This window comes from Heptranchias perlo, chromosome 28, assembly GCF_035084215.1.
Source record: "Heptranchias perlo isolate sHepPer1 chromosome 28, sHepPer1.hap1, whole genome shotgun sequence".
NCBI lineage: Eukaryota > Metazoa > Chordata > Chondrichthyes > Hexanchiformes > Hexanchidae > Heptranchias > Heptranchias perlo.
This window is the reverse complement of record NC_090352.1, coordinates 9,859,010-9,929,486: the sequence shown is the minus strand read 5'-3', so window position 1 is coordinate 9,929,486 and position 70,477 is coordinate 9,859,010. Positions and strand designations below refer to the sequence as shown.

Genomic DNA, 70,477 nt, shown 5'->3' with positions numbered 1-70,477 from the left:
TAATGCCAGGAAACCCACTTGTACACTCTATTCAGCAATTGTTTCTCTACACTTCAGTGTGACTGGGACCCGACTAAATGTAGTAGCATAGAAATTAATGTTACTTAACATGTTCCTATAACATTCCTCTGTCCACTAATTTAGCATGATAATTTTAAATGAGATAATGCCTCTGTTAAAATAGTGGACAGAGGAATGAATGTGGCAAATGTTTGTCCACTAATATTGGCAGCAGTCAATATTAAAAATATCATAGCAGTACTTTTTAACAGAGACTGTTTGAGTATCCTTTGCCATCTAGTGGTAATTGTTAGCTTAGCAATTGCCATATATTGCTGTGATAGAGCTAGCTTGTCTTGGTAAAGTTGTGCTGGTAAGCAGTGTTACGTTTATGGTAAAGTATCTTACCTGGTTGATACATGAGAGGCCACAACTGTAACTGACAATGGGATTACTTTATCAGAGTTTTATGCACAGCCTCTACTGCAAATCTGTTTAATCTTATTTTATTTTATTGCCAGTTTTCTGCACTGTCCCATGTAACTTTCGCATAGAGTTCCAGTAGGCACCACTGGCTAGAGAGCAAGACTGAAAGCCTCGCCAGTTTTCCCTTCCTTAACCCTGAGGCACTGAGGCCAATTATACTACCCTTAAATGCTGCCCCAGCCAAAATCAGTTAACTTAGCACAGCCTAGGTGTGATATGTACGGTTCAGCTATAGTCCATGCATGCAGATGCTTCAGTGTTGCCCCTCTCCCAGGCTCCCAAGCTCTGAGTCTGCTCTGCAGTATAACTGGAACACGAGTCTCCACTGAAGAGACATGCTGTTTATTTCAATTTTTTTATTTCAGAAGAGACATGCACTTAACCTCAAATTGATAAAGAGGCCACTCAGATGAAAGCTTGGATCCTTCTCCTTGGGTTGCTAATTTAATAAGCCATTTTAATGATAATGTAGTGAATAACATCACTGTGACTGGTGGGCACCATTAAGCTATAAACTGGATAATGTCTATTTTATAGTTATTAATAGTCATGAGTATAAGACAAAGTTGGTAAATTTGAAGATATCAAAGGAACTAATTTCATTTTAGGCAGGAACTTCATCAATACTGATTCCTCGTGATTTCAGATAACAAAACCTGAGAAATACAGAGAAAATCTAATAGAATTCTTTAAAATGTCATTGATATTTTATTTTTCATGGATATAGACATAAATTTTGAGCCCAATATTCAGGAATTTATGTGAGGCTTTTTGTATTGTTTATTAAATATATCCATCGCATTATAAGTTGGAGGATACATTGTTTTAATCTGACAGGAGGGTCCTCCTGACTCCCCAAAGTGTTTCCACCATCTACAAAGCACAAGTCAGGAATGCGACGGAATACACTCCACTTGCCTGGATGAGTGCAGCTCCAACAACACTCAAGAAGCATGACACCATCCAGCACAAAGCAGCCCGCTTGATTGGTACCCCATCCACCACCCTAAACATTCACTCCCTTCACCACCGGCGCACAGTGGCTGCAGTGTGTACCATCCACAGGATGCACTGCAGCAACTCGCCAAGGCTTCTTCGACAGCACCTCCCAAACCCGTGACCTCTACCACCTAGAAGGACAAGGGCAGCAGGCACATGCGAACAACACCACCTGCACGTTCCCCTCCAGGTCACACACCATCCTGACTTGGAAATATATCGCCGTTCCTTCATCGTCGCTGTGTCAAAATCCTGGAACTCCCTTTCTAACAGCACTGTGGGAGAATCTTCGTCCCACGGACTGCAGCGGTTCAAGAAGGCGGCTCACCAGCACCTTCTCAAGGGCAATTAGGGATGGGCAATAAATGCTGGCCTTGCCAACGACACCCATATCCCATGAACGAATTTTTAAAAACAGTGTAACCTGCAGTGCACTACTCTGCTGAGGTGGGGCTGTGTTTAGGGTGGTCTGTCCCTGTAAGGTCACAAAGTCTAAGTGCACAAAGATAGAAACCTCAGAGGTGGCAAGGGTGCAGCAACCAGGCCTGGGGGGAGGGGGGGTGTTGCTGAAGAACATCCTGGCAAGTTTCTTTCATTTAAAAAAAACACACCCCAGGACCATTTCTAAAACTCGATCTTCTGACTGCTGCCCTCCAGAGGATGGGGCCTGGATGCATGAAGATCTCTAAAATTTCCGAGTGTTTTACTTTCCTGTAGGGGATGGATGAGTGGTGGGGTGGGGGTGCACACCAAAGGCGAGCCAACTTTGGCCAGAATTCCAGGCCTTCTGGAGCTCTGGGGCAGGCAGGTGCCTTGAGATGCACCGCTTGTGACGCGGCTGCTTTCCGCTGCCATTGAAAATAAAGTGACCTCCCTCAGACTCCATGAACTTTGGTACAGACAGTGGCAGAGGTCCCAGGTGGATGCAGCCTGGCAATTAATCAGGAATGCACCCCGTCCTCCTTTGGATTTTGGTCCCAGTGCATTCATTCAGTGAGAAGCTATGTTAATTGTATCCATGTGAGTTATATCAATTAGTGTTAATTGTATTCAGGTGGTGTGTATCAATTGGGGCTCTCTTGTATCCATATATAAGAGAGCTTGTCTAGGTGTGGTGTGTGTAATGTGGTGCTTTGTGAATAAAGGCTTGGAAGCAACTGAAGACCAGGCTCCAGTATTCTATCCTTCACCACCTAGCTATCCAATTTATAAAAGCGGAGCCATATGGGAAGATCCCAGGTCACTGCTGAGTTAACTCATTTCATTCAAGGCAGGGGCATTACAAATGGCTTCATAGCCCCGGGTTAGGGAGGAGAGCAGGGTTCGTGCTTCTGACAGCTACCCTGCAGCTCCTGATGAGAGTGAATTTACATTAACATTGAGTAAGGACTAGAACAGGCTCACCTGAAATAGCCTGGTAACACTATTGTCAAAGTCATTGTTAATGCCAGGGGATGACCATATCCCATCAAGGAGCTAACAACTTCAGAAAAGGAATGGAAAAATATAATTTATAAAGTGAAAAAATCAATTACACCCATGGTATAACACAAAATGTTGCATCGAATATTTATCCAGAAGATTGAACCAATATGTATCATGCCCCCAACTGAATCACTTATGCATAATGTGGTCAGGTCTGCCCACTAAGTAAAAATATTGTGATAGAATTGCATCCAGGATTTTGTTCGTTTTCAGGCAGTCCAGGTGTGCCCAATGGATGAAAATGGGACAGGGAAGCCTACGGTTGAATCCCCCAGTCCAAAAATTACTGACACAATTTTCCTCGGCCCCTAAACGGGAAAAGAACACCTGATTGAATGAAGCACTGAGGCCTGCTTGTGGAGGGCCATGATGGACCTGGAGCCAGCTCCAAAGGATATGTGCTGCTGGACCCTTTGCCCAGAGCTTCATGAGCTGCAGCTAGTTTAAGTTTAATATTGCAGATTTCTGGACCTCAGGAAACAATGGGTTTTCCTTCAGACTTCCTATAATTCTTCTACTGAGAAGAGGGTATCAGAAGGACTATCGTGGAGATACCAAGCAAATCAGGCTCCATTGGAATCCAACAGCTCCTTTCTACTGTTTCCCAGTGTTATTCAGTGTCTACCAACCCAGGTGGGGCTAATTCAACCTCATGATTCAGCCAGCCTGAAGAAGGCTGCACTTCTTTCACAAGGCAAGAACTGAGTGTGCCAGCTATCAATGATAGCCTAAATCACTGCCAAATAAGTCCTGCCATCAAACTTAACTCATTCTCTTGCTTACAAGTAACTCTCCTCCACAAATACCAATTGGAAAACTTCTGCAACTCCTTTTTATGTAATGCACAAAGTAGATATCATGGTCCCATGCTATATGGAAACCATTTACTTCTTTCAGTGCCTATTGGGAGTTTCTTGTTACCATAGGGGAATTTTAGGTGGAGCAGAGCTGGTTAATTTCCACCCCACACTGATTTCAATGCTGCTATTTTTCGCATGGCCTCATACATTTATGAAAATCAGGATCCTTTAATGTACATAGGACCCCACTGACATTTTAACGACCAACTGCATGGGGTGTCTGCTGCAGCTGCTCCGCTCAGTGAAACCTGGTCTGCAGAAAGAAGAGGCCCTGTTGGGTAAATGTTAAACTTTCCTTTGTGGGGCCAGGAGGAGTAGGAGTGCCCTTCCAGGCCCTACAAGGAAAGTCTGGGTCTCTGCTGCTGAGTTCCCCCCGCTTCCTACCCGCAAGACCTTGCCGAATCCCCTTCCTCCACTTACCTGATCTTCCGTTGGCCAGCTGCACCTCTCTCCACCTGTTTTGGGTGGACAGCTGCCCGGCGGGATGTACATGAGGTCCAGCTGTTAAAATCAGCCAGGCCTCCCACTGCCACTCCCGGGCAGGCCGCCTGCTCACCCAGCCAGCTTCCCTCCAGAGAGTGGTGGTACAGAGACAACTTAAGGAAAAAAACAGATGGATAGATTATGGGGCAATTTAGTAGAAAATCTTTCCCTGTAACTTTCAACACGTCTAAAAATAAAACTGGAAATAATAAAACTGATACATCTGACTACAAACATGGTATACCCCATGATTTGCATTCCCATTGAAATCATTTACTGACAAGCAATGGAACAATTTCCACTTGGCTTTATTATCATGAATGTTCTCCTCAGAAAATACAAACTAACCTTGCAGTTGTCCCCAAAGTAATCAAAGTACTGTAAAATCAATTGCAGTCAATTACTCAGTGGTCGGTGACAGGCAGCGGTACATTCTATATCCATTCTGGCTTCTTCACAGAATGTACCAATGGTTTTGCCCTGTCTCCTACTCCATTTAACAAATACATTCATGATGTATGGAATCACTACCAAGAGATAATGCACCAGCCACAACCTCAATTAAATATTTACAGGATATTTAGTGTCTCTATGATGACAAAGAATCCTTAGTCAGCAGCTGAAAATGAGCATGATAAAGTGACCTGTGGCATTTAATGTATTTGGGAAGCTAATCAGATTTGGAAATATGCATCTGAACCCTAAATTTATTCAACCTTGATCAGCTTGCTGCTGTACCTCAACGACAAACGCAATGGGATAAGAAAGGTCTGCAAATTGCTGTTAATTGTAATTGGTTCAGTAATGGCGTCAAGCTATTTGCAAGATGTTTCAAAGGCTTTTAATGGCATAGGCCATGTTGGAGTATGAGCAATATTTGAGCAACATCTCCAAGCACATGAGCACAGACTTGCCCAACAAGGTCATCTTCTGCATAACAAGATGTATTGCCTTCTTCAGAAATGTATAGTCTGAGATGAGAGAAAATGTTGTCATGTTTATAATTTTTCTCATGTACAGTGCATTGTGTTTGGAAAGAGCACTTTCAATTGACCCAGCATCCAAAGCCTTTTTGGGAGAGAGTTACAGATTTCCACTATCCTTTGTGTGAAAAAATGCTTCCTGAATATACTCCTAAATGGCCCAGCTCTAATTTAAGATTATGCCTCTATGTTCTGGATTCCCTCACCAGAGGAAATAATTTCTCTGTAGCTACCTTATCGAATCCCTTTATCATTTTAAACACCTCAATTAGATCACCCCCTCGATGCTCTAAACTCAAGAGACTAAAAACCAAGTTTATGCAACCTGTCCTCATAATTTAACCCTTTAAGTCCTGGTATCGTTCTGGTGAATCTGCACTCTATCCCGTTCCCCTCCCCACCCCCCGCCCAAGCCAATACATGTTGTAAGGTGGAGTGCCCATAACTGAACACAGTACTCCAGATGGGGTCTGACCAAGGCTCTGTATAACCGAAGCATCACTTCCTCACTTTTGTATTCCAGTCCCCTTGAGATAAGGGCCAACATTCCATAGCCGTTTTGATTCCTTTTTTTACGTGTGCACTAACTTTTAGTGATTTGTGTACATGGACACCGAAATCTCTTTGTTCCTCCACAGCTTCTAGTCTCTCCCCATTAAGAAAATGTTCTGCTTTGTCTTTCTTGGGTCCAAAGCATTTTTGACGTTGAGATGTCTATTAAAAAAGACCTTGTGAATGTAATGTCTTCACATTTAGATGATTCGAAACCATTGATGTTTCACTATCCAGTTTTTATTGTCATTTTAACCCCTTGATTGGATTATTTCCATTATTCATTGTTCTACACATAACCCACTTAAACCCCTCAAATAGTTTGCTACCTTATGAGACACAACTTAATGTGTATATATAATGCTCCAGTGAAGAGTCTTGAGATGTTTTACCACGTCAGAGGTGCTATATAAATGCAAGTTGTTGTTGTTTATATCCTCTAAATACAGGTGAGGAACTTGTAGGGCCATTCATTATGGGTACCAAATGGCAACTTTAGAGTCGGGAGTGACCTACAAACCATGTTGTATAGAATATGTGAGGATCTTAATTCACACTTTTTCAGAAATTTCTCAGAAACTTTTCACTTATTCTTTCAATAATACAGTTGAATTAAATATCAAAGAAGTCAAGAAGGTTGGTCAGGCAGGATGCTGACTGCTGTTTACTAGGTTGTTTTACTGTTAATCTTCCAGTTTACTCCTGAAAATCAATTCCAGTTGTTTACATGGAATTGAAGTAAGAATGATCAGGCAAAAATAATTTCTTCTAGAAGTGCTACCAATATTTTAAATATGAAAATAAATATAGTTGTACAGACTTCAATACAAGTTTACTGGGTAAAGTTAAAATAAAATAAATAAATGTTGAAATAACAGATGGACATATGCCAAAAGAGCTAATTGACCAATCTCTCATGTCATTCCATTAGCAAATATATAGAGATGGTCATTATTCAAAGGAATAACATGTTGCCAATTAGCAATTCGTTATGTTTGTTTGATATAAGTCTCATTGTACTAATGCAATATTTCTTTGGGATTGAGGTGGCTCAAAGGTGACATAACCAACAATGAAACTAAGTCAACTTGCTGTGACAGACTCAGGAATCCAGTCTCTAAGGCTAAACAAGTCTGCAGTATTGCAGGGCAGTACTGATGATTAGCCAGCCAACTGGCTCATTAATGGGATACGTAGACATAATGGGAGGTGCAATCCTTCTCGCTTGACTCCAGATAACTCTGAAAGCCAGTGCCCAAACAGGTAGAGTGGCTCTGTTAGGACAGTGGGAATTTCATACTCATTCAGTTCCATAGGCTGGATGGTTCCAGCTGGTTAAACTCTAGCAGGGGAGTTCCTAAGCTTTGCTTAAATTCCTTGGAAGGGTGTGTACCTACAAGAAGAGTGTGTGTTCTCAATATCGGGCAAACAGAACCCTTACTGTGTAGATTCCTTGGAGACTCTTAAGCAGAGTGCTGATGTGTCAGTCACCTAGCAGATCAAAAATGACATTGTTTAAGGGGTCCAAAGAATTTATCCATCCAAGTAATTTGATCTCCAGATTTGGAACAGGAAGGATTGAAATTGACCCAGAGGTACTTCTGCAAATCTTTTTGAAATTCTGGTAAACAATTATTCATTTTGACAATAACCAGAGGCTTCTTATTCTCACATTTATTGTCTTAGTTCAGTAAGTCATATCAAATTTACATTTTTGCTTATTTCCCACTTTCTCAAACTCACCTACCATTGCTCTATTTACATGAAATAGTTGCGCTGACAAATTGACTTGAAGCTGTATTTTCCTCTGGCATTTCTATTTTTATTGCCAACTAGATTTGTGCACAGTGCAAGGAAGATGTCTACTTTTTGGCCATGATATCTTATTTTGATGACTTGTTCACTGGATATTGTGATGTTGTGGTAATGTGTGGCTTATTTGCGATATAGTCCATTAAGATTCAGGAATTTTCAATTGGCAAGAAATTCTGAAATTAAATCATTACACTAATCCAGATGTCACTTCAAAGTGTCAACAAATAATTGAACTAAATGCATACATGCTGTCAGATTTTTAAACCAACTCTCACAGTTCAGGATTCTTTGTCCATTTTTCCAAGGGAAAGACTTCGACATAAGCAATTATAAAATATGAGCAAAAGCTGCCTAAAAGGTGTTTGACCCTTGGCTCCCTTTCTAAGGGCCCAATCTCTTCTTTCTTTGGGGGTCAGTGGCACTATTCAAAGAAGAGCAAAGGAATTCTCCCAGTTAAACATTTATCCCTCAGCTAACACACAACATCTGGTCATTTATTTTGTTGCTCCACGTGGGACCGATGTGTGCAAATTGGCTGCCGGTGTTTCCTACATTACAGCAGTGGCTACACTTCAAAAGTACTTTACTGGCTGTAAAACGCTTTGAGAAGTCCTGAGGTTGTGAAAGGCTTGATTATAAATGCAAGTTCTTTCTTTTCTATTGTGTTAGACCACAGGGAATGTGAGAAATGACATTAATAATCAATAACCGATTGCAAACCCCAAACTGCTTGCATTCAGTTAGGTCATCCTGAAAACATAAAATTTAGTTCCCCCTATCTGTTCCAACAAACTCTGTTTTTGTGCACTTAATTTATTTTAATGATTAGCAATACAAGAAAATAAATCTTCACAGGTTCAAAAAACCTACATAGGCTCCCAATCACTATTAATGGCATTAACACGTGAATAGTCCATGTGTTCATTTGACATTTCTCCATACACTATTTTAACCTCACAAGATGCATAAAACACTTGGGCCAGAATTTGCTGTCAAAATAACAGTGAGGCTAATGGCGCTCACCATTATTTAAGTGCAAATCGCACAGCAACTTCAGGCGAGGGTGGCTTCACAAAAACAGCATCTCACTTTCTGACTCACCATTCAAATGCATTGAACAGCGTGAATTTCCTGTATTTGCATGGTAGATACGAACTAAACTCACCACAGAAAGTTAAGGCTTGTCCATTTCAGACTAAATACCCTTTTTACGGGCATGATATGTGTTTAATTACAACCTCTCTGGCACTGAAAAGTAACTATTATGTGGAGTCTCATTCCTTCAGGTTTTAATTGTTGGAGATTATTTTTTTAATTTTAATTTTTTTTTTAGTTTTTCTTTCTGTCTCTTTTAATCCAATCTTTCTTTCCCTCTCTTTATTTCTCTTTCTATACCTGATTTGACATTGAATTCACCATTCTAATTTACACTTCCTTGTTAAGTCTCTGCACTGTTCATTCAAACTGATTGGTTAAAGAGATATACAGTTGTTGTTCACTCAGATCCCAGATGCCCTGTAGAGGATCCAACGTCGTTTCCATCTCACACTTCCAGCAACTTGAAGTGCAAAATATCATGGGGATTAAACGGGCAAGGGCAAGTCTATCTAATGGCAGGTGCCGTTCGTTGACCGACTACAGCAAATCCTGGGCCAATATTTAAGGAAACCTGGCAAAAAAGTCAGTGAAAACTGAAGACAAAGAACCTTAAGTATAGACTTGCATTAATATAGCACCTTATCACATTTTACCCCATTTATTTTGACTTTGTCCTGTAATGCTGTATTCGAAACTACAACTCTATATTTATTTTAATATTTGAAATATCTGTTGCGTTTCGAGGTGAAATTATTTTTGGTTTAAATGGCAGAATTACAATAGGTTCCAAAATATTAGCAAGCAGACCAATTAAAGTGTCAAAAATCAAAATTTTCTTGGGTGGAGTGGTTGCTCCCAGATCCCTATAGAAAATAAATCTCTTACCATCATTTACCTTCATTTCTAAATTCACCACTGTTGCAAATTGCAATTTTGTTTGCGATAGGTTTTTTTTCCCCTTAAATGTTGGTTATCCCTGCAGCTTAAGTTAGGACAAGTCCATATCCCACTGAACTTTCAGTGTAACCTCTTGTCTTCACAAGACAAAATTGAGGGCTATTTTTGAGCTGTCAACTTTTTTGGGGACAGTTTTCTAGGTTGGCGGGTGTATATCTGCTTGATTTGGTGATGGTAAAAGTTTCTTAGAACTATTCAAAGAAGAAGAGAGAGTTCTAGTGTTCTAGCCAACATCACTCCCTCAACCAACAAAGCCAAAACAGGTAGATGGGTTTATCATCTGGTTGCTTTTGTGGGATCTTGCAGTGAGCAGAATGGCTGCCACATTTGGTCTATGTAACAGTCTTCTTCTCCCACATGGTAGCTTGAAAAGCAGCATTAAAAGTCAACGTCCAAGTTCGTCATCCACTCTATGACCTCTGGTGATATGGAATGAACAGAAGCTGCTCTCCGAAGGAAGGATCTTAGCGAGCAATGGTTCACAAGGTGCTCCCTGTTTGGGAAAGCCTCTCCACAGTCGCACATTGGGCTATCCTTCAGCTTCCATTTATGTAGCAGGTGGTTGCAGCACCCATATGAGATTCTGATGAGGTTTGCAGTGACCTAGATTTTACGTGGCACTGTGAAGCCGGTGGCTGATCTGCCGAGTTATTGATAAGGTCCTGATTCTTGATCCGGATGGTTTCACACATCCTCTGCCACTTGTATTTAGGTGAGAGTTTTGGCCACTAACCAGAAGGGGTTCCTGGACTTAAGGTTGCATCTTGGAAGCTCCTGGAGATCTTCATTAATCGGCAGATCTAAGTTTGCTGGTGCCTGGTTGCATTGTCTGATTACTGTTGCTTCTCTTCTGATATGTGTGGGAACAGGGAGCCAGACTGTTGGTATTGGTTTCTGCATTCTTGTGATGAATGTCAGCAGTCTTCAGTTGCACTGCCTGCTTATGCTGGTGTGCAATTTTCAGAAAGTCATACAAATGATCATTATAGCCATGACTTTTGTTTACTTCTTTCTATTGCCTCTGCAATTGCCAGCCCCAAGGTTCCATGTTGGCACCCCCAGCCCTAGCCCTGATCCTGCATCCTTCTTTAGTTTCGCTCCTATCTCCCTTCATGCCCTCTCCAAGCTCATCCTATCCTTAAGACTCATCTTCTGCTCCCTTGACCCCACCCCCGCAAAACTGCTGAACATCCAACTTCCCTTCCTAGCCCCCATGCTAGATGACATTGTAAATGGTTTTCTCTTCTCAAGTATTCACCCCTTCCTTTCAAAACAGCTGTCGTCACCCCCTCCTCTTAAAAATACACCACTCTGTCCTTACAAACTAACCCCCCTGTTTTAAGCTCCCTTCCTCTCCAAAATCCATGAACGTGTTGCCGCCTCCCAAATTCATGCCCATCTTTCCTACAATTCCATGTTTGAATTTCTCCAATTAGGTTTCCACCCCTCCCACAGCACTGAAACGGCTCTAATCGAAATCACAAATCAAATCTTCTGTGACAGTGATCATGGAGCATTTTCGTTCCTCTTACTCTTTGACCTCTCTGCAGATTTTGACACCAGTAGCTTGACCACATCATCCTCCTCCAATGCCTCTCCTTCGTTTTCCAGCTCAATGGGACTGCCCTCACTTGGTTCCGCTCTTATCTTTCTAATCATATCCAGAACATCTTCAGCAAAGGCTTCTCTTCCCGCCCCCATACCATGACCCCTGGAATCACCCAATGATCTATCCTTGGCCCCCTTCTCTTCCTCATCTGCATGCTACCCCTTGGGATATCATCCAAAGACATGTGGCGGGGGGGGAGATATTGGTCCCCATCGTGCCTGTTTTTTGGGAGCAAAATTAGCATGGGAGTGGGGACCAATTTCCAGGTGAAAGAGATCCTGCCCGATCTTCCTGGAAATGTGCTGACTAACAAATTGGAAGCCGGCAACTTCCTGAAACAAGCGTTAGGACCCTTGAATATGCTAACGCCTGTTTACGGGCCCCTGTCCCAAATTCGGCATAAACTGGATGGAGCATGCACTGCATGCAGTTTTTCTGCATCTATAGTGGCCAAACCAGCAGTCCTTAAAGGGACCACTGAAGGCTGTCAACAAAAAGGATAAGTTCATTTTTTTTAAAACTTATGTTGATGTTTGTTACCTCCAGACTCGACCATTCCAATGCTCTCCTGGATGACCACCCTACTTCCATGCTCAGTAAACTTCAGCTCATCTAAAACACTGCTGCCTGTATCCTTCTCTGCATCAAGTCCCATTCTCCCATCACTCCTGACCTTGCTGACCTACACTGGTGTTCGGTTCTCCAATGTGTCCAATTTAAAGTTCTCATCCTCCTGTTTAAATCTTTTGGCCTTGTCCCTCCCAATCTCTGAAACCTCCTGCTGTTCCACAACCCTTCCCGGGACTCTCCGTCACTATGGCTCTGGCCTCTTGTCATCGCTCCTCCCCTTTGCCCAATCATTTGCGGCCATGCTTTCTGCCATCTCAGCTCCACGCTCTGGAATTCCCTCCCTAAACCCCTCTGCCTCTCCAATTGCTTCTCCTCCTTTAAGACGCTCTTTAAAACATACCTCTACCAGCAAGCTTTTGGTCACCCCTCTTAATATCTCCTTATTTGGCTTTGTGTTCATTTTTGTCTGATTCGGCCTCTGTAAAGCACTTTGGGACAATTTTGTACTTGAAGGCACTTATATGTAACAACACACTGCAATATGTATCCCAGTTGCAGCTACTGCATTAAACGACATCTGCAACATAGCAGCAATGTGCAAGTCATATCAAAATACCCTTCAGACCCACTTCCTTCTCCTGCCAATGTTCCTTTATTCACAGCCGAACGCATAGGGAAGCCATGGAAGACTCACATGATGTGCATCTCATTATCAGAACCTGTTCCCATTCCCATTAAGGAATGCTTTCTGACACTCAGTTGCATTACATATGATGGCATGCTGAGTGCTTTGACTTTTTCAACTTTCTTCTTAAAGGGGAAATGGATCACAATCAAAGACAAGGGAATGCCACCTCAATCTGGCGGAATGGGCTCGAGGGGCTGAATGGCCTACTCCTGTTCCTAGCCTTCTGAGAATCTCCTGCCACTGTATGAGAAGTAGGAGGTTAGGATTAAAAAGAAAAAAATTGTAGACACTGAGGGGAGGTATGGTCATCCAAAGCAATAGGAAGGCACGTAGATTTGTTATTATTAAATTGTTTTTGTCGTTGCCAGGTTATGTACAGAATGAGTTGGGGAAAGCTGTGAAGATGAGTAGCAAAATGTTTTCCCAGTGAAAGCCTTGGTAGTTGTGGAAGAGAGCTATATATAAACAAGAGAATATAATGACAGGACTTAATTGGCAATGGGCTTAGATCTCATTTCGCAGAAGGCCACCCGTAGAAGCTCCCCCTGCAGCTGGCATAATTCAGTTTTTGCCTTTTGAGGAAAGTGCAGCCTTATGATGCATTGTTGAGTTGTGAGGCTGGGTCATGCCTGGGTTTGTAGACACTGATGCATGAGTACCAGAGAGTAGGGGCTGGTGGATGCCAATGGTGACTCACCAGCTTGACATCAATGTGGTGGTCCTCCCAATCTTCCTTCTCGTCCTCATAGCAGAGGAACATGAGAGGTCTAAGGGAAACCCCATTGTTTCCTGTGGTCCAGAAAACTGCAAGATTGCCTTTTAAAAAAAAAAAATACCTGAAGCTCTGAGTAAAGGCACAGCACATATGTCTTCTGGAACTAGCTCCTGAACCATTGTCTTCTTCAAAGACTCCAGCACCTGTGGCCCACCACAGAGAGGCCTAAATGTCTCATTTGTTTGAGTGAGGATTGAGTGGTGGGCCTCCCTGCCTCTATTGGCCACTCTGGGACTGGTCGGAGGACAATTTAGCCCAATTTGTTTATTTAGTAGACAAACATGAACAAGTTGTGATGAGTGATTCCGTTGGGAGTGTGTTACATATCTGTTCAATCTGCTGGATAAATATCAGATACCCAACATTCTAGCTCCTTGCTAGACAATGGCCATCCTCTGGAACCACGTTCAAGTGACCGTTATTCAAGAGTGAGCTTTGAGAGGCTGTTTGACCATGGGGGCATTTCAGATCAGCCTGTTCCTGTCTTCACCCAATGTTAGTGTACATACACTCCAAGCAGGAGTTGCAAGGTACTGTCAGAAGCAGGAATCCTGCCCTATGCTCTCCTCCCCAATCGAAGGGCTATAAAGCCAGTTGTAATGCCCATACCATTACCTTGTATGAGCTGAGCCAACTCAGCACAGGCCAGAGCCCTGATTTTAACCTGATCCACCCAGTTTAAAATCGGGTGGGGTGCAACACAGGTGTCCAAACCGAACCCGCCCCATTCTCACCTTGTAGGTTAGGTTAAAATCAGTGCTCAGAGATCTAACCTAGGATCTTCCTATTCCTACATGGCTCAACCACTCACTGGATAAATGGACAGAGTTATGGATGGAACTGTTATGGGTGCAATTTTGCTCTGATTTTTAAAAATTTGATTTTAAAAACAGAAACTAGGTCTATTTTGATATTGTGGCCTCATGTTGTTGGTGTAATATGATTGAATGTGAAATGACAGCAGGTTGTCATAAATGGTTTGACATCATCAGAATGAACCAAATAAGACGATGGTCGGCTGCAGGACGGTCAGGGCAATGTTTGCTCAGTTGTGCTGTAATTTTCTGCTACCTGTGTTTTGAGTTAGAAACAGCATCTAGAGTTCAAATTAGGAGCACAACCATGCCTCCCCCATTTCACCCGTACAGGTGCTGAAATCCTGATGTCCGTATTTATCATCTCCAGACTCAGTTACTCCAACATTCTCCACGCTGGCCTCCCGAGTTCCTTCCTTCACAAATTGCAGCTCATCCACAATCCATCACCCACAAATCTGAGCCCACACGAAGTTTCATTCCCCTATTGTTCTTGTCCTTGCTAAAATTCATTGGATCCCCAGCTCTTATAAAAAAAATTGATTCCAAAATCTTGGTTTTCATCCACAAGCCCCTCCATGGCGTTGCCTTTTCTTATCTCCGATACATTTTTCTGCCCTATCTTTCTGCATGCGTTCTCTGCTTTTCTGACGCTGGCTTCCTTTGCATACCCCTCTCTCTACACTTCACTTTTCAGCACCAGAACCTACTGCCATTTTGGCCTCAAACCCTGGCACTTTTCTCAAACCTCTCAACCTTGTTACCTCACTCCCCTCCTTCAGAAATCTCCTTAAAACCTTTCTCTTTGATCTTACCTTCGCTCACCACCTCTAACCCTTTTCCCCACCACTGCTCGGTGGTCCTATTGTTATTTATTTCACTTCTGTGAAGCATATTTTATCACATTGAAGGTGCTATAAAAGTGCATTGTTGTTGCTGGTGGCAGTTGGCTAAACAGTTGCATTGGCAGAGGCCTGGGAGAAGGCCTCTAATCTGTTCTTTTGACCAAAGAAGGAGCCTTCTCTGGTAATAAAGTACTTTACAAGAAATAATGATCATTATTAGAGGTCCTTGGAAGAGTGCGGGGTCTGGGTTTGAATCTAAAATCGCCTGAAACATTAATTTATCTTGCCTTTCCACAGATGCTGACTGACTTGCTTTGTATTTCTAGCATTTTCTATTATTGCTTCAGATTTCTAACATTTTGCAGTTTTTTTTTCTTCTTGTTCGTGTGAAGGAATGTTTAGTATGTCTATAGTTAAGTTACAAGTCTGTACCCCTCTGTGTTTTCAATATAATTACTTCCTTTCATGTTATTGGCTTTTATTCAGGACCCTTGAACTCTTAGCGTTTGCTAGTTTTCTAGCTTGGATTGTATGTTTAACTCTTTTTGTGGTCATCTTAAATGTGTGCCCTCTCATTACCACTTATCAATATTTGGCCTTTTATACCCTCATAAATTCCTAATTTTGAGACATCTACTTCATCCTCTTAGCTGCGATGAAAGAAACCCTAATTTTATTTATAAGGGTAACTCCTCACTCCTTGTAACGTCTTTGTGAATCAATCTATGTTCAAACAGGTGCTTAACTCGTGAATCCTGAATCTTGCTTGCTGCTGGTGAGTGTTGTCACAATGGGCTGGAACTTGCTGGAGCGGGCCATCTCACAGACTATGCCATTAGTTAGACGTCTTCCTGCACCCTTCAACTCGAAGATCTGTTGCGTCGTAACTTGCTGGAAGCGCGTGGCGTGGCGAGGGCAACAGAGCATCTGGGACCTTAGTGAACGGCGGGACCAATCGTTTTATCTCCTTAACCCATGGGCTTTAAGGATGGAGAAAGAAACAGAGGAATGTGGAGAAGGAAATAGGGTGAATTAGAGTCAAATCAGGTGCAGGAAAAGAAATAGAGGAGAAGAAAGATTGGATTAAGAGACAGAAAAAAGACAGAAAGGAAAAGCAAGAAAAACATTCAAAATTTAAAATGTGACTTTTTAAAATCGCCAACAACAATTCACTACCTGAAGGAATGAGACTCCACAGTTTAAACTGTTCTCTTTCTGAGCCAGAGAGATTGATCAGCAATGCATCAACAATTATCATATCGTTAAAAAGGGTACTTAGGCTGTTAACTATAAGCCCAAACTGTCTGTGAGGAGTTTAATGGGCAATTAATGTTCAAATCCAGCAAGAGCTTAAAAGTAAGCAGAAGGCTGAAGGCGAGGTGCTGTCCGTTCGAGGCAAACCGCCAAGAGGCGTAAATCAACCAGCAAATTCTGAAGATTCGCAACTCACTGCGTGTCCCCTGAATTTGCTGACCGATTTGCACATTAATACCGGGCAGGCGCCCTCAACACGCCGTTATTTTTCAAGCAAGATCCGGCGGCACCTGGCAAGCGCGCTCTTGCGTAACATAGCGCGCGCCGTCACAAGCCTGTACGGATGACGGTGGCGCGCACGTACGGATGTGTGCGTGCCCGTTGCCTAGGGGAGGCGGCTGGGTTGTGTGGGGGGTGGGGAGGAATGGCTCACGCCGCAGAGTAGTGGGTGCCGGGTAATGGCGCGCATGTGCGGTGTGTAAAGTGTCCGGTAATGGCGGACAGACCGGGAGGAGAATGGCGGAGAATGAGACGAGATTAAAGCCGCCGCCATGTCTCCCGCACACAAGCGGTCTGTGATAACGTGGGCGGCGGGGCTGAGCTTCGCTTTACTGCTTTCTTTCTACATCTTGGGCTGGTACCTTCTGGGCCTGTTGGCCGTCGCACCGGCTTGGATTTATTACTCCTCTCTGCAGGGAGTAGGCCCCAGGCCCGGGCCTCGATTTTTTTTAACTCGCATCAAAGCGTTTATTCTTGGGACGCGTTGGGCTGAAGTGGTACACAGCAAATTAAACGGAGGAAACAGTCAGTGGAAAGGGAGAGGTCGAGTTGCCAGAGGCAGGCTTCAGCCGGGGCCTTGGAATCCCAGCCGGGCCCAGGGCAACAGCTGGAAGTGGGAGGTGAATTGCGAGGAGCGCAACTCGCTGGAGGTGGCGTATGCGAACGAGCGGAGTCCTGCTGACCTCATGATGGGGAGCTACCTATCGAAAGAAAACCCGGCGCAGGCCGCGATTGGCAGCAGGGAGCTGAAGAACCGCTACAGTCGGCCGAATCCCATCCAGACCCCGACTCGGAGATTGTCCTTTGGGTAAGAGACAAGGGACCTGACAACAGTTAAACACCATGACCTAACCCACTGCACCATGATCACAAACTCACATTCATTCAACTTGCTGTCATAAGCTTCTATGTCACGATTTCCTTCATCCCTAATTTGTTGAGAAAAAAAGTTTAGATTTGTTAATGTATTTGGAATGTTTTACTGGGATGAAGATTGAACATAGAAATAAAAATAAAGCAAATGCTAGAAATCTGAAATAGAAACAAAAAGTGATGGGGATGTGCATCAACCCTGAAAGAGAAAACGCAGGCTTAGGATTCAGCTGGTAATTCTTAATCAGAACAGGACCCAAAACATTAAGACTGTCTCTTTTCAGATCTTGACACATCTGCACGTTTCTATTTTTTTGTTTCTATTATGTCAGTGATAGTGATTTCTTGTGGGCACTTTAAACGCTTTATCCATATTTAAAGCTCTTAAAGAAAAAAAACTTCTTTTTGATATAGCACCTTTCATGAAAGACTTGCAGTTATATAGTGCCTTTCATGACCGTAGAACATCCCAAAGCACTTTACAGCCAGTGAAGCACTTTTGAAACTTAGTTACTGTTGTAGTGTAGAAAACACAGCAGCCAATTTGCGCACAGTAAGGTCCTACAAGGAGCAATGTGATAATGACCAGATAATTTGTTTGTGATGTTGGATGAGGGATAAATATTGGCAAGGACAATGGGGACAACTCCCCTTCTTATCTTAGAAATAATGCCATGGGATCTTTTATGTTCACCTGAGAGGGTGGACAGGTTCTCTGTGTACCGTTTCATCCAAAAGACTGCATCTCTGACTGTGTAACACTCCCTCAGCATGGTACTGGAGTGAGTGTCAGTCTAGATTTTGTGCTCCAGTCTCTGCTTAACAGCCAGTAAAGTACTTTTGAAATGTTGTCACTTGATGGGAAATCCATATCCAGTTTTCTGTTTTATATAGAGGCATTTTTGAGGTTACCACTACGTAATTGCAGTCTTAATACTGGCACCCCATCTTCCACCCTAAACATTCACTCCCTTCACCACTGGCGCACAGTGGCTGCGGTGTGTATCATCCACAGGATGCACTGCAGCAACTTACCAAGGCTTCTTCGACAGCACCTCCCAAACCCACGACCTCTACCACCTAGAAGGACAAGGGCAGCAGGCACATGGGAACAACACCTGCACGTTCCCCTCCAAGTCACACACCATCCTGACTTGAAAATATATCGCCATTCGGTCATCGTCGCTGGGTCAAAATCCTGGAATTCCCTATCTAACAGCACTATGGGAGAACCTTCACCGCATGCACTGCAGTAGTGCAAGAAGGCGGCTCATCACCACCTTCTCAAGGGCAATTCGGGATGGACAATAAATGCTGGCCTTGCAAGCAACGCCCATATCCCATGAATGAATTTTTAAAAAATTCTGCCTTATGTCTAGCCCTGTATACAATCTGTGTTCAGTTTGTACACTGGTATTGGAAAAATATTTAGCCTGTAAGAGTCTAAATGGGCTAGAGGAGCAAAGGGATCAAGGGCTATAGATACAAATCACTAAAAGTAGCGACACAGGATAATGCCATTAAAAAAGCAAATGAAGTACTGGGGTTCATTTCTAGAGGGATAGAATTGAAAAGCAGAGAAGTTATGTTAAACTTGTTTAGAACCTTGGTTAGACCACACTTTAAAGTACTGTCCACAGTTTTGGTCTCCATATTATAGAAAGGATGTGGAGGCACTGGAGAAGGTGCAATAAAAGATTTACCAGATGACACTAGAACAGAGATTATACTTATCAGGAAAGATTGAACAGGCTGGGGCTCTTTTCTCTAGAAAAGAGAAGACTGAGGGGTGACCTGATAGAGGTCTTTAAAATTATGAAAGGGTTTGATAGGGTAGACCTAGAGAAGATGTTTTCACCTGTGGGGGAAGACCAGAACTAGGGGCCATAAGTATAAGATAGTCACTAACAAATCCAATAGGGAATTCAGGAGAAACTTCTTTAATCAAAGAGTGGTTAGAATGTGGAACTTGCCACCACAAGGAGTAGTTGAAGCGAATAGTATAGATGCATTTAAGGGGATGCTAGATAAACACATGAGGGAGAAAGGGATAGAAGGTCATGCTGATAGGGTTAGATCAAGAGGGGTGGGAGGAGACTCATGTGGAGCTTAAACACCAGCATGGACCAGTTGGGCAGAATGGCCTGATTCTGTGCTCTACATTCTTTGTAATAGTGTAAAGTAGCTAATGTAAATGCTAGAGTGTTCTAAATAAACCGTTCTAAAAGTCACAAGTTTACTGGTGCATTGATATAAGTAGGAAGAATTGATATAACTTTCCACTGTTCTTTAAGTACTGGTGTAGAATCAGATTAGTTTACCACAGTACTTTCCATAATGTTGCTTTTTCCCCCTATTTTAAACAAACGAGTCAGCCCAGGAAACTGAAAAGCAAGGTGGGGTGTGGGGGAATTGAATTTTTAAAAGCATTATTTGTTGAGATGTTTGTAGATGAAAATAACTGATTTTTGGGATTTCCGACTGATGTCCCAATGCTGCAGTTGAGGTACACAAAGCACCTTGTGATAAATCCTTTGGGTGAGAAAAGGCAGCACAAGATAATTTAAGGCACTAGATTATGCAACACACAAACTCATACCATCTATAAGCATAACTGCCTTATTTGTGGTGATATTTTAATGTGTTATGCCTCAGCCTCCGATGCCAAGATGGGGCATTGCTCATCTTTAGGTGGAACGGCGAGGTGTTTTGTTGAACTGAAGGGAGTGATGATCAGGGTTCTGCCATGGGTTGTATCACCATCCCATGCCAGTTAAATTGAGTGGTGACAGAGACTCAAGTGTCTGTCTCCATTCTCTGTTTCACTCACAGTGGATGCTGATACAGGGTAGATGGCAAAGTATCCAACACTCAAGCTCTCTTCGATGTCAGTAGTAGCTATATTATAGAATGATTGCACTTGTCTATTGCTAACTATGTTAGCTGCAGTTGAATTATGCCAGAGCTCAAAGATAGACTGGATGACCTGAACTGTTCCAGTAGCAATTGAGACTTGTTTCCAATATTATTAATGTACATGCATGTATAACATTGTAGCCGTTAACCATTTGGAGAGCAAAGCTTTCCAAGTGGTTAATGACTGCAGCCACTGTGCAACATTGCAGTGAATCTGGGAAGCAGATTCTCAGTAGCTGTTAGCAAAAATCTTGAACTTTCCAGGTCTAGTAGAAACTGCTATATCTTGATTTGGCAGCTTTTATTTTTTTGCTATGCTTTTTCATATTTATACTTCCACTTACGATGTGTGGTTTAGCACATTAGTGTTGCACACAGGTGCATGTTTTAGTGGTGGTGTGTGACACCTGCTAAAGCCACAACAGAAGTGACTCTTGAGGGCAGAAACAGGTGGAACTGAACAATTAACCTTTTCAGGGCTATGGCAAAATTTCTGCACCAAAATAAAGCAAAGCTATGACTGGAGGCGTAAAGCAGTACTCTGGATCTCTGCCTTTCTGTGTCCTCATTTATTTGTTTCCAAAGCTAAGTTTTAGTGTTAAATCTTGAAGTATCAGTAGGTTGTGAAACCAAAGTTATATGTCAGTACACAGATAATGAACAGACACAAAAACATTTCTTTTACTGCTTCCTTTTTAATATTGCAGTATTCACAGCTGTTAAGGTGTTGATGCCAGCTTCATATGTGTAGGAAGAGAATCTTCTGAAACCTTGACTTTTGGTTCAGGACTTGGAATTTTTCCCACCTTCAGGTGCGTGTTGGTCACAAAATAGATACATGTGAGGAGGGCCATTCACTGCAGCTACATCATCCAGAAAAACGCCCTCCCCATATCAGTATACAGCCTGATCACTTTATGTGAAGAATATCTTTTGATATCGGTCCTAAATATTTATTTTCCCTTTGTGACCCACTGCCCCCATGTCCAACGTCAAGCTTTAGTTTGCTAGTGTTCCATATTTACTTCTTTGCAGTTTACTGTATTATATCATTCAAAAATATCGCTACCCAGCCTTTCCTCATAATTTGATACCAGGCATCAGTCTTGTGGCTTTTGCACTGCTTCCGAGGCTTGAACGTGTCTCATCTCGGTGATAAGAACTGGACCTGGTATTCAAGCTGTGATCTGATCACAACCTTGTCCAGTTCAAGCATATCCTCCGACTTGTTTTAGCTATATAGTTAAGTATTTTATTTGTCTTGTTGATTGCTGCTCAACAGTGATTGGATATGTTGAGCACCAAGTCTGCTAATGGTCCTAAATCTAATTAAGTTTGACCTTTATCTATAAATACCATTCACAGGGTGGTAATAACACCCATTTTTCTTTTGTGCTCAAAGTCAAACTTTGCACTTAAATTCCACTTGCTAGAACTCTGCCCACTTACATATTTTATCTAACTCTGTAAATCATAACTGCTGTCTCAGATACAAATGTCATTCCTAGTTATGGTGGTGATTGCAGATTTGACCAGTTGAGTCCCAAAGCTTTGTAACAGTTCAGTTTCTTAAACTTAGATGAGAGCTGATTTGGTGAGGGTATCTTTGCAGGGTTGAAATCATCCAACATTATGTTGCATTGAACTATCACAATGTGGGACACTTCCTAAATACATTGTTGGGAAATGGTAAGATTTTTGTTTTTTGAGTACTGCATATAATTTAAATTCAAATGAGCCATCAATGTTCTCATTTTTAAAAAAAATATGCACTTACGTAACATGGCCAATGAATTACTTTTGAAGTGGTCACTGGTGTTTTGCAGGTAAACCTGGCTCATTTAATACATTGGGACTAATAGCTCTTCAGGAAAATCAGATGAGAATAAGTTCAGTGTGCTCGTCCATTCCTCTGTACATCCAATTTATCATCTCACTGTTCCCAACATCATCAGTAGCTCACCCTAGTTCTACAATACTCAGAATGCTCTATTTAGATAATGCAAATTTGGAAGTACGAAATTTATAATTGCTGCATATTTTTCACAGTTGAAGGGGCCACAATGTGAACATTTCACACATTCACCATTGCACTGTACTAAATCTGGTGATGACACTGATCCTGGTTATTTATCATTTGAGGTGTATATGAGTTTCAGCCTTTTTTGTTAACCAAGCTTTTTGATACCTTTTCCAAAAATAGTTTTAGCATGATTCTTTATGCTGACAATGGACATTTTAATGAAAGGCATTAATGATTTGCCTGGATTTGGAATGCATCTTTGACCACTTCATTTACATTACATAGAATTTACATGATGTGGAGATGCCAGTGATGGACTGGGGTGGACAAATGTCAGGAGTCGTACAACACCAGGTTATAGTCCAACAGCTTTATTTGAAATCACAAGCTTCAGGAGCTTTCCTCCTGACCTCACCTGATGAAGGAGGAAAGCTCCGAAAGCTTGTGATTTCAAATAAAGCTGTTGGACTATAACCTGGTGTTGTACGACTCCTAGAATTTACAGAAACAGGGTGCTTGGCCCAACTGGCCAATGCTGGTGTTTATGTTCCACATGAGCCTCCTCCCACCCTACTTCATCTAACCCCTTCAACATATTTCCTCTATTCCTTTCTCCCTCATGTACTTATCTAGCTTCCCCATCAATGCAACTACACTATTCGCCTCAATTACTGAATGTGGTAGCAAGTTCCACATTCTAACCACTCTGAGTAAAGAAGTTTCTCCTGAATTCCTCATTGGATTTATTAGTGATTATCTTATATTTATGACCTCTAGTTTTGGACTCCCACACAAGTGGAAACATCATCTTTCTCTCTACCCTTTCAAGCCCCGTCATAATTTTAATGAATAATAAAGAATTCAGGAGAAACCTCTTTAATCAAGGAGTGGTTAGAATGTGGAACTTGCCACCACGTGGAGTAGTTGAGGCGAATGGATAGATGCATTCAGGGGGAAGCTAGATAAGTACATGAGGGAGAAAGGAATAGAAGGATATGTTGAGAGAGTAGGAGGAGGCTCTTGAGCATAAATACCGACATAGACCTGTTGGGCCTAATGGCCTATTTCGGTGCTGCAAATACTATGCAATACTATGTAATCCTGACATCCACACAAGTGTGTTTTTCCAGCAGAATTAGTGGATAGCAATGGAGTTGGGAACTTTGCCTTCCCTTTCCTTCCTCGATCCTTTACCCTGGAACACTGAGGTCAGTTACAGCACTCTGGCTGCCGCCTTGGCTGAAACCAGTTAATTCGGCACAGACTGGTATCAAACCCGTGACCTTTTGGTTTTGTATGAATTAGTACACTATTTGCAGTGCCATTACTGATTGAACCGTTAGGGGGGCCATGTAAGCTATTTCTGAATTAGTATTTGACTTTTCCACTAGTAGAGAATATTTAGCTTTATGGATTTTCCTGGTTTTGTGTAATCAGCTTTAAAAATATTTGTTCCTTTTTAACTCTGTTGCACGGCACCAAACAAGTATCTTAAAAGCTGCCAAGGACACTCCGTACTCGAGCTTAACCTTTGTCTGAATTATTTTATCTCTTTTAGGGAACATCAGGCTATGATGAATAAATTTACAGTGACCCCTCGGCGACGATATCCAATCCACCAGCCCCAGTATTCGGTACCTGGAACTCTGCCAACTGTCCGATGGGACGGTTACCAGAAGAAAAATGTTTTGTCCTCTAGAAACTCAGCCATGGTACATAGTCCAGTGACTGTAAAAATTGCACGTCCTGATGCAAGTATCATGCGTTCACCTCTGTAAGTATTCCTGGTAACTATTTTTAAGTAAAATTTCTCAGGACTCAGTTTATGTAAAATGTTCTGAATGAGTGCAAAATATAAGCTTTTGATGTGTGTGAATCATGTGATTGGATAGTACCCGATTTATCTTAGTAAGAAACCAAATGTCACTGTCTTGTTTACACATGTATCTTTAAAATCCTATGGAAGAGGGTATATATTCTGGTTAAACAGCATATATTTTCTCAGTGAAATAGATATGCAATGAGTCATGTTTCTTTATGAACTCTTCCCTCTCCTCAGATACTTGGGAGTGAAATTGCGGTGCAAAATTTGTTTTAATGGAACGTTCATGTTCATATGGCAAAACTTTGTGGCAGAAGTTGTGAACATTCTCCCCCATTTAAGTTTATAAGACACATGAGAAGGCTATTTAGCCCATCTTAGCCCATCCCTGCAGTTCTCTCTCTTTCTCTTTCCCCCCCCCCCCCCCCCCCACCCCCACCACTCCGGTCACTATTAGGTGATACCAATGTCCTCACCTCTGCTACCCTTGCTGAAGTCTGTTCCATGTGTTGAGCCCTTGTTGCGTGAAGAGCTACTTCTTGACAATGGTCCTAAATTTGTCTTTTACTGTGCCCCCTTGTCACTGTTTCCTGTGGAGTAGTGTTTCAAAATTACCGTTTCTATCCTTTTTTTGTATTGTTTACTTCCAGTCTACTAAATCTCATAACAGCTTTCAATGACAACTGTAACTGTTTTAACACCATTCATTGAGTACTAATGTTACCCATTTCTCTTCTTGTGTTCAGTCCTTGGCACTTGTCTGTATTAAATTTTGTCTGCCATTGTTCTATCCATTTACATGTTTTATCCACCTCATTTTGTAGTCCTGAGCTGCACTTGTTAGTTTATGTTTGTATGTTAATAGTAGATGGGTCCCTGAAATTGTGGACTGGGCTTTGGCATCAAGAATAGAACATGCATTTTTTTCGATCAGTTTTAACTTTAACAATCAAAAAAATCCAGACTGAAATGAAGTACCCCAGATGTGTCTGAGGTTAGATGTTATTTTCAAGGTGTACAAAACAATGGATTACAGAAGTTGAGATTGTCACATTAAAGGTAGTAAGTAATAGTTTAATATTGTACCTGTCTGCATCTTCTGGATTGTGTATTCAACTGCTCGTTTTGGCATTTAATAACTACAATGCAGCATTACTATGAGCAGCAATGAAATAACGAGATGTGACTTCTGCACTCTTAAAATCAGCAGGGATAATATAGCATTGCTTACCAGATCCCTTTGTTTACAAGAAGTAGTTATATATAAAAGATGTTTATGTTAAAGTGGGAAATACTTTGGAAGCAATTTTCTTCCCTCTTTCTGGTATGAATCTTGCTAATGTCTGGCCCTCCGGTGCTTTGCCCAAGTGGGCAGCGATGTGTCAGTCTATGCATTGAGTGTCGTTGGGTGATTTGACCATGAAGAATGCCATAACTGGTTTTGTCTTCCCACATGCGCTTTCCAGCAGGAGGCAATGACTAGTGATCAAGAATAGGAAGCCTGGCTGATGGAGGCTGACATAATAGTAGCGCCTCTCCTGTTGTCCTAACAGATCAGCTATCTCAGCACAGACCAAGGTTTGCACCTGGTACCTGATAACTCATGAAATAAGTCTCTGTGTTAAGAAATCCACTCATGGAATTGTTGTCACTGGCTTATTAAGCATGCTAATACGTTATAGAAATAATCACACTTAAGCTAGTACCCTTTAATGTTGTATGGTGCACTTGTGTGATCAATTCATCACACATAGCTCCACCGCCATCAGTGACAGTCTTGTAAGCACCAGTACCTCTCCCTAGTATTATACAGTCAAATGTTCTCCAGGCACAGCAGTAGTTATGCTGGTGGGTGTTTTGCATAGGTCCAGTGGATATAGTGGGAAGTCTACCATTACTCTTGATTGAAATCCTAATAATGGCAGTGCTTATTGTTGGATGACCAAATATTGACTCAATTAATATACAGTTGGATTTGGGACGATATAAAATACGCCATAGGTTGGTGTATGAATATAGGTACTTGTGTACATAGTTGTGAGCAAAACTTTTATTTTGCTCGGTTTCTTCTAGTTACAATTGGTATACATGTGCTAGACCTCTGTCTGCCTGTAACAGATCTGGTGCTAGACCGTTCTCTGTCTGTAACAGTGGCCCAGGATGATTATTCCCATTGTGTCAAAGCATGGCAGCACCTGACCACCTCTTGTTGCTTCCTTTCAGTGACATGACTAAGGAAAGGAAAACAGCAGTATGTAAAATCTGCGTATCCATAACCACTGTGCACCCATGCTGCTTCATGTCTCATAGGTTTTCTTAAACCTCCTGTGCTCCTCTCTTAGAGGCACTGACTTGGGGTATACTTCCACAGATGATGATTACTCTGTGTAACCTTGCCCAAGAGACCATTAGTGTGTAAGCCTAAATAGTGAGTATCTACAGGCCATTTGACTGAGAGTCATCACAGCTAAGCCTGTCCCCGCACAAGCACTTAGCAGGGCCACTGGATAGCTATCAGGAATGCCAAGTGTTTTTTTGCCTATTCCTTTCCCGTGCATAATTCAAGGGCTCTGGCTGAAATCAGCAGTTGGCACTTCTACACGATAAAACCGCAGCCAAACGTGCATGTGTGTTTTTGAGGAAATATAAAAGTGTAAAAATACCACTTTTTCTGGGTCCTGTAAATCACTGATGTTTCTACACCATGTCTGATGGGGAAAGTAAATGGGGCAAGTGGCAAGATGACAATATAAAGTTGTTCCAAAATTTGAGCTCAATGTACAAGTGTCAAATAGGCATAGACTGGAGATCAAACCTGGGGCACTTGTCGTCTATATGGCTGAGCTACTACATTAACCAGTTGAGCTGTTAGGGGAAACCTTCTAAAGTATTTTATTTGAATTTTATGCGAGTTAAGGTGAGGGATATTCTTCTGGCCCTGAGTTTAACCCCCCTCCCCCTTTCTGGAAACCTCAATCCCTTGCTGGTTTATGATGCCATGGGTGCTGGTACTTCATCCAAGTGGCCACTCTTTACATGTAAGCCTAGACAGGCTCATTGACCCTGGAGCACCTTGTAGCCGAGTCCGATGTCTGCATGTATTTTCCAGCAATGTTTTGCAATAGCAATTGGGTGAGACCTGGCTGATCAACCCTGGGACCTACAGGTGTGTGGCTTCATACTGCCCCGGTGGGTGCATTCATGAGGCTGTGGGAGGTGCTGAGGTAAACTTAGGTCTGAGTTCATGGATCTGCTCATAGGAAAGAGGAGAAAACTGGTGTATGGATTCTGCAGGCAAAATTTGTACATTTAAAAAAAAAATATTATCTACCTCTCCTTGCTCTGGCCTTCCCATACAGCAGATTTCCACCACCTACTTAGGCCGTTGTGTTCAGTCCAAAGGAAAAAATAGCAAGTTACTGCCCAGGGTTAATGTACACATACTTTACAAGCATAGGTTTTTTTTCCTCTGAATTTTCTCAGGTAGTCTCTTTGTAGCAGCAAAGCAAAACAAATGAGAACATCTGAACAGTGGCTTATGAAGCTACAATCAGTATAAATGAACCAATGCAGAGATGGATTTGTCGGTGAAATTCAGAAAATGTTTTAAATTGAGAAACCGAGGTGAAGGGTTAATTTTTACGATGCAGGACACTACCAAGGAAAAGAAATAGACAAGATGATTTGAGAGTAGTTGGATTTTGAAAGCTAAAAGATTGTATGAGGAAGGCAAGATTTGAGGGAGGTAATGTGGATTTTAATACGGGTGGGATGTAGGGACAAAAAAATGCAGTTACAGCTTGGAAAGATTATGGGAGGAAAGTTCAGAGGAATGCCAGCCATAACATATTGGACAATAAAGACAAGTGTAAGGAGTCGCACAACACCAGGTTATAGTCCAACAGCTTTATTTGAAATCACAAGCTTTCGGAGCTTTGCTCCTTCGTCAGGTGAGTGAAGGGTTACATAAAGGCACAGCATATATAGTCAGAGAACAATGCCTGGTGATTACAGATAATCTTTCTAACTGCCCTTTATCACACCTCGGCAGAGAGATAATCACAGCAATCAAAGGAGTGAATGGTGTTCAGACAGGTTAGTCAGGGAAACATTACATCCAAGAATACTGAGGTGGGGTCACAAGGGGTCAAATCAGAAAGACAGACAGACAGACAGAGAGAGAGAGACACCGACCAGAAAGACAGACAGACAGAGAGAGAGAGAATGACCAGTTGTATTAAAAACAGATAACTTTTTTTCGCTGGAAATCGCAGCAGGTCCGGCCGCATCTGTGCATGGAGAACAAGCCAACTACAGCTTGAGTCTGGATGACTCTACGTCAGGTGGGGTTACATGTAGCGTGACATGAACCCAAGATCCCGGTTGAGGCCGACCTCATGGGTGCGGAACTTGGCTATCAATTTCTGCTCGACGATTTTCCGTTGTCGTGTGTCTCGAAGGCCGCCTTGGAGAACGCTTACCCGAAGATCGGAGGCTGAATGTCCTTGACTGCTGAAGTGTTCCCCGACTGGGAGGGAACCCTCCTGTCTGGCGATTGTTGTGCGGTGTCCGTTCATCCGTTGTCGCAGTGTCTGCATGGTCTCGCCGATGTACCATGCTCCGGGGCATCCTTTCCTGCAACGTATGAGGTAGACAACGTTGGCCGAGTCACAGGAGTATGAACCATGTACCTGGTGGGTGGTGTCCTCTCGTGTGATGGTGGTATCTGTGTCGATGATCTGGCATGTCTTGCAGAGGTTGCCCTGGCAGGGTTGTGTGGTGTCGTGGACGCTGTTCTCCTGAAAGCTGGGTAATTTGCTGCGAACGGTGGTCTGTGTGAGGTTCGGTGGCTGTTTGAAGGCGAGTAGTGGAGGCGTGGGGATGGCCTTAGCGAGGTGTTTGTCGTCATCGATCACATGTTGAAGGCTGCGCAGAACATGGCGTAGTTTCTCCGCTCCGGGGAAGTACTGGACGACGAAGGGTACTCTGTTGGTTGTGTCCCGTGTTTGTCTTCTGAGGAGATCTATGCGATTTTTCGCTGTGGCCCGTTGGAACTGTCGGTCGACGAGTCGAGCGTCATATCCCGTTCTTACGAGGGCGTCTTTCAGCGTCTGTAGGTGTCCATCGCGTTCCTCCTCGTCTGAGCAGATCCTGTGTATTCGCAGGGCCTGTCCATAGGGGATGGCCTCTTTTTGACATGGTTAGGGTGGAAGCTGGAAAAGTGGAGCATCGTGAGGTTGTGTCCGTGGGCTTGCCGGAGAGTGAGGTGCTGAGGTGCCTGTCTTTGGAGATTTGTGTGTCCAAGAAAGAAACCGATTCTGAGGAGTAGTCCATGGTGAGTTTGATGGTGGGATAGAACTTGTTGATGTTATCGTGTAGCCTCTTCAGTGATTCTTCGCCGTGGGTCCATAGGAAGAAAATGTCGTCGATGTATCTGGTGTATAGCGTTGGTTGGAGGTCCTGTGCATTGAAGAAGTCGTGCTCGAACTTGTACATGAAAATGTTGGCGTATTGGGGTGCGAATTTGGTCCCCATGGCTGTTCCGTGTCCATAGAAAGATTATCTGTAATCACCAGGCATTGTTCTCTGACTATATATGTTGTGCCTTTATGCAACTCTTCACTCACCTGACGAAGGAGCAAAGCTCCGAAAGCTTGTGATTTCAAATAAAGCTGTTGGACTATAACCTGGTGTTGTGCGACTCCTTACATTTGTCCACCCTAGTCCATCACCAGCATCTCCACAATAAAGACAAGAGTTGTGATTGGGGTGGGGTTGGGGGGGGTGGGGTGAAGCGAGAGAGAAGTTGGAGGCTAAAATGAGCGAGGGGTCAAACTTTTTTTCTGCTATCCTGCTGTGTCCAGAAGAGGTAATAGAAGAGTGAAGAATTGTTGAAGTATTTAGAACAGAGGAGACTAAGCTGATTGGAGGCAGCTTTAGCAACAGAGTAGATGTGGGAGTTGTTCAAAGTGAGAAATTCAGCCAGGCGGAGGAGGGTTGTGGTGAAAGAGGACTGGTTGGGCAGATTTCCTCCCTCTTTTTCCAGCCGTACTAATGTGCCTGTTTATATCTGTCTACAGTTCTGATGAAGGGTACATACCTGCAACGGCATAATCTGCCTCTTTTTATAGGTGCTGACTGACCTGTCTATTTCTTGCATTTTCTGTTTTTATTTGATTTCTAGCAGTTTATCCTTTTTGCATACCTTCTCATTTAATCCTGAAATATAAAATAGTTAAGTAGGTATGCAGATTTCCGTGACATCCGTGGACATGTATTTAAACTCTATTACCTGCCCAGGTTTGACCATGTGATGTCCCCTGCTGTGTCTCCTCTGATTGACCCCTGCTCAAAAGCAACTGTGCTAAGTGCACTCAAGGAAAGCCGGAAGAGAATGGTGGAAGATGATGCAGAAAGAACTTTGATCTCTGAACGTGAGAATAAACGCAGGTATGTGGGGTAATTTGGGTTTTAAAAGGGTTGATGTGATAGGTTGGGAAAGGGGGATTTATGAGTGGCAGGAAGGAATGCTTGAGGCATGAATTGGAAAGAAATTAGAAATTATGTTGAGTGGTTGTATTTTTTTAATCTGCAATTGCAACAATATCAATAGAAACAACTGGAAATGTCTAGTTAAGATGTATTTTACCTAATCAGTTTTTCATTTTGCATAAATTTAGTGATGTTTGAGTGTACTGTTTTGGAGCTTATTGAAGTTCCAATTCCAAGAATATGCAATTCTGTTTCAATGCAGGTTTGCTTGATGCACCAGGAGAATGCATGCAGTGTTTTACAGCTGTGGTGTGTCCCAGTGCTATAAAGTGGACAAGTACCCATTTGTGGTTCACCATCAGTTTTGCCTCATTATTGCATTGTGCCAGTTGCACTAGATATAAGCACATTGTGTCAGGAATTTACTGTTACTATGTAGAATTACACAGAATGTACAACACAGAATTCGGCCTAACTGGTTTGTGTCGGTGTTTATGCTCCAGACGAGCTTCCTCCCACCCTACTTCATCTAACCCTATCAGCATAACCTTCTAGTCCTTTCTCCCTTGTGTATCTAGCTTCCCTTTAAATGCATTTATGTTATTTGCCTCAACTACTCCTTGTGATAGTGAGTTCCACATTCTAACCACTCTTGAGTAAAGAAGTTTCTATTGTGGGCACTTATGGATTGATGTAAAAGTAGCCATTGGTCCCAGTCTGGTGATTTAGCTTATCTCAGCAAGGACAACAGTTTGGGGATTGATTACCTTCGGCCCCTGGGCAAGGGGGGGGGGGTGTAAAAATGACCACAATTTCTGCTTGTTAGATATCCAGCGACGCCCTCCCCCCTCCCCACCCCTTTGCTCTCTGCTGGAAAGTGGATGTTGGATGACGACTGAATCGGGCTTGCCTGTGATGCCGCGCCACCCGTGGTATAATGAAAAATGACCACTTGGATAATCTGCCTGAGAGCAGCCGAAGCATATGGTGAAGTACTCCTGCAACAGTTCAGTTCAGGCCTCTGGGGGTGGGGGGTGGAATTTCCAAATGAAGTGGCATTGGAATTCCTATAAAAGTAAGATTAATCCCACTTAATCCAAAGAGGAATGTCCTTATTTGAACAGAACTGAACCAGTCTTGTTTGGATCATCACTGGGAAATGTTGCCATGACCAAATGCTAACTTTTATGAGCTATCTGCCCTTGAAGTTAAGGTCTCAGTAGAAAGTATTATGTTTAAGTAAAGGTCATAAAAGTTAGAGCACATAAACAGGCCAGTCAACCCTCTCAATTCAGCTCTGGTGGTTTTCTCCGCATGAGCTATCTAGGCTAAACTCATTCTCCCTTTTTAGTACAGTTTTTTTGAAACTACTATCTACTTTTTAAAAATAATTTATGGACTCTGCTTCAACAACAATATCTGAGATGATTTTAAATTCTGACTACCTTCTGTAAAGAAATATTTTCTAATTTCCCTTTCAATTTTTTGTGATTACCTTAAATTATGGTGTCTTTAAGTCTCACCGACCAGTGGAAACAATCTCTTACTATTTACCTTATAACTCTTCACAACATTGACATCCTAATTAAGGACATTCCTTAACCTCTTCAGCTGTAGTGGAAAAAGCCCAAACTTGTGTTTCTCTTAGAATCATAGAAAGGTTACAGCACGGAAGGAGGCCATTCGGCCCATTGAGTCCATGCCGGCTCTATGCAAGGGCAATCCAGCTAGTCCCACTCCCCTGCCCTATCCCCGTAGCCCTGCAAATTTTTTCCTTTCAAGTACTTATCCAGTTCCCCTTTGAAGGCCATGATTGAATCTGCCTCCACCACTCCTTTGGACAGTACATTCCAGATCCTAACCACTCGTTGTGCAAAAAAGTTTTTCCTCATGTCACCTTTGGTTCTTTTGCCAATCGCCTTAAATCTATGTCCTCTGGCTCTTGACCCTTCTGTCAATGGGAACAGTTTCTCTCTATCTACTCTGACTAGACCCTTCATGATTTTGAATACCTCTACCAAATCTCCTCGCAACCGTCTCTGTTCCAAGGAGAAGAACCCCAGCTTCTCCAGTCTATCCACATCCCTCATCCCTGGAATTATTCTAGTAAATCTCTTCTGCACCTTCTCTAAGGCCTTCACATCTTTCCTAAAGTGCAGTATCCAAAACTGGACACAATACTTCAGTTGTGACCAAACCAGTGTTTTATCAAGGTTCATCATGACTTCCATACTTATGTATTCTATGCCTCTATTTATAAAGCGCAGGATCCCGTATGCTTTTTTAACAGCTTTCTCAACCTGCCCTCCCACCTTCAACGATTTGTGCACTAATATCCCCAGATCTCTCTGTTCCTGTACCCTTTTTAGAGTTGTGCCCTCTAGTTTATATTGCCTCACCTCGTTCTTCCTACCGAAATGTATCACTTCGCGTTTTTCTGCGTTAAATTTCATCTGCCACATGTCCGTCCATGCCACCAGCCTGTCTGTAGCCTCTTGAAGTCTATCACTATCCTACTCACTGTTTACTACCCTTCCAAGTTTTGTGTCATCTGCAAATTTAGAAATTGTGCCCCGTACACCTAAGTTCAAGTCATTAATATATATCAAGAAAAGCTGTGGTCCCAGCACTGACTCCTGGGGAACACCACTGTACACCTCCCTCCAGTTTGAAAAACAACCATACACTGTTTCCTGTCCCTTAACCAATTTTATATTCATGTTGCTACTGCCCCCTTCATAACTATAACCTTTCCTAGTGAATCTACATTGTATCTGTTCTATTGCTTTTCTATCCTTCCTATAATGGGATTTGCAAAACTGTTAATAGTACAACTGTGGCCTAACTAAGGTCTTCTACAAATTTATCACCTCCTTGCTCTTGTATTCTGGACACCTTTATACACAACCAAGAATTTAGTTTGCATTTTCTATGCTCTTTCCTACTTATGCAGCCACCTCTAATGACTTGTGTACCTGCATGCCAAGGCCCTTTGCTCCTCTACTCTGTTTAAAATCTTAGCATTTAAAGAATATTTCCTTTTCTTATTCTTCCAAAATATATTGCTTCACACTTTTCCTATGATCTCCATCTGCCATCTATCCTCCCATCCTGTTAGTCTGCTACAGTCTTTCATAGTCCTCATCACAGTTTGTCATGTTACTGTAATTTGGTGTCATCAGATTTTGATATTGTTCACTCAGTTCCTAAGTCCTGATCATTCATATTGTAAGTTAGAGCATCCCCATCTCTGCTGCCTGTGGAACATAGCTCGTCACATCTTTCCAGTCTGAGAGACTTCCTTTTTCCCTAATCTTTCTGTCTGCTATGGATCTCTGTATCCAAGTGGCCACATTCCCCTCAGTTTCATTTGACATTATCATTGCCAAAAGTGTTATAGATCTAGCATCTTGTAAAGACCATGCTAGATGTATAATTTGATTTTAAACAAAAAGTTAGTGCAGATCCATGAGCTGCCACTAGATATTTTTAGTACATTTGGTTATCTAATGAACACTGATAATGTGGTTTAACAGAGCCAAATTTTAAGTTTGTAAATTTCAGATCCAGATCCTCGAGAGAAACTAATTCTGTGTTAAATAAAATCATTTACAAACTTAGTGTAATTGAGTCACCTGTTCAAATATAAATGTAACCTCACCAGTCACCACTTTCTCCATATTTTCCTGTGAAGTCATATGCAATTCTCATGAGAACAGGGAAAAATTAACCATAAAAATTACTGTGAATACTAATCGCTGATTGGCATATCTTCATTTCAAGTTTCAATCGTGTCTTGTAATGTTGGTCTAATTTGTTGCTTTCTGTTTATGGTTTGTTTCCAGACGCCATGACAGCAGTGGAAGTGGTCACTCTGCATTTGAACCCCTGTTGGCCAATGGAGCTCCAGCCTCATTGGTTCCAAAGTAAGTTGTGCATGGGAGAAAGGTCAGGAATAGGTGCATAATAAACTGGTCCCATTAGTGACTGAAGTTCCACCCATTACCATTTTTTGGACAGAATTTCAAAATGTTCGAGATTTTTTTTTTTATCTTGTGCAGTTATTATACTGTGTTCCATTAAATTCAATCATTTCCATTTGTTGAATATTTGGAATGGTCACACACATCCCCATTCCTGTATCATTTTTTTCTGGCTGCCCCGAATGACTTTTGTAACAGTCAAAGGATGGGATGGATTTCACCCTCATCTCTTTTTCTCTGCTGCACAATCTGTGGTCCAAGAGTTGTTCCATCTGGTATTGTCACATGAATACCTTTCAGTCTGATTACAGGATAGACATCAGGAGTGTGCAACTTATCTTCTCAAACCTTTGAAATGGCTGGTGCATGCACCTGCTAATTTTAATGTTTTAAGTTTGCCTTGTGCTCCCAAAATCTAAGTAGGTTTTAGTGGCTGTGAAGGAAGTTTCTTTGCATAGTACTAGTTTTCTGCATTGACTAGTATGTTGGACAGCTCAGCCCTTGCTAATCTAAACACTTTAGCCAGTCTAAGATACCCGTGGGCAGTTAATTGAAACTGATGGGCATGACTGGCAATATAAAACATTGCACAAACTGGTCTGAAGAGTACATATGATTTTGGAAAGAGCAAAAAATGCCTTTTTTAAACTATTAGGCATCATCTTGAAGGCACAGAATAGTGTGCCACCCAATAAAGTACTAAGTACTGTATGTCTGACAAGTTTTAGATTTCTGTCTGAGTGGAATATCCTTCAGACATTGAATGTTACGGGGATTGTCTCCCAGACAGCTTAGTGGATAAAAAGTCCATGTGCTGTATAGACCAGGAGCTCCACAAATTCGAAGCCCTGATCTATGAGCGTTTCATTCTCAGCTGGGGCAGCAGTTGCGGCACTACAATTCGCCTCTGTGCCCCTGATTGTTCAGCAACCTTGATGGAAAGTGTGCTCGCGTACACATCCTTTCCTTAAGGGATCACTAGAAAGTGATCAAGTTTGGTAGGAGCAGGATCGGGATCAACTCAAGTTGCTAGTTTCCTGCAGTCGTGTAGCCTGTTAACACTCTGTCCGGGCTCACCTCTTGGGGGTGGTACCAGAATTCTGCTGCTGTCTGTGGAACAAGAGCCAGTTTGTTCAGGAGAGACAGGGAGGAATATCGGAACAAGAACAGAATGTTTGGAAAAGGGAGAAACGGTGTACTTTAGAACTTGAGATGTAGGATATTTGAAATAAAGCAAGCTCAAAATGGATTAGTTATAAAAAGGCACTGATATCACAGCAGGGGGACACATTATTAGCTGCGAACCTATATTTTTTTGTGCAATTCTGTCTGATTTTGATTTCACTTTTCTTCTCTCTCCTAGACCTGGAACCCTAAAGAGGGGCACCAATTCTCAGTGTTCGGATGATCCTATCTCCAAAAGGTCACGAACATCCTCCATTAGCTCACTGAGCAGCACGTGTGTGGGTGGGAAACACACTTCTGCTCGCAATCCCATTTTCAGTTCTTATAGTTCCACCCGGGGCCATACTCAGGTTAGTGTACAGTGGAGCACGTAATACTGAAACACACTTTGTTGCTTGCAGTTCTGTTCATGGGATGTTGGGGATTTTCTGCGACTGCACAAATCCTATTTGAGAAATGGTTCTGGAACTGAGTTGGAAGGTTGTGGGTGCTAGTCCCAATGTGGACTGTAGGCTGACGTGTGCAGTACTGAGAGAGTGCTGCATTGTCAGAGATTGCCTTTTGGATCAGAGGCTAAACTGAGGCCTCTTTGGGTGGGTGTAAAAGGTTCCATGGCACCATTTGAAAGAACAGAGTATTCCTGATATCCTAGCCAACATTCATCCTTTAATCCGCACCACCAAAAGCAGATTAACTGGTCACTCATTTGCTGTTTGTGGAACTTTGTGTCCAAATTAGTTTCCCATTGGCCTACAAGCAACAGTGAGTACTCTTCAAAAGTAGTCCATTGGTTGTAAAGCTCTTCCCCTCCCACAGAGGCTGCCCGTCTCCTCTTCCACCCCCTTCATACTGGTGCCCTGTGATTCTTCCTCTCCCTCCTCCTCTTCACCAACACTTGGAATTGGTGATAAATTATGAACAAATATTGTATTGATTGCGACTATTTTATAATGTTCTGTGATGTTTTTTTTTCTTGTGTTGTATACACAATAGGATTTCATCCCCATAAATTGTAACTTTACAAAAGTCTGACTTTACGTTGGATGAGTAAATCTGAGTGATTTTGAAAGCTTCAAAATCCAAAGATGAGAAATGGGAACATATGTATATCCATAATAAAAATGCTACTTCTGCACAAACTTCGTCAACTTTTTCCAGTATATATTCCTATGTTCACACATAATGGAAACTGCTGTTGTAAACTTGTCAGCTGCCGTTAATCCCTCCCCACCCCACCCCTCCCCACCACTCCTGCAGACACCGCAGCATTATCATTGGCAGGAGGGTGTAATGACTGTTACAAGTTTACATATGGAGTTTCCATTTTAAATATGGCATAGGGATTTGTAATGGAAAAGTTGACAGGAAGTGTGCGCAGACTTAAGATTTTTAATTTCTCATACAGAAGATAGACATGCTTAAAAACTGGTTTGTTGTTAGATTTTATTCAATGCAATATTAACAAATTACTGTGTAACTGTGCATAATTAACGATCTGACTGAGTTTCTTTGTTAATCTGTAGGGTTTGAAGAACTATCTCTCTGTACGAAATACATCTCCGCTTTCTAGCCCTGCATCTTCACGTTCTCAAACTCCTGAGAGACCATGCAAGAAATTGAGGTAACCAACTGCAGTTTTGAAAATGTGCCCTACTAAAACAAAAGTTAATTGAAACATCCATATATGCCCATTGAAGTGGTGCAGACACCCTCCCTCAGTGGTGTTTCATTGTTGATTGGTGATGCAGTTCATGGTGCAGAGAATTTTGTGATTAGCATTGTATTCCACTTTGCCAAGCTGTATAACTGAAGTAAATTCAAAAATGAACTGTTCTTGAGTTGTGGGCAACATTGGCAAGGCCACATTTATTGCCTATTCTTAGATTCCCTGAGAATGTCGTGGTGGATCTTCTTTTAACTCATAATTTTTACAACCTAAGACTGCTCGACTACTTCAGAGTCAACTAAATAGTGTACCACTGGAGTTACATGTAGGCCAGATGGGATAAGGGGTGGCGGGTTCACTTTCCTGAAGGTCATTCATGAACCAGTTGGGTTTTTACAGCTTTTATGGTCAGTTTTCTTATGCTCGCCCACAATTTTAAAAAATGTATTGAATTAAATTTCACAACTTGCCGTGGTGGGATTTCAACACTCTGCCTCTTGATTGCTAGTCTAGTACCATAATCACGACAGTACCATACCCTATTGGCACCCAGTTATCTGCACTAGTCAGTCACTCATTTTTACATTTTTAGGGTTTGGCTGTTGGATCAGGCTAGCAGAATTCTACTGTTGGTGTGTTCCTTATGACTCAAGTCAGTAAAGGTGTCATGTAGTTCAGCCGTATGTACCAGCAGTTCCCAGGATCTATTCTGTGCCAAGATAGCTGATCTCGGCTGTGTGCTGCAAATGGCCTCTGTCCCTGGGATAGGGTGAGAAATTCAACCAGGATTCTCACACCCAATCACTATCCAGTGACCCCAGGTGGAAAGCATCCATATGGATGTTGGGTGAAGACAGAATTAAGTTTGGCTGGGGTAGCCTGCTAGAAATCACTGTCTCGGATCGCAAAGAAAGAATGACTAATTGGGTGCAGTACCAGAGGGAGACTGGCACCCTTTGAACTGTACCTTGCAGGTGGCAGCATCTCCAGGAACAGGAGGGGAAAGTATCATACCACAGCGTACTGTTTGCTTAGAGTTAGGAAATATTTTTATGGCTTATGATGTTTATCCACAGAGAGGAAGAAGTACAAAGGTCAAACGCCTCTACTCCAGTTAGAGTGGATAAGGCAGAAAAAGACCAGCCTGTGGAAGAAGGTAAGAAGCAAATGTTAACACCATTTATATATTTTTTAAAAATACAGTTTTGTGAAGTGCATTGCAGATTAATCTGGGATAGAGCTACATATCATGTAGGACATGCCTGTGGGCACAAATGCTCTGATTGAAGTTTCAGGTACTTGATATCCTTTGTAACTTTTGAGACAAACACATATCTTGCGTCATGCACGTAACCCGAACGAGCATTGCTTTTAATGCAATCTATTTGTCTCTTTACCCCTGGTTGCACAACAGGCTTCCATACCGTTGTCATCACAGTGCTGTTAATAATTTTAATAATTTGTGTGGAATGTTTCTATTCTGTCTACCTGAAGGAAAATGTTCATCAGTACAACTACAGATTTTGTTGTTCCAAACTTCAGCTGTACCCAGACAGAGCGATTTCAGCTGCTGAATTCTAGTGTGAATTTTTGCTGTATTACTACTTGTAATGTGAGAAGCTGGTGGTGAGTTTGCCTGAGTGGCTCTGAGGCGGAGTGGATTTTGAATCTCCACTAGTTCTAGAGTTCGCAAGAGTTTTCCAGATCCTATGGTATACTGGACAATACACCCTCATTTACATTGTTGTTATTGGTAGTTGGTTAAGTAGGCAGCCTTTAAATCCAAGTTTGATGTCTGGTTGGTCACTGACACTCCACATGTGCTTGTCCCTAATGTCTGCAAGAGACTGTTCTGCTCCACTTGACAAACTGGTCTGTTGGCTTCTGGACCATTGCTTTGGCTTTCCTCTGGAGTTACTGGCTGGCCTTATTGCCATTGTAGCTAGTGGAACTCCTAGATGGTACCACTGGGAAGAATATTGCACACAGAAACATGTCAAAAGGTTGATCAGAGGGGCAAAATAGACCTGGGAAAAAGCATAGCTGCAGTGGGAAAGCCTGACAGTAAAAAAAAATTTTTAGTGTTACAAAAGCAAGAAAAGAGGTGAGAACATTAAAATATGCAAATGAACTTGAAACTGAGGATCTCTGAAATGATAAATATTGTGATTAATTAGTTTGTCAGTGTTAACAAGGAAAGACACAAACATGTCCTCTTCCCAAAAAAAGTACAATGGCAAAATTCAGGCTTTCTATCTTCTTTATATTCAACTCTCAGACAAGCAGAAAAGGCTTTAAATAAATAAATACATTGAACTCCCAGACAAGCAGAAAGTGCTTAAAATAAATAAATAAATCCCCTGGGATCAATGGTATTTATTCCAGAGTGCTATGAGAAAGTGGGAAGGAGATTTGTGAGGCATTGATGATCATTATGAAGGAGGGTTTGCTCACGGGAGGTATCAGTAGAAATGTCCGAATATGCTGCCATTTACAAAAAGGGTGACACAACCGACATAAGCAATTACCCGCCTGCTAGTCTTACTTCAGTTCCGTGTTAAATAACAGACTTGATTATTAGGAGTAAATTTGAGGATTATGGATACTACAGCAATCTAGTAAACTACAGTTAACAAGGCTTTAGGTGATGAAGATCCTGCCGGTCCAACCTCCTTGATTTCTTTGAGGGGATGACAAACTGTGTTGACTAGTAAACCCTATAGCGTTCTGCACTTGAAAGAAAGAACTTCACTTATGTAACGCCTTTCACAACCTCAGGACGCCCCAAACTCCTTACAGCCAATGAAGTACTTTTGAAGTGTGGTTACTGTTGAAATGTAGGAAATTTTAGGCTCCAAAAGGCATTTGATAAAGTTCCATTTAAAAATAGCTACTGGTTAAATTCACAGCTAGGGGATTCAGGGTGGTAGGAAATTGGCCAGAAGTCTGAAAGCAGCCAGTTCTGCCCAAGGGATTAATGTCATGGTGGGGGAGCACGGAGTGGGATGCCCCAGGACTCAGTGCTGGGACTACAATTGTTTCTAATTTACTGCAGTGACTTGGATTCAGAAATTGAATGCAAATTGATCAAGTTTGCAGGTGATACCAAGCTAGGCAGGACAGTGGAATTGAAAGATGCAGTCCAGAAATTACAGAATGAGTTAAACGAAATATGTGAGTCGGCTGAATACTGGCAGATTAAATTTAATGTAGACAAATGTATGACACATAAGGAAAAATAGGTGACCTACATACTTAATGAATGGTGTTGAAATAGCTAGGGATGAAGTTGAAAGAGACCTAAGAGTCTTGGTAGACTCTACGCTTAATGTGTCTAATCAGTGTAGAGCAGCAACCAATAGAATGTTGAACTATATAGCCAAAACTGTAGAATACAAGTCTGAGGAAGTCATTCTCAAACTACAGTGCTCTGGTCAGGCTGCATCTTGGGTAGTGGCCATTTGTGCTTGCTGAGAAACAGGGAAGACATTCAGAGGCTGGAGGCATTGCAGAGAAGATCCACAAAACTGATCCCTAGTGTCAGGGATCTGAGTTATGAGGAAAGACTGAAGAGACTTGGGCTTTTCATCCTGGAAAGGAGACATCTGAGGGATGATCTTAGAGGTATGGAAGATAAATGGTGTGGAAAAGGTTTTCTTGGAATACTACTTTAAATTAAACAGTGGTAGTAAAATATCAGATAGTTCTTCTTCACGCACAGTGTGATCTTGGAATGGACTTCCAGGCATAATAGCGAAGGCAAAAACTCTGGAATCATTTAAGAAACAATTGGATGCAGCACAATGGGGGACCTTAGTCTCTTTGAGAGTGGTTAAATTAGGATGAGTCCAATGGCCTGTCTCGTCCTTGAGTATCTTGTGAACTTGTCATGAGGCACCTAATCTTCATAGGGGTGTCCTAAATTTCCAAATAAAGCTTTTCACATTCTGCTTTCCATCTTTGGGCATCATAAGGACCTCCCTGTGTGCTTTGCCTTCCAGATCGATTACTATTTCGATCTGTAAGTTCTGGATTACATGGAGTCTTCTAAGAGGGGTTCAATGAGGCTGCAGTGTGATTGAGCTTTAAGACCCATATTCCATCAACGTGGGTTGATGGAGTTGGAAAGTACCTTTTTAAAAACACCAGAAATACCAAGGGCAACTGAGGGTAGTTGAAATGAGAGAATAGAAAAACAAATTGCATGGGAGAGCAAGAGGAACACAGTTTTTCCACTGTTTTAATAGCAGGAAATTCAAAGAATGAATGGGTTCATTAAAGAATAAATTGGACAGAACTGTTAAAGATGATGAGGATATGACAGATATATTGAATGGAGTTTTCACAGCATTTTCACAAAGGAAGACCAAAAAATTCTAGTTATAGTAAACCAGACTAAATTATCCATAAAACATATATTGAAGTTATAAGAATATGTTATGCAAAATCTTGAAGGATTAAATATTCAAAAGGTTCTTGTTCCAAAAAATGGTGTTTCCCAGGGACCTGTTCTTCACAATGTTAATGAATGATGACCAGGATTTTGTACCATTATGTTTGCTGATGACATGAAGCTTTGTGGGCAGATAACCGGTATGAAGGATGTTATGTTATCTCTGAGAGACTCAGACTTCAGATAGGCTGAGATGGATTTTAATATCGATATATATGTAGGGTAATAACGCATATACAAACATTCAAAAATGGCAGTCAGAAAAAGACCATCAAGCCTGTCATGGTGCAACTTAACGCGAATTTTTTCCCCCAGGGTAGGAACTTTAGTGTTCCTTAAAGTAGTGGGGCAAGAGGGGAGTCAATGACAGGATGGCGCAGGTTTGCTGTTCTAAAAGGCCTGTTCTTTCTCCTTTCTAATGTACTGGAGGTGGTAGTGCTATGGATAATTTGAGGTGAATTTCTCTTTTCCTCTATACTGGGGGTAATGGTGCCAAGAGTAATTGAGGTGTTATATTAAGAGTATCACACAGGTGGTGAACTAGCACGTTAAAAAAAATTGCCTTTTTTTCTGTAGAAATTCGGTACTGGTACCTTTACAACATTGCAATCCTATCTCGCAATGGGCTTTTTTGCTAAAACTTTAATTGCTATAAAAAAAATTTCTGTTTCTAGAAACTGTGTCTCCATTGTCAAAATTGTCACCCTCAACGGTGGACTCTTCTCCCTCAGAGGGTGATGGGAAACGGAAGCGGAAGATTCCTCTCCTATCTAAACGCAAAGGAGATCAGCTTACTCTGGTTGAGTATCATACTACTTGTTGATTTTCGATCCATTCCCACTGCTAATAGTAGTTTGTAGTTAGATGAGATAACCCATTGTCTTTTAGAACCAAAGAAAATTAAGAGCAGGCATGTTGCTGTAGTTGACCTCAGTGCCCCTGAGTTAAGAAATATCAGTGCATTAGTGTTTCTGTTCATAACTGTGATTCATTGCCCACTACTGGAAGTTGTGCATGTGTGGACATTGAATGAGGTTAGGGTTGTGGTTGACTGTGATGAATAATTTATGGACATTCACTGTGTTGTCTCTCGTGAAGAACAACTACTTCGGTGAAATCCCAGTGCAGCTCGAATTATACCTCAGCATGTTGTTGCTTTCAGGCAAGGAAGGTGCAATGTTATTTTTTTTTTAAAAACTTAATTTTTTTATTTGTTCATGGGATGTGGGGGCAAGGCCAGCATTTATTGCCTATCCCTAATTTCCCCTGAGAAGATGGTGAGCCACCTTCTAGAACTGCTGCAGTCTGTATTCGTGAAATTGTTTGCCTTTGGAAGATCCCCCCAACACACTGCAGAGGATATGGGAAATAGTGCAATAAATGTTTTGCAATGAACTTGTTGGGTTCAGTATGCTGTTTACTGAACAGTAGTTGATTGGATTTAGTTTAAGTTTCAGCCAACTTTGATGTGTGGTCCCTTGGGATGTACTTCCCTGTGCAGTTCTAATTTGTTGCCAATAGATGACACAACTAAATGTCTCCTGAAAGGTTGTAAGAGTTATTTAATAAAAGAGTATGCATTTATATAGAACCTTTCTCAGGGCATCCCATGGGGTCACAGGCACTGAATTACTTTTGAAGTGCAGTCTCTGTTGTTATGTAGGCTAATGTGGTAACAAGATTGCAGACAGCAAGGTTAAATAACCAGTTCTTACTGGTGTTGGTTGAGGGATGAATGTTGACTGGGAGAACTCCCTGCTCCTTTTTGAATGGTGCCGTGGCATTTTTTACATTCAGTTGAACAGATAGACTGTTCCTTGGATTAATGTCTCATCTGCAAATGGCACTTTCAACAATGCATCATTCCCTCAGTACTGCACTGCAGTGTCAGTCTAAATTATTTGCTGAAGTCTTGGAGTGGAGTTTAAACCCTCAACCTTATGACATGGAGACGGTAGTGCTACCAACTGAGCCAAACTGCCCGTAAAATAGCATTACACCCCCAGCACCACTTGTACTTTCAGCAGTGAAATTTTTTTTCTCTTTTAATTTGCTGAGAAAATTAATTGATTCAAAATTGTGCTGCTAATTGAATGTCTCATTCCTTCAGCATCCTCCGCTAGAGCTTGGTTACACCATTACAGCAGATGATTTTGACTCAGAAAAGAAAGCAGGCCTTGACAGAATTAAAAAAGTGTTGGAGGAAAAGGAAGGTAAGGCAAAATTTGGGGTGAAGGTTGTCTTTGTTCATGACCATACTCCGTCTAGTGTTTTTAACCTGACTTGTACACAATGTGTTGAAGTGTACCTTGGGGTTATTAAACTCCTGCAGAATGAACCGTATTAATGTAGAATATGTGCTTGTAAGTGTGAGTGTACGAAGGAAGTGTCGAATCGATTGAAATTTCTGTAGCTTCAGCTGTGTTTGCTTAATTAGATTAATTAAAAGAAATGCTCTACCACTGAGGGTTGTTATTAAAAGAATACATCAGGAAATGGCTCTATATTGTTCATATCCTAGAGTCTCCATAACAGTAAAGCTGTGTAAATACATATTTAAACTGTGCTTAATTTTTTTTTCTCTCCTGCTATCCCCATGGATGCTGGCATCCCTCTGATACCTTGGTCAACTAGTAATTTTCCCTGTGAGCTTTGACAATGAACAACAACAGGCTATTCAGCTGTGGATAATAAAACTGAGCCTCGTCCTGTGCTTATCCAATGTTCTTACATTTCCAGCAGGGATCACTGGATAGTGAGCAGGGCCTAGAACCTTGGATGGTGATTTTCTTTCCCATAGCCCAGAGGTGTTGAAGCTAGTTGCAGCACCCTAGCTGCTGCCCTGTTTGAGGTCACACAATTCTATACAGACCAAGGGTGGAACCTGGGAAATTCTGGTCTTTGTGACTCGTTACCGCACCAGGAAGTGCATTTATCCACTACAACCCCTGGGACTTAAAATATTCTTAATAATGGCTGGGTAATCATAGCCTCCAATTCCTATTTTGCAGGGAGAATGTGTAACACCTTGTACCTAGTTAAACGCTCCCGAGTTTCCCATTATAGTGAATGGAGCATCTCAGCTACTGAACAGGGGTGTCCAAATTACAGCCGTGAGCCATGTGTAGCGCGCAAGCCCACATAGTCAAAGCAAATCCATTCTACTTCCACCTTTATTTCTTGCTGATTGGTTTGCCCTGTTTAAATTTTGTTGGTCTGGAGGTTTGGAACGGTCTGCTTTTAGGGCTATTGCTTCATTGATGGAAAAATCCTAAATGGAAACATCGAAATCAGTTAGTATGAGCAACTTCAGGTATGTGCAAACTAATCGGAACAATTATTTAAATTTGTTTGTGGGCTGCAAGGCAATATGGCATGCACCCAAACAGTGTATGAAGGCACAATGCTTTGAGCTCACGACATTTATAATCATTCGGGAATTCCTAAGATGAGAATTTTTTCTGCAGAAATTCATAAAAAGTGGTTAAGCAACAGAGCATAGTACTTAACTCTCAAAGTATTTCCATTTACAATTGGCTTTTACGGTTATATTTATTTTGAGATTTAACTGCATTTTTGGTACAGGAATGGAACAATGATCTTCCTGCCAATTAAAGTTCACTGACACTTTTGAACACGCTGTCGATCAGACTTAAATGATGCTTCTTGCTGTTAACAGAACCTTCAAAATCACCAGCTCCAATGATGACGTCGACGACAACAGCACCCACGCTGTCAATAACGTTCATGGCCCCAGCCGTTGCAAGCTCTGCTGATCCAACAGCCACTTCCGCTTCCATTTCTGCAATAGTCTCCAACCCTCTGCTGGACAGTTTGAAGAAGATGCAGAACTGCGCGAACTTGATTGCCACTTCAGGTGTGTAATAATAGGCCCGTGTGAACAGAGCAATGCTCATAACTGCCTAGTTTTGCTGCAGTATGACTTCAAAAATTTGACTAAATATCTTTTTAAGTGTCAGCACAGTAACTTGAGAAAGATCAGGCAGACTGAGCTTGTTGTAGGTACAACCAGAATCCTTTTCTCTGCTGAGTTAATTATTCAGCATGGTCCAATGATACACAGGTAATACTGTGCCTGTTTGCTGGCTGTTACGCTCCAATGTGAAATGAGTTTGGGCAGTGTTATTTCTGTTCCTAATGGGCATGGGCCTACAGCACAAAACTGTCCCTAATTTGGCACGGATTGGAAATCTGAGGGGCCACAGCATGGGGAATGGGGAAAATGTTACACTGCAGTAGGGGGTGCTCTTCTGAGTTTGGGGTTGAGGTAGAGTAGAGAGGGCTTTACTTCGCATTTGGATATGCTCTTTCAGAACTAACCAGGGAGTGCTCGATGCTGGGTGCTGAATATGCGAGGAATTCTATTCCCCAGCACTAAAACCCTCAACTAGATGAACTCAAATATTTCCTTAAGGAGAAGTAAAAAGCTTGCCTCATAACATTTCTTTCCCCTTCTGATTATGGTTGTTGTACTTTGCTTTCACTTGTCTACAAAAAAATCTCTTTGGTTTCTGATGTTTTCATCCTGATTGTGTTGGGTAGGACCATCTCACCACTTATGAATCATCTACTTGCTAGCATGACTCCAGTTACTATACTCAAAGCCTCTGAGCAGTAAGCGTTACTTCGGTTGCTCACTCAAAATATGATTATCCTTGTTGATGGTCCATAGATCCAGACTCTAGAATTGGAAAGATGTTCTTTACAAAATCAATGCTTTTTTCCTCATCATTTGCCAGTGTTAATATTTTGTATTTGAGCATTGTGTGAGGGCTGAGTATGCGTGGGGCTTTTGCTACAATATCAGCCTATAATGTATTATTGACAACCAGACAAACCAGTCCAAGTCAGAATTATGTGAAGTAGGTGATGGTGCTCTCATGATATTGCTACTGTTGTCCTCCTCGGTTATAGAGGTTGCAGCGGAGGGAGGTTCTATGGAAGTAATCTTGGTGAAATTCTGCAGTGCATCATATAGATTGGCGTTCGGCTGCCGTGCCTTCAGCTCCCTAGGCCCCGAGTTCTGGAATCCCTCCCTAAACCTCTCCGCCTCTTTACCGCTCTCTCCTTTAAGATGCTGCTCAAACCCTGCCTCTTTGACCAAGCTTTTGGTCACTTAACCTAATATCTCCTTATGTGGCTCGGTGTCCGATTTTGTCTGATAATGCTCCTGTGAAGCGCCTTGAGACGTTTTACTACGTTAAAGGTTCTATATAAATGCTTCTATATAAATTGTTGTTGATTGTACACGCTGCAGTGGTGGATGGGTGGATACTCAGTTCAGTGTCATGGGGACTGATCAAATGAGCTGCCGTGTCCTGAATGGTGTCAAGCTTCATGACTTTTGTAGCTGCGCCCATCCAGGTGAGTGGTGAGTATTCCATCACACTGCTGACTTGAGCCTTGTGGATGGTGGGGAGGCTTTGAGAGGTCAGGTGAGCGAATCATCGCAGAGTACTCCGTCTCTGCCCTGCTCTTGTGTTTTTCTGTCCCTTAATGTCATGTATAATATCTGCCTAAGATTTATTTATTTTACATGGTCAATAAACCATTACTCACTACTTGTTCCAATTTTAATGTGTTGATCTGCAACTTCATATAAATGGCAGGCTCAGAATATCTAAATTCAATTAACTTAGAATAAATCGTGCTCAAAATAATTAATTTGCTGTTATCACTTCCCTTCAAACCATCAGTCTTAAAGCAATTCTACCAAAATGATCAAATCTGCATATAGAAAGCGTTACAAGTTCAGGTTTCCTGCAGATACCTTCAGGATTTCAGTGGTGTCAGCTGTGTCCATAAGTAGATTGCACACCCTTTACGTGCTGGAGTTGACTCTCACTGCTTAGACTATAGCATAACCTAGAGGATGCACAATGGAATAACTTTTCAATTTGTTTTGAGCTGTCTGTGAAAACAAAATGGATTTGTACTTTCAACAGATGGAGCTGGATATTTATATCTAGGGAAGGATGCGTGTTAGTGATCACAGAATTTAAAAGCATCCTTTTCAGTTCTTAAAGCCTTGATTGTTTTGGTGACTTTTTATGATATGATCAACACTTTTTTTCCTTCCCAGATTCTGTTGTTGGAGTGACTTCAAGCAACATGGCTAAAGCTTCAGAGCCTTCCAGTAAAGCTTTCAAGAATGATTTATTGCCTTCTGCTACTACTCCTACTACAACTATGACAATGACAATGACAACTGACAATGCAGGGTTTAAGCCAATTGATGTTTTGAACTTTTCATGTCCCTCAATCACCCAGTCACTTATAACTCCAATCAATAAAACTGCTACCAAAGCCATCACCACCACCACCAACTCATGCCAGGTTTCTGCTCTACTTAGTGCACAGGAAAGTAAAGTTGTTAGCAAAGGGCCTGAAATGAGTGCAGCTGCATGTACTGGGAGTTCTGCATCTCCAAGCACAAGTTTTAGCCTGCCTAGCACAGTGACTGTAATCCCTACGGTCGTTGGTGCCACAGCTCCTTCACCTGTCAGCACACCTGAGTTTAAGCCAGTGTTTGGTCTGCCAGTGGCAAACCAGACCAGTGTAGTATCGGCAGCTTTGAGCTCGGGGATGCCAGTTACTGCACCCGTAAACTTGGTAGCACCAATAACATCAAGCTCCGCTACCTCAACCATTGCATTCAAACCAGTGTTTGGGAACTCTACGACGCCTGCAGCTTCGACCACCACATCTGCACCTTTCACATTTGGCCAGTCGATTCAAGCCGCAGTTAATAATGAAACTACTGTTCTCACAACTTCTACGAAATCAAGTTCAACTCTGTTTCCATTTGCAGCTTCCAATACATTAGCAAATTCAAACGTCAATTCAAACGTCAATTCAGAAGTGAAGGGCTCAAAAGCCGCATTTAGTTTTGGGTTAAATGTTGCTGTTTCTTCAAAACAGAGTACGACGCCTTCTGCTAGCAACAGCCTACCAACCCAGCAACCGTTTCAGTTTGGTTCCAACCCTTCAACAACCACCACTGCTGCACCCAGTGCTGTGTTCCAATTTGGGAAGACCCTTGCTGATACAGTTGCAACATCAGCTGGCCCTCCGGCTCCTGTCTTTGGACAGGCAACAGTGGTTACAAGCCAGGCATCGACAAGCATTGCACCCACTTCAAATTTATTTGGGAGTTTTGGCCCTTCAGTGTCAACACCTTCCACCACTTCAAGTGGCCAGCTCGCACTTGCATTTGGAAACTCGGCAAAAACATCCCTGTTTGGTAATGCCACAAGCACACCACCGTTTGGGGGCCCGACAGCCCAGCTTAACTTTGGAGGCACAGGCAGTCAATCATCGTTTGGGGCTAATGCTGCACCAACCCAACAAACCCCAAGTAAAGCCCCTGCCTTTGGGAATACTGCGACTCCCTTCAATTTTGGAGCTTCAACTGCCAAGTCAGCCTTTCCGAGTACCACTTCGCAGTCTACATTTGGAACTCCCAGCCAACCAGTGTTTGGAGGTGCTACAGCTCAAACTGGATTTGGATCAACTTCTACGCAACCGGCATTTGGCAGCACCTCAGCAAGTTTCTCATTCGGCACAACCACCTCTTCTACCGCTGCCTCAATGTTTAACACGACCAAGAGTTCGGGTAGCGGTGCAACTGGGTCAATCTTTGGCTCTTCACAAGCAGTTGGCTTTGGTTCATCAAACCAGCCAGTTGTAACAACCAGTGGTTTCAATATTGCTGCGTCAAATCCAAATATGGCTACAGCTGGCTTCTTCGGTTCAGGTCAGAGTGGATTTTGCTCTTCAAACCCTTCCGTCCCGTTTGCCACTTCCACCTCGACGTCATCATCTCAAAATATGTTTGGTTCATCATTGACTAACCAAGGCCCGCAGAACCAGAGCACTCCACAGTTCAACTTTGGAGCTGCAAACACAGTCGAGAACAAGCCTGCCTTTGGAGGTGAGTGAACCTTTATTCCTAGCCTTCTGACATTTAGAAAGTCGATGGGTTTTGCTGCACATACATAATAATCCCTCTTAGCAGAAGTTCCTGTGGACTTATTTTGTTCCCCGTTTCGTTAATCCTGATATTGCTTTTATAGATGTACAGAAACTGCAGCTGGGCCCTACAGATTGGTTTATAGTTTACCACTTATGGTCATACTTTCTTACAAACATCTGACTTAGTTCAGTTGGATTTGCATTTTTGCATTGTGTGGTGTTTTATGTTCTTCCAAAATGAGGAATACCAGTGATGGGGATTGGAACAATTTTCTGCTTTTGGGTAGCTGGTATAAAGCACTCTCATTGTAGGCATAGTACAAGAAGATGCAGAGTAAAGTTAGCTACTGTTCCATGACTATGTCTCATCCATAACCCCAAAAGAGCAACCCCATTATACCAGTGAGTCTTCCATTCTCCACATCGTCTGCTTTGGGTTTTTATCTGTGCCTTGTAGAAACTGGATTGAGACTGCCTCTTTTTTGCCAATTTTCTCCCTTTTTCTTCGTAAAGCTGTTGGATTCTGTTGGGGCCCGGTTCCATAGCGCCTGTCGTGCTAAAAACGTCCCAAAGTGAGTCACCACCAAAGAACTACTTTTGAAATGTAGTCATTGTTACTATGTAGACAAATTTGGCAGCAAACTTGCAAGACCCCACAAACACCAAGGAGATGAATAACCAGTTAATTTCATTTAGTAGTGCTTAAGAGATGAATGTTGGCCAGAACATCAGGAGAATGCTGTCTTCGTCTTTGGAAAAAGTACTATAGGATCTTTTATATCTGTCTGAAAGAGTAGATAGGACTTCGTTTTGTTATGTTAACAATCTGTTTGTTGCATATGATCTTTTTTTAAGTCACTAGCACAGGCGAATTGGGACGAATTACCTGGCTTCTGAGCTGAACTTTGTCTGCTTCTAAGTCCAGACTGATTGTTCCTTGTTAACCACCATAATGACCAAACTTAGTTTGAAGCTGCTTCCCATGTCCTAACCTGCACCAAGTCCCGACCATACGCGCATTGACCATGACCTGCCACCTTCCTGATCTTTATGGTTTATACCTGGCAGTGCATTTGCTCATGAAAACATTGGTTGGCTAATTTTCAGTTGCTTAATGCCAGGCTAAACACTGCTCTTAACACGACCAAGAGTTCGGGTAGCGGTGCAACACTTCCTAACAGTTCTGTTAGGAATCCAGTTGGGACTTCTCTACAGTGAAGGGGAGTTTCAAAACCTCGAGTTTAGAGATCTCAAAAACATTATGTTTTATTTAAAAGGTTAGGTCTTCTGAGAAGACACTTTTTCTTTGGTTTTGGGGCAGTTCTGTTGGTCTGTGTGTGAGGCCAGTTATTTTGTGAATACGAAATGTAGGGGCTCATAAGTTGAGACTTAGACTTGAGGGAGAGCGGTTGGAGCCCACTGTTACTGAACCACTCTATTCTGTGGAAGTAGAACTTTTAGGTATTAAGTCCAGGAACATTGTGTGCCTTGAATTCTGTGCCAAGTCACGTTTTTGGTTGTGGATGGGACAGCAAAATGAAAATGTTAGTATTTCACCACAAAATAGTTTATTTTCCTCCTGTCCTCTCCTAAATGCATCAAGCCCCTCACTGAAGTAAAGACCCAGGGTGCTGGTTGCCCAAGTTGTCATAATTCTTGACTTTCAACTGAAAATGCTGAGGACATCACAAAAGCATCCCTTCACCCAAGAGTGTTGTGGCCAACTCAAGTGTCTCTACTGCTACTCCAGTTTAGATCAGGTGACTCAGCACAGGCTATCGGTGGATCCTGAGACTTTGTGGTCTGTTGGGCTCAAAGATGGGGACATCACCTCTGTGCCGTTGGAGGACTTTATAAGGAGATGCATTTTAAAAAGTTATCCATTGAACTCCTGTACAGAAATGCTTTTATTGAGGTCAGCACAGCCAGCTCCCAATATACGAGTCTTGCACATTTGGCATTAATAACTAGGCAGAAGTTTACAGGGTCTGGGCTTTTAAAGCAGTTTTGCTCCATCCACAAAGAGCTTTGGTCTTTTTTTACATGATGATCCTGCCTGAACAATTTGAACTTTTTTTTAAAAAATGACACTGATGTGCTCTTTGTAGCATCCTGGTTATTCAAGTTTTGGTGTTGCAGTGCTGTGGCGGTAAATAAGCTACATTAGTGCATACGAACAAAATGTTAAAAATGAGTAAGGACCTTTTCAGCCCACCTTAATTAATTTGTCGAGAAAGACCCTTCTGTCTTTTTTTTTCTCCCCCCCCCCCCCCCCCCCCACCTTGCACTGCCTTCAACATTCGAATGCCTCCTTATGCTATGGTCTGACCAGAGAATGGTACAATTTGAGCAAGACTTCCTCTAATTTGTACTCTGCTATTTTGGCTATATAGTTCAGATTTCTTTGTTCTATTTCTATACTGCTGTGGAGTGGTTGGACGTATTGTTAGGGCACCTAGATCTCCTTCAACTTTATTCTTGGCTATTTCAACACCATTGATGGAGTTCATGCATTGCACACACTTTTTCTTCCTCCGTGCAGTGCTTTACACTCATCTGTACTGAATTTAATCTGCCATTTGTTTCATCCAGATACGTACTTTGTCTAATTTTGTATTTCCCAAGCAGCCTTCTCAGAATCACCCACTCCTCTTAGTTTTGTATCATCTACAAATTTAACTAGAATACTTCTTGACATAACTCCTCCAACAATTACTTCTGGGTTTCTGCCCTTTAGCCAATTTCTTGGCCATTCACAAAGTTTACTTTGAATTCCCCTCACTTTAAACTTAATTAGTAGCCTGTTGTGTGGAACCTTGTCAAATGCCTTTTGAAAATCTTTGGGCTTTCCTCAGTTCACTTGAGATGTTCCTTCCTCAAAAAAGTCAGAGGTTGGTCAGTCATGACCATTGCTTTGTAAATCGATGTTGACTCCTGTTTACTAGTTTATTATTGCACATAGCCAAATTTATTCCTGATTAATTCCATTGAAGCAGTGTCCTTTGTATTGGGAAATAATGGTATCAGTATGATTGTTCCTCCTCCTGAAGATGCTGACTCTCATTGAAATACAATTCCCTGGGTGCTTTATCCTTCACATGTGAGCCTGGACAGCAAGGGCAGGGTGTTCATGATGCAGGAGGGAGGGCTTCAGATTTTTGGGGCATTGGGACCAGTTCTGGGGCAGGAGGGACCTGTTCAAGATGGACGGGTTGCACCTCAACAGAGCTAGGATCAATGTATTCGGGAGGTTTGCTTGTGCTGTAGGGTGGGGGTGTGTTAAATTAATTTGGCAGGGGGTGGGCATCAGGATGTAGCATTAGAAAGGAGACACAAGGTTCACAAAGGATTGGGAGAGACAGCAGTAGAGTATGAAGAAGTACAGTATTAGGTGGGATCAGACTAAGAGACAGTACAAGGTCTAAGATCGGTTTGGAATGCATGTGTGTACACACACAAAGCATGGTAAATAAGGGTGCTGAGCTGCAGGCGCAAATAGCCACATGGGAAGATGGTGTAGTGGCGGTAACGGAGACCTGGCTCAAAAAAGGGCAGGATTGGTACTAAATATTCTTGGATACATGGTGTTCAGGAAAGATTGGGAAGGAAAAAAAGGAGTGGGAGGTGGCAGTATTGATTAAGGAGAATATTTCAGTGCTAGAGAGAGAGGATGTCCTTGAGAGGTCAAGGACAGAATCTATTTGGTTAGAGTTAAGAAACAATAGAGGTGCCATTACACTACTGGGTGTATTCTATAGGCCACCAACTGGTGGGAAGGATATAGAGGAGCAAATTTGCAGGGAAATTAGAGAGGTGCAAGAACTATAGAGCAGTGATAATGGGGACTTCAACTATCCTAATATAGACTGGGTTAGTAATAGTGTAAAGGGCAAAGAGGGGGAGGAATTTCTGAAGTGTGTTCAGGAGAACTTTCTTGATCAGTATGTTTCCGGCGCAACAAGGAAGGAGGCATTGCTGGATCTGGTTCTGGGGAATGAGGTGGATCCAGTGGAGCAAGTGTCGGTAGAGGAACATTTAGGGAACAGTGATCATAGTATCATAAGGTTTAGATTAGTTATGGAAAAGGACAAGGAGCAATCTAGAATAAAAATACATAATTGGAGGAGGGCCAATTTCAGTGGGTTGAGAATGGATCTAGGCCCAGGTAAATTGGAATTGAAGATTGGCAGACAAAACTGTAATCGAACAATGGGCGGCCTTTAAAGAGGAGATGGTTTGGTTACAATCTAGGTACGTTCCCATGAGGGGGAAAGGTAGGGCAACCAAAGCCAGAGCTCCCTGGATGATGAAAGAGAGAGAGAGTAAGATGAAGCAGAAAAAGGGGCGTACGACAGATGTCAGGTTGATAATACAAGTGAGAATCAGGTTGAATATAGAAAGTACTGAGGAGAAGCGATAAAGGAAATAAGAGGGGCAAAGAGGGAGTGGAGAATAAACTGGCGGCTACCATATAAGGGAATCCAAAAGTCTACTATAGGCAAACAAATAGTAAATGGGTAGTAAGAGGAGTTGTGGGGCCAATTAGGGACCAAAAAGGAGATCTATGCACGGAGGCAGAGGGCATAGCTGAGGTTCTAAATGAGTACTTTGCGTCTGTCTTTACCGAGGAAGAAGATGCTGCCAAAGTCACAGTAAAAGAGAAGGTAGTTTAGATACTGGATGGGGTGAAAATTGATGATGAGCAGGTACTAGAAAGACTAGTTGTATTTAAAGTAGATAAGTCTCCCGGTCCAGATGGGATGCATCCTAGGTTGCTGAGGGAAGTAAGGATGGAAATTGCAGAGGTACTAGCCACTATCGTCCTTCAGATATGGGAGGTGGTGCCAGAGGACTGGAGAATTGCAAATGTTACACCCTTGTTCAAAAAAGGGTGTAAGGATAAACCCAGCAACTACAGGCCAGTCAGTTTAACCTCGGTGGTGGGGAAGCTTTTAGAAATGATAATCTGAGACAAAGTTACTTGGATCAGTATGGATTAATAAAGGAAATCCAGCACAGATTTGTTAAAGGCAAATTGTGTTTAACTAACTTGATTGAGTTTTTTGATGGACTTTCAAAACATGTTTGATAAAGTGCCACAAAATTGAAGCCCATGGAATAAAAGGGGCAGTGGCAGCATGGATACGAAATTAGCTAAGTGACGGAAAACAGAGACTAGTGGTGGTTGGTTTTTTTTCGGACTGGAGCAAGATATACAGTGGTGTTCCCCAGAGGTTGGTACTAGGATCAATTTTTTTAATATATTAATGACTTTGATTTGGGTGTACAGGGCACGGTTTCCAATTTTGCAGATGACACAAAACTCGGAAGGGTAGTAAACAATGAGGAGGATAATAATAGACTTCTAGAGGACATAGACAGGCTGGTGGAATGGGCAGACGCATGGCAGATAAAATTTAATGCAGAGAAATGCAAAGTGATACATTTTGGCAGGAAGAACGAGGAGAGGCAATGTAAACTAAATGGTACAATTCTAAAGGGGGCGCAGGAACCGAGAAACCTGGGGGTATATGGGCACAAATCTTTGACGGTGGCAGGACAGGTTGAGAAAGCGGTTTAAAAAAGCATACGGAATCCTGGGCTTTTTAAATGGAGGCATAGAGTGCAAAAGCAAGGAAGCTATGTTGAACCTTCATAAAACACTGGTTTGGCCACAACTGGAATATTGTGTCCAATTCTGGGCACCACACTTTGGGAAGGATGTGAAGGCCTTAGAGAGGGTGCAGAAAAAATTTACTAGAATGGTTCCAGGGATGACTGATTTCAGTTACGTGGATAGACTGGAGAAGCTGGGGTTGTTCTCCTTAGAGCAGAGAAGGTTGAGAGGAGATTTGATAGAAGTGTTTAAAATCATGACTGGTTTAGATAAAGTAAATAAAGAGAAACTGTTCCCATTGACAGAAGGGTCGAGAACCAGAGGACACAGATTTAAGGTGATTGGCAAAAGAACCAAAGGTGACATGAGGAAAAACCTTTTTACGCAGTGAGTGGTTAGGATCTGGAATGCGCTACGTGAAAGGGTTGGTGGATGCAGGCTCAATCGTGGCTTTCAAAAAGGAATTGGATAAATATTCAAAGAGAAAAATTTGCAGGGCTATGTGGAATGGGACGAACTGGATTGCTCTTACAAAGAGCCGGCACAGGCTCATTGGGCCAAATGGCCTCCTTCTGTGCTGTAACAATTCTATGATTCAATTACAGACCGCATCACAGCTGATCCTGTTCTCGATTAATGACCACATGCAATGTCCAGCAAGGATCACTGGATAGCAATTAGGAGCTGAAACCTGGCTCATTTTCTCCACCTGGCCCACAGATGTTATGAGTGGTTACAGGCACAGGTTTGGTCAGTGTGATATCAAATTCAGTCAACTTTTGCACCTAATGGGAGCAGTGATGGTTAGAGCTCTTTTTTTAAAAAAATGGCAGTTTCGCTTAATTTCTTTAATTATTGCTGAAAAATATTGTAAATGAACAGAATTGCAGTGGTTTGATTTAACATGACCAGGGTTGTCTGGGATCTCAAATCATATGGCTGAAATTCTAACATTGAATGAAGTGTTTGCTGAAGTAATGGGTAATCCAGTCAGCTGTGTGGCTTGGCTTGGTGACTTGATTGGTTTCATTGTCCCTGTGGCAGGTTGCACATTTACACCCATAGTTTCATACACAATAGTTTGTTGCCTGAACTGTCGGGGCCAGGATTTCCCCATGAGAGCAGAGGGAAAATAACATCCCCACAAAATATTGAGCGGGTATGCAGGTCACTTTTTTGAGTGCCTTTTTGTTATCTGGCTTCAGAGCTGCATTGACATGGGTGAGATTTAGGGGATTGAAGGCACAGTCAAAGTCACAGATCTTGAGGCTTTTGAAGACCATGAGACAGCAAGGTGCTGACGGATTCCGTGGATAATAGTGGCCTTAAGTGCCTTCCCCAAGTGGCTAAGATGTGTTGGCAAGCAATATATCTGAAGGACAACGTAGCTTAGCTCGATCCTATTCTCACATAATATCCACATGGATACTTTCTAGCCAGGGTTACTGAAAGCATTCAGGATTGGGAAACCTGGATGTTTTTTTTTGTCCCTTCATAGCCCAGGGGCACCAACGCCAACTGTACTGCCCCTACTGCCACCCAGGAAGTGCTGAATTAATTTAGCAGAGTGCAGGACCGAACCTGGAACCTTTTGGTCGGTATGACTCCATTGCATGTTGCATTTATGAACTGAGCCACTGTGGAGCTTGGAAGTTTTGAAATTGCTCTGTAATGGTTATTGGCTTGTATGTAATCCAACTCCAGTGTAGAAAGCTGAGTCACTGCAGGTGAACCTTCAAAAATTATGTTGAGGTCAGTGTGAGTCTACGTGGAATGGTGTGAATACAGCGTAAAGTGTAAATCCATTTTTTTGTCCTAACCAAACTTAACCATCAATAATTGTTGCTGGTGACGGTCGCCATTTATTTTTTATTTTTAAATTTCACTAGGGTTCAACTTTGGAACTCCCAGTTTGAATTTTGGGACTGGTAAGTTAATGCGATGCTACAGAGTCTGCAAGCTTTGGCTGCTCACTGCTGGCTGCTTTCTACCAGTAGCTACGGGAGACACTGCTTTAGAACACCATTTTGACTTGATTCTGCTGTCTCTGCTCTTGGCTCCAGCAAGGCTAGCTGCTTAACAGAAACGGTACAGATGTGTTTCTGTAAAGATGCATTTGTTAATAACCTTAGCTGCTGCTTCAGTAGTTATCTTTCACTTACCACAGGTAGCAAATTCAACCAGGAAATGGGAGCAATATATGTAAGTGACAAAGAATTGATCTTAATATATGAAGATAAAAAGCTTTCTTTCCTTTATGGTACTGCATCAATGTAGGTGACTGTTATACCACAAAATTATATGAGTAATAGTTGACATTAGTTCCCCTCTCCCCTGACACTGTCGATAGCTGGTTCCTTCTAGGCTGGGCAGTGCAGGTGGTATTTGTGTGCTCAAATATTCCATGTGCAGTCTATTGGAATAAGAGAGAAATTTTAATTGTAGTAAGTATTTCTACATTGAGCTGAACATTTTTCAGGGAATTAGAATGTGCACTGCCTTAGTTGCTAGATCAGCATGGTAACTTTGGTGGAGCACACATTGTTATGGCAAAAACTTTCTTAAACACTCATTAGGAACATGTACCCAGTTCTTATTTTTACAACCTAGCAAGGGTGTCTGAAAATCCAGAGAGGTTACAGCTTCCTTTATTTTCTGAATGCAATAGCCCACAACACCAAGGTAGCACCTGACCAAGTATGGATCCAAGGATCTCACAAAACTGAGGGCAGTAGGAAAACCCTCCACTAGTTGAAGTCCTACCTGAATACAGGAAGCTGCTCATGATTGTTGAAGACCCATGACATCGCTGCTGGAGTTCCTCAACAGTATTCTCAGCCCAACCATCTTAACCTGCTTCATCAGTCTGGCATAAGGTCAGGAGTGAGGATGTTCACTGATGTTTCTGTAGCGTTCAGCCAAATTCTCAACTTCAATAACAAAGCAGCCCATGCCTGCCTACAGTAGGACTTGGGCAACATCCCAGCTTTGGCTGACAAGTGGCAGGTAACATCGAGCCATAAGTTTCAGAGTGTGATCACCCCTAACAAGAAAAGGCCCAAGCACCTTCATTCAGTGACACCACTATCGCGGAATCCCCCACCATCAACATCATGGGAGTCACTAATGACGAAGCTTAATTGGACCAGCCATATCAACGCTGACAAGAGCAGGACAGAGGCTAGATAACCTATGACCGGTGGCTCATCCCTGACCCCCTCAATGCGCCCCTCTTAATTTTGCTGTAAACTATGCTTGTCCAAGATTCCTATATATATTTACTATTATGTAGGTTTACAACACCAAGGGACTGATGAACACTGCATTGTGCATTATACATTACCTCTTCCATACATATACTGGAACTTTATGCATGTACAATAGATTGAGTGGCAATGCCTGAAAAGTGCAAATTCCTAAGTCCTGGAGTGAGCAACACAAGTGGATCATGCAAAATCCGAATAGTTGGCAACTTTAGATTCTACACTTCGCTAGGATATCACTCATGATTCCTATCTAATAACTCCAGTTGAAAAGTACACCTCTATGGACATTGGATATGTCTGAGGCCTCCTTTGGTGGAGTAGCCCACCAGTGCTCAAGCATGTAGAATGACCACTTGGCAGTGTACTAGAAGGCTACCATGGCTGTGCAAATGTATCCAACAGTAGTCAGCACCTCGAGGAAGTGGGAGGAAAGTGTTTTTTTTAAAAAAGTTAAAACATTGACCTTTCAGAAATGTCTGTGAATTCCTGATTAAGTTAGCCATTTTAGCTTGGTTTTGAGAGATAGACTGCATCTGGTACATGTGCTTTATCTTGTGACTCAATTTGTGCCACATGCCATTTTGTATTTGTTCCTCACTGCTTTAGCTGTTTGGGATTTTACATGGCACGGGGAGGGGCTTGTGTTGACTAATGTTTCACCCATATTAACTGCTGCAGTTCCTGACTTGTGTAGGGTTTGCTCAATAAATGCAGGCAGTCGGAGCCAAGATGTCAGAGGTACCTGCCCTCCTTTTGTCTTTGAACAGAATAACGCATCCACACCTCTCTGGTTTTGTGGTGCTATTTTGGGTTTTCTGTACCTTGGCTCTGTTTACACTGCAGAACTGCGACAGGTTTGGAAAATTTTGAGAGATAAAGAAAATAACTTTGAAAATGATCCACTTGGACTCCAATGATCTACAAAACAGATCGTCTAAATGTTTTTGGTATTTTTAACCTAAAGTGACATTGAGCTTGGATTGGCAGGATGTGGGTATGTCATTTCTGCCCTTGCTGTGTTCCCTATCGTGGCTGTGCCAGGATGGGTAGATGATTAACAGAAGCAGGATGCTTCTCCACAGAGAGCAAGAATTATGAGCTTGAAGAGTGGCAGTAACCTGGGGATAGATCTTCAGTCTGCCCACGGGGCTGGGAATGAGCAAACTGATAGATTGTAGGAGAATAGAATTTCCAAATATATTTTGGACACAATTGGGCTATGCTAGTACCAATTCCCAGACTGTACTCCACATTATTTATCATAGAATCGGTCTGTTACTTCATCTGAAGTTGCACTTAATTGCCAATGACAGTGTGAACATGGATCGAGTTAAGTCCATATTATTCTTGGAGCCCATATTGATTGAAATATTATGAATGTTCGAAGTATGTAGGTCATGGACACGCTGAGAGCTCTAAGAGGGCGAGAGCACATGGCCCAGATGGATTGCATACCATGGTATTTAAGGAAATGGCTAATGAAAATCAATCACATTTTCAGGGTTCAGTGTAAACAGCATCCAAGGATTGGAGAAGGGCAAATGTAACACCAATTTATAAAAGATAATAAAGATAACTCTAGGAACTATTGACCAATAGTAGGTAAAACACTACAGGACATCTTGAAGGAGGGAATAATCGGCTAAGGGGAGCAGAAAGACTTTGTGGGACTGTAAAGTAGAGATTTGCATCTGTAAAATTAGAAATTTCTCATTCTTTCACAAATGCAAAGATATTTTAGCATTTGCTACTGATTCTGTATAAAGTGGATAGGCAAAAGCCTGATGTTATCTCCTGTTGGTTCTTCCAGGGATTACTGCACCTGGATTTGGACAGAGTACTCCAAGTGGCAGCTTTTCCTTTGGGACTGCGAGTACTCCAGCATCAAACTTTGGGAGTCCAGGAGCAGGTGCAGCAGCAGCAGCAGCATCGGCATTTGGTAAGAAAGTACCCATCATCACAGACCCGATTCTGTGGCTGAGCCTGTTGTGTGTAAATACAATGATTGTCTGCTTCACCTCATCAGTTCCATTGAATGAGCATCTCTAGTGGCTTAGTGAGGAAATAGACCATGCAGACTACTAGTTTCCTGTCTGCTGGATTAGCTGACCAAGCCAGCTCAGAAGGCTGTGTGTACATCAGATGGTTGTGGTAGAGTTGCTGTTGGGAATAATTACCAGAATGCAGGGTATAGAAATCATATTCTGGACGTGTCTGACTTGTGCAGCCTAACCTGTTTCATTGATTCACTGGCTGTTAACTACATCCAGATTGTATTTAGATGATATGTGGGACCCTGGATGACTACAGATCCCAAAAGGAATTAAGCATTGTAGGCCTGCAGTGTCAGCAGGCAGGCTTCATGGCATGAGCAGTCATCCACTATTGTAGCCAGTAGCTTTTTCGAGCTTGTGGTAGAATGAGAGCTGTTTCTGAGTGTAGGGTGCAGAGTTGTGGCTTTAAGGACAAAGCTATTGATCAAATCATTCACTTGCAATTGGGGTAAAAATCCTCCTCAAAGGAATTGAGCTCCCATGCAAGCCGGGCCCACTGGGACCAAATAAATATACTCGTCAATGTATTGCCATAGGTATCGTTGGGCCACTATGCAAATCATGCTCTAGAAATTGCTGTACAATGGCGATCACTGACTACTTCAGTGAATCTAGTGACCTCTGTGCACAATCAAAAGCCGAGACCCTCTTTAAAAAGAAGACACTGTTCCTGCAAGTTTGATAAGCTCACCCAAGGAAAAAACACTGATCCAGGATGCCAATTTCAGTCCACACTTTTCCAGGAACTCTGCAAACTATTCAAGACTAGAAAGACGTTTTTTTAATTCATTCTCAGGATGTGGGTGTTGTTGGCAAGGCTGACATTTATTGCCCATTTCTAGTTGCCCTGAGGTGGTGTGTCACCACAGTCCGTGTAGTGAAGGTTTGATACGATAGAGTGGCTTGCTAGGCCACTTCAGAGGGTAGTTAAGAATCAACTAAATTGGTGTGGGACTGGAGTCCTGTATAGGCCAGACTGGGTAAGGACAACAGGTTTCCTTCCCTAAATGGCATTAGTGAACCTGTTGGAGTTTTTATGACAATTGGACAGCTTCAGTCACTTTTTATATCATTTCCAGACTTTTGAAACACAATTCAAATTCTTAAATTGCCATGATGGGATTTGAACACTCATTCTCTGGATTACTTGTCCAGTAACATAACCACAATGCTACTGTATCCCTTCAGGCAGCAATCAAAAAGCCTGATGAAGTGATTAAACAGAACAGTTCTTGGAAAATTGAGTCTTATCCAAGGAGGACACTGTTTGCAAGAAGCCTTGTTCACGTAGAACTCGAGTTCAGGAAACAATAAGTTTTAAACTGGGAGAGGCAAGGGCAGCTCTAAAATTGAAATACATGTTACCAATAAATCAACGAGATATAGTTCTAAAGAAGTAGCACACCTGAAGAAATAGAGGAGTATGCTAGGCAGAAACATAAATAGCAAAAGGTGTTGTATTATAAGTGAATACATGGCAAACCAATCACATTTGGAGATCTGGTTTTGCTGTTGGACTTTTGGGGCTAATCCAAGAAACTCGAGCTGCTGGGAAGGTCCCATTATGGGGAAAAAGATGAGTTGAAAAGAATTGTATACTTTTTGGTAATCCCTGAATGATACATGGCAGTGACTCCTGATCTGCACTTGATCTATTGTGGTAGTACAGTTGAGATGGTGGCAGGCCTCCAGTATGAAGACACTGTAAAAAGGTGCTGCCCTGGGTGACCATGGTAGCCTGTCCTAACCATATAAAGGGGAAACCTTCTGCCAGAGGAAAGTTATCCTTATTAAGATAGAGGTGTATCATACATGGCAATGGCAAATGGTGAGTGTTGTGGCATCAGGTAGTCATGTGGCAGGCATCACACCAGTGACCATATGCAACATCACCAGTAGAACATTTTAGATTATTGTAGAATGCAGTGCCATTCTGAATATATATGAGTGCAGAGCCAATGCTCCTTAACTGTGTGTGTTTCCTTATCTGTCGATTTTAGTGATATCTCAATTAAGACGGAGTAAAAGAGTTTCTCTGAGATTGTGCATTTGTTATGACAGCATCTTTGTTTTAAAAACAAATGTACATTATGGCAGGTGGTGTTCATATAAAAGCTCCGAACATATCTTAGATGTGAAGATCTGTACTCCCTGGAGGTGACTTCTTTTTCTAAGAAGGGGTTGTGGTGCATCATGTATCATCACACATCACCATCCCTTATGCATGAATTTCAAATGCAGTGACTAGCTGAGCCATACACAGTGACAAAGATCTCTACTTGGATTGCCCAGTCTTAGCTGAGTTAGCTGATCTTTTTTCTAGAGCTGCCTGTGCTCTCTTGGGTCATCCTTCCTTGTTCATTGCCTCTGACTGAATACTGTCACCTTGCATTTTAAAAAAAAGTGCACGGCACTCCAGTCAGGTGGCCCAGGCAGTACTTGGGAATGTTTTGGGTCTCTGCACAAATCAATTCCCTCCTGATCATTCCCCACCATGGACACAGTCATTTCATAGGGACGCAGGAGTGAGGAGAGAGAATTTCCACATGCCATTAACATCCGTGTTCAATGATTAACAGTCCTACTTCAATTCTGTCTCTCTCAGCAGCGACACCAACCTTTTCTATAGGAGCTGGATCTCGACCTGCTGGAACCAGACAGAGATTGCAGGCTAGGCGGCAGCACGTACGGAAGAGATAGACATTGGGAATGTGAATAGCGCAAATGAACATTACATGTTGACTATTCTGAAAACCATTACCACTTTTTACTTTTGTACCCTAAACAACGCCGGTCGTGGATGTCCAGGCAACTGACCTCAGAAGCCGAGAATATATTCTTGAGAAAAATTCTGTTTAAATTTAGGTCTTTTTTTTCTGGGCTTGAACTGTCAGAACAAATGGCTTGTGGCTGCTGAAAATAATTTTCTGCAACAATGCGGAAAGCTCGTTGGACTGCATCGAAGTCCTCCTCGTCTTAAGTTTGTACACCCTCTTTAAAACTGGCCATTGCAGAACGGTGATCTGAGTTTGGTTCAGGGTACAGCAGTAACGGGTGACTCAGTAAGCGGCAGACATAGCTTTACTTGAAACGTTCTATTTTAAAGGTTGCTGTAAAATGCGATTTGCGGACCTTTCTGGACTGACCCTTTTTTGTACATATCGCTGCACTTGAAAACATTTTTTTTGTTAGATTTCCTAAGGGCACAATTCCCAGTAACGTCACCACTTTCTGTGCTGGCTTGTGTCCAATGGCAAAACTGAACTGGAGGCTAATGTTAACTCTATCTTTTTCTTGCTCTTCGTTTTCGTTTTCCCTTCCCTTTTCCATGGACACTTTATTCATTTTGGTTTGCGTCTGACAAGAATTCTAAACCTTGCCGAAAACACCTTTTTTGTTTTTGAGAAAAGAAAATTTTGTGCCTGTTTGAGTCACTTCTCAACATCTTTTGCTATGCTACCTACCTCTGTCCTTTTTGTTTTCTCCTGTGAGTGATGATGTAGCCTCCTTTTTAAATCTATGTTTAGTTAGGTAAAGGAAACAAATCCAAATAGCTCTCCCTCCAATGCTACCCCCTTCCCACCCCCTCCCAAGTGTCAGACCATTTTTTTTATATACAGTAATGTTATCAGTGTTTGCTTGTATATCTCACTTTTTTGCCCAGTGAATCGAGTTTGGAGGAAAAATTTCAGTGTATGTGTGGCGGCATGTTAGTAATGCCGGATCTGGCTGGTTCATTGGATATATGTGAATCTGACTCTTGCTAATCTGATGCGATAGTGTTTTGCTACTATAACTGCGTGACACATTAAGCAGTGTTCTATGGAGAAATGGCAGTCATGGCTAGTTTTGGAGGAGGTTCCCATTACACAATATAGGACTCTCAAAAACAGATTTTAAAAATCCGGTGCTATAATGTTAAAAATGCAAATTTCTTCAGCTTATACCAAAACTTTGGCTGGCAATGTTGAGAATTGTACATGTATACATATATACCGTGTATATTTTAACCGTGACTAGGTACTTGCATCTTATTTTGGGTACAGTTCTGAAATGTGCCTGTTTTAATTTCCTTGATTTAAAAACAAACTGATTTTTCAAAAGTTTTTTTTAAAAAGGAAAAATGTTTCAACTTTTTGAATAATCTTGACTTTAGTCTCTCAGCAGATTTAATTATAAGGGGCAGTCGTGTTGGGTGGTGCTTCGGGTGGGATACTGATCACGTATTATACAAGCCCTATACCACCTGTTGCCATAAAACTCTGGTATGAGTGGAGCCTTAAAGTTGGACCTTGCCAGTCTCCTGGTTGTGATGCAGTTCTAATGCCCAGTTCATGCCAGGTTATGAGGTCTGATCTGTTTTTGTATTGGATATTTTTGGCAAACTTTTTAATAAATTTTACAACATACGTTTGAGCAGGGCTTCCCAGGGACCAGAATAGTGTTGAGCAACATGACAGCTGCAGCATTGGGGGCCCTTAGACTCCCATGTTGTAGACCAGTGTTAAAATCTCAGGATGGACTGGCATTCAAATGACGCTGCTCTCTATGCCTGGCAGCCCAGATAGGGATGCCACTCAGGGCACGTGACCAATCTGCTAGTGGTCAGTTGATGCAGAGTGGTACTGGTTACCATAGTGAGATCTGTCCCATCCTCCTAGCTGTTGGATGACCATTTGTGAGCTGGGCAAGCTTCAGAAGTGTGAATGGACTTGGAGATGGGTGAGAGGAGGCAGCAAACCACACAGGGTTGATCTGAATATCTTCAGTAGAGAAAACAACAATTGTCATTATGTCTTTCACAGAATTTCTTGGAAATTTTGCAACACCTTTGAACAAAACCACCGGTGTTTCCATGTGATAACAGAATTTGACTTTATAACACCCTTTGTGTTGTCTATTTCACCAGTAAAGTATGCTCATCCAACCCCTCTTCTTCCCCCTCCTCCACCTCCTCTTGGTACCCCCCCTCCTCCACCTCCTCTTGGTCCCCCCCCTCCTCCGCCTCCTCTTGGTCCCCCCCCTCCTCCGCCTCCTCTTGGTCCCCCCCTCCTCCGCCTCCTCTTGGTCCCCCCCCTCCTCCACCTCCTCTTGGTCCCCCCCCTCCTCCGCCTCCTCTTGGTCCCCCCCCTCCTCCACCTCCTCTTGGTCCCCCCCCTCCTCCACCTCCTCTTGGTCCCCCCCCTCCTCCACCTCCTCTTGGTCCCCCCCCCTCCTCCACCTCCTCTTGGTCCCCCCCCTCCTCCACCTCCTCTTGGTCCCCCCCCCTCCTCCACCTCCTCTTGGTCCCCCCCCCTCCTCCACCTCCTCTTGGTCCCCCCCCCTCCTCCACCTCCTCTTGGTCCCCCCACTCCTCCACCTCCTCTTGGTCCCCCCACTCCTCCACCTCCTCTTGGTCCCCCCACTCCTCCACCTCCTCTTGGTCCCCCCACTCCTCCACCTCCTCTTGGTCCCCCCCCTCCTCCACCTCCTCTTGGTCCCCCCCCTCCTCCACCTCCTCTTGGTCCCCCCCCTCCTCCACCTCCTCTTGGTCCCCCCCCCTCCTCCACCTCCTCTTGGTCCCCCCCCCCTCCACCTCCTCTTGGTCCCCCCCCTCCTCCACCTCCTCTTGGTCCCCCCCCTCCTCCTCCACCTCCTCTCGTTCCCCCCCCTCCTCCTCCACCTCCTCTCGTTCCCCCCCCTCCTCCTCCTCCTTCGTCTCGTTCCCCCTCCTCCTCCTCCTCCTTCGTCTCGTTCCCCCTCCTCCTCCTCCTCCTTCGTCTCGTTCCCCCTCCTCCTCCTCCTCCTTCGTCTCGTCCCCCCCCTCCTCCTCCACCTCCTCTCGTCCCCCCCCCTCCTCCTCCTCCTTCGTCTCGTTCCCCCTCCCCCTCCTCCTTCGTCTCGTTCCCCCCCCCCCTCCTCCTCCTTCGTCTCGTTCCCCCCCCCCCCTCCTCCTCCTTCGTCTCGTTCCCCCCCCCCCTCCTCCTCCTTCGTCTCGTTCCCCCCCCCCCCTCCTCCTCCTTCGTCTCGTTCCCCCCCCCCCCTCCTCCTCCTTCGTCTCGTTCCCCCCCCCCCTCCTCCTCCTTCGTCTCGTTCCCCCCCCCCCCCTCCTCCTCCTTCGTCTCGTTCCCCCCCCCCTCCACCTTCGTCTCGTTCCCCCCCCCCCCTCCACCTTCGTCTCGTTTCCCCCCCCCCTCCACCTTCGTCTCGTTCCCCCCCCCCTCCTCCACCTTCGTCTCGTTCCCCCCCCCTCCACCTTCGTCTCGTTCCCCCTCCTCCACCTTCGTCTCGTTCCCCCCCTCCTCCTCCACCTTCGTCTCGGTCCCCCCCCCTCCTCCTCCTTCGTCTCGGTCCCCCCCCCTCCTCCTCCTCCTTCGTCTCGGTCCCCCCCCCCCTCCTCCTCCTCCTTCGTCTCGGTCCCCCCCCCCCTCCTCCTCCTCCTTCGTCTCGGTCCCCCCCCCCCCTCCTCCTCCTCCTTCGTCTCGGTCCCCCCCCCCCCCCCCCGTATTCGTCTCGGTCCCCCCCCCCGTATTCGTCTCGGTCCCCCCCCCCGTATTCGTCTCGGTCCCCCCCCCGTATTCGTCTCGGTCCCCCCCCCGTATTCGTCTCGGTCCGTCCCCCGTCCCCCCCCCGTCTTCGTCTCGGTCCCCCCCCCCCGTCTTCGTCTCGGTCCCCCCCCCCCCCCCGTCTTCGTCTCGGTCCCCCCCCCCCCCCCGTCTTCGTCTCGGTCCCCCCCCCCCCCCGTCTTCGTCTCGGTCCCCCCCCCCCCCCCCCCGTCTTCGTCTTCCCCCCCCCCCCCCCCCCCGTCTTCGTCTTCCGCCGCCGCCCCCCCCCCCCCCCCCCCCCGTCTTCGTCTCGGTCCCCCCCCCCCCCCCCCCGTCTTCGTCTCGGTCCCCCCCCGTCTTCGTCTCGGTCCCCCCCCGTCTTCGTCTCGGTCCCCCCCCCCCCCCCCCCGTCTTCGTCTCGGTCCCCCCCCCCCCCCCCCGTCTTCGTCTCGGTCCCCCCCCCCCCCCCCCCGTCTTCGTCTCGGTGTCCCCCCCCCCCCCCCCCCCCCGTCTTCGTCTCGGTCCCCCCCCCCCCCCGTCTTCGTCTCGGTCCCCCCCCCCCCCCCCCGTCTTCGTCTCGGTCCCCCCCCCCCCCCCGTCTTCGTCTCGGTCCCCCCCCCCCCCCCCCCCGTCTTCGTCTCGGTGTCTCCCCCCCCCCGTCTTCGTCTCGGTCCCCCCCGTCCCCGGTCTTCGTCTCGGTCCCCCCCGTCCCCGGTCTTCGTCTCGGTCCCCCCCGTCCCCGGTCTTCGTCTCGGTCCCCCCCCCCCCCCCCCGTCTTCGTCTTCCCCCCCCCCCCCCGTCTTCGTCTTCCCCCCCCCCCCCCGTCTTCGTCTTCCCCCCCCCCCCCCGTCTTCGTCTTCCGCCGCCCCCCCCCCCCCCCCCCCCCCCCCCCGTCTTCGTCTCGGTCCCCCCCCCCCCCCCCCCCGTCTTCGTCTCGGTCCCCCCCCCCCCCCCCCCGTCTTCGTCTCGGTCCCCCCCCGTCTTCGTCTCGGTCCCCCCCCCCCCCCCCCCCCCCCCCCCGTCTTCGTCTCGGTCCCCCCCCCCCCCCCCCCCCCCCCCCGTCTTCGTCTCGGTCCCCCCCCCCCCCCCCCCCCCCCGTCTTCGTCTCGGTGTCCCCCCCCCCGTCTTCGTCTCGGTCCCCCCCCCCCCCCCCCCCCCCCGTCTTCGTCTCGGTCCCCCCCCCCCCCCCGTCTTCGTCTCGGTCCCCCCCCCCCCCCCGTCTTCGTCTCGGTCCCCCCCCCCCCCCCCGTCTTCGTCTCGGTGTCTCCCCCCCCCCGTCTTCGTCTCGGTCCCCCCCGTCCCCGGTCTTCGTCTCGGTCCCCCCCGTCCCCGGTCTTCGTCTCGGTCCCCCCCGTCCCCGGTCTTCGTCTCGGTCCCCCCCGTCCCCGGTCTTCGTCTCGGTCCCCCCCGTCCCCGGTCTTCGTCTCGGTCCCCCCACCCCCGTCTTCGTCTCGGTCCCCCCCCCCCCCCCCCCCCCCCGTCTTCCTCTCGGTCCCCCCCCCCCCGCCCCCGTCTTCGTCTCGGTCCCCCCCCCCCCGCCCCCGTCTTCGTCTCGGTCCCCCCCCCCCCGCCCCCGTCTTCGTCTCGGTGTCCCCCCCCCCCCCGTCTTCGTCTCGGTCCCCCCCCCCCCGTCTTCGTCTCGGTCGTCCCCCCACCCCCACCCCCCGTCTTCGTCTCGGTCCCCCCCCCCCCCCCGTCTTCGTCTCGGTCCCCCCTCCCCCCCCCCCCCCCCCGTCTTCGTCTCGGTCCCCCCCGTCCCCGGTCTTCGTCTCGGTCCCCCCCGTCCCCGGTCTTCGTCTCGGTCCCCCCCGTCCCCGGTCTTCGTCTCGGTCCCCCCCGTCCCCGGTCTTCGTCTCGGTCCCCCCCGTCCCCGGTCTTCGTCTCGGTCCCCCCACCCCCGTCTTCGTCTCGGTCCCCCCCCCCCCCCCCCGTCTTCGTCTCGGTCCCCCCCCCCCCGCCCCCGTCTTCGTCTCGTTTCCCCCCCCCGTCTTCGTCTCGTTCCCCCCCCCCCGTCTTCTTCTCGTTCCCCCCCCCCCCCCCCCCCCCCCCGTCTTCGTCTCGTTTCCCCCCCCCCCCCCCCGTCTTCGTCTCGCTTCCCCCCCCCCCCGTCTTCGTCTCGGTCCCCCCCCCCCCCCCCCCCGTCTTTGTCTAGGTCCCCACCCCCCCCCCACCCCCGTCTTCGACTCGTTTCCCACCCCCCCCCCGTCTTCGTCTCGCTTCCCCCCCCCCCCCCCCGTCTTCGTCTCGCTTCCCCCCCCCCCCCCCCCGTCTTCGTCTCGCTTCCCCCCCCCCCCCCCGTCTTCGTCTCGTTCCCCCCCCCCCCCCGTCTTCGTCTCGTTTCCCCCCCCCCCCCCCCGTCTTCGTCTCGTTTCCCCCCCCCCCCCCGTCTTCGTCTCGTTTCCCCCCCCCCCCCCCCCCCCGTCTTCGTCTCGTTTCCCCCCCCCCCCCCCCCCGTCTTCGTCTCGTTTCCCCCCCTCTTCGTCTCGTTTCCCCCCCCCCCCCCCCCGTCTTCGTCTCGTTCCCCCCCCCCCCCGTCTTCGTCTCGTTCCCCCCCCCCCCGTCTTCGTCTCGTTCCCCCCCCCCCCCCGTCTTCGTCTCGTTTCCCCCCCCCCCCCCCCCCCCCGTCTTCGTCTCGTTTCCCCCCCCCCCCCCGTCTTCGTCTCGTTTTCCCCCCCCCCCCCCCCCCCCGTCTTCGTCTCGTTTCCCCCCCCCCCCGTCTTCGTCTCGTTTCCCCCCCCCCCCCCCCCCCCGTCTTCGTCTCGTTTCCCCCCCCCCCCCCCCGTCTTCGTCTCGTTTCCCCCCCTCTTCGTCTCGTTTCCCCCCCCCCCCCCCGTCTTCGTCTCGTTTCCCCCCCCCCCGTCTTCGTCTCGTTTCCCCCCCCCCCCGTCTTCGTCTCGTTTCCCCCCCCCCCCGTCTTCGTCTCGTTTCCCCCCCCCCCCGTCTTCGTCTCGTTTCCCCCCCCCCCGTCTTCGTCTCGTTTCCCCCCCCCCCCGTCTTCGTCTCGTTTCCCCCCCCGTCTTCGTCTCGTTTCCCCCCCCGTCTTCGTCTCGTTTCC

The 70,477-nt window shown here is 44.3% G+C and overlaps 1 protein-coding gene across 2 annotated transcripts; it reads left to right on the top strand.

Moving 5' to 3' along the window:
- Positions 1-16,781: 16,781 nt before the first annotated feature.
- Positions 16,782-66,081, top strand: pom121 (POM121 transmembrane nucleoporin). Of its 2 annotated transcripts, XM_068008046.1 has the most exons (14): positions 16,782-17,361; positions 23,924-24,139; positions 30,488-30,637; positions 34,525-34,605; positions 36,026-36,197; positions 37,371-37,468; positions 38,590-38,669; positions 42,641-42,765; positions 44,077-44,179; positions 45,646-45,843; positions 48,070-49,920; positions 57,468-57,506; positions 60,655-60,783; positions 63,504-66,081. In XM_068008046.1, exons 1-14 carry the CDS (start codon positions 16,826-16,828, stop codon positions 63,596-63,598), a joined length of 3,873 nt encoding a protein of 1,290 aa, XP_067864147.1. In that variant the 5' UTR covers positions 16,782-16,825; the 3' UTR covers positions 63,599-66,081. The 2 variants fall into 2 exon arrangements, with proteins under 2 accessions (XP_067864147.1, XP_067864149.1); XM_068008048.1 differs by lacking the exon at positions 57,468-57,506.
- Positions 66,082-70,477: the final 4,396 nt, after the last annotated feature.

Excerpts from the sequence above, each read along its gene's own strand:
- pom121 (XM_068008046.1), top strand. The coding sequence starts at position 16,826 with ATGTCTCCCGCACACAAGCGGTCTGTGATAACGTGGGCGGCGGGGCTG. Across the intron at positions 17,362-23,923 it reads ACTCGGAGATTGTCCTTTGG|GGAACATCAGGCTATGATGA; the intron begins GTAAGAGACAAG and ends TATCTCTTTTAG. Across the intron at positions 42,766-44,076 it reads AAGGAGATCAGCTTACTCTG|CATCCTCCGCTAGAGCTTGG; the intron begins GTTGAGTATCAT and ends TCATTCCTTCAG.